At 35.7% G+C, this 72,089-nt stretch overlaps 2 protein-coding genes and 3 long non-coding RNA genes across 9 annotated transcripts; 2 read left to right on the top strand and 3 right to left on the bottom strand.

The window, feature by feature from the left end:
- The first annotated feature begins 23,745 nt into the window (after window positions 1-23,745).
- Window positions 23,746-30,439, top strand: LOC124403760. 3 transcript variants are annotated; one of them, XM_046877504.1, is made up of 8 exons: window positions 23,746-23,784; window positions 23,855-24,034; window positions 24,254-24,312; window positions 24,404-24,412; window positions 29,726-29,794; window positions 29,868-29,930; window positions 30,017-30,159; window positions 30,304-30,439. In XM_046877504.1, exons 1-7 carry the CDS (start codon window positions 23,757-23,759, stop codon window positions 30,050-30,052), a joined length of 444 nt encoding a protein of 147 aa, XP_046733460.1. In that variant the 5' UTR covers window positions 23,746-23,756; the 3' UTR covers window positions 30,053-30,159; window positions 30,304-30,439. The 3 variants fall into 3 exon arrangements, with proteins under 3 accessions (XP_046733460.1, XP_046733459.1, XP_046733461.1); XM_046877503.1 differs by lacking the exons at window positions 23,746-23,784; window positions 23,855-24,034; window positions 24,254-24,312; window positions 24,404-24,412 and adding exons at window positions 28,445-28,864; window positions 29,039-29,109; window positions 29,180-29,359; window positions 29,581-29,633; XM_046877505.1 differs by lacking the exons at window positions 23,746-23,784; window positions 23,855-24,034; window positions 24,254-24,312; window positions 24,404-24,412 and adding exons at window positions 28,452-28,864; window positions 29,180-29,359; window positions 29,581-29,633.
- Window positions 24,990-26,433, bottom strand: LOC124403763. The gene is made up of 3 exons (XR_006928941.1): window positions 26,334-26,433; window positions 25,490-25,758; window positions 24,990-25,413 (listed from the first exon to the last, which is right to left on the bottom strand). It is a non-coding gene; the product is annotated as an uncharacterized LOC124403763 (long non-coding RNA).
- Window positions 27,644-28,636, bottom strand: LOC124403764. Its single transcript, XR_006928942.1, has 2 exons — window positions 28,509-28,636; window positions 27,644-27,765 (listed from the first exon to the last, which is right to left on the bottom strand). It is a non-coding gene; the product is annotated as an uncharacterized LOC124403764 (long non-coding RNA).
- LOC124403762 lies at window positions 30,273-31,686 on the bottom strand. 3 transcript variants are annotated; one of them, XR_006928939.1, is made up of 3 exons: window positions 31,639-31,686; window positions 30,948-31,060; window positions 30,273-30,720 (listed from the first exon to the last, which is right to left on the bottom strand). It is a non-coding gene; the product is annotated as an uncharacterized LOC124403762 (long non-coding RNA). The 3 variants fall into 3 exon arrangements; XR_006928940.1 differs by having other exon boundaries at window positions 31,584-31,683; XR_006928938.1 differs by lacking the exon at window positions 31,639-31,686 and having other exon boundaries at window positions 30,948-31,145.
- A 7,271-nt stretch (window positions 31,687-38,957) lies between these two features.
- Window positions 38,958-53,468, top strand: elovl2 (ELOVL fatty acid elongase 2). The gene is made up of 8 exons (XM_046833984.1): window positions 38,958-39,092; window positions 40,764-40,827; window positions 41,809-41,996; window positions 43,294-43,371; window positions 48,150-48,321; window positions 49,164-49,288; window positions 52,127-52,261; window positions 52,380-53,468. The coding sequence occupies exons 1-8, from the start codon at window positions 39,075-39,077 to the stop codon at window positions 52,482-52,484; spliced, it is 885 nt and encodes a 294-aa protein (XP_046689940.1). The 5' UTR covers window positions 38,958-39,074; the 3' UTR covers window positions 52,485-53,468.
- Window positions 53,469-72,089: the final 18,621 nt, after the last annotated feature.

Consider the following 72,089-nt stretch of genomic DNA (forward strand, 5'->3'; position numbering starts at 1 on the left):
TAAAATTATGATTATGAAAATGAAAATTCATATTTTGAAACCACTACAATTTTATGTGAAAAATATCATATCTTGTTCAGAAAATGTTTTGTTTTGTCATATCTCATTATAAATATGTAAAATGGTCATGGGCAAGTGCATGCTGTTTGTGCAAATACTCTTGGTTCGAAAAACCGCTTTCACGTCGTCCCAGAAGCCTGAGACTTGCGGAATTGCATTTTCACAGGCTCAGAAACTCATTCTTAACAGCACGTGGAACGCTTTCTAATATATGTGCTGCTGTTTTAATTTTGATGAATTTCTAACCCATTTACATTCACTTTTAGCTGTGTTCAACAGTTTTATAAAATTATGATTATGAATATAAAATTCATATTTTGAAACCACTACAATTTTATGTGAAAAATATCATATTTTTATCAGAAAATGTTTGTATATCATATCTCATTATAAATATGTAAAATCATGGGCAAGTGCATGCTGTTTGTGCAAATACGCTTGTTTCGAAAAACCGCTTTCTCTTGTCCTCAAAACTCATTATTGACAGCAAGTACAAGGCTTTGCAAATATGTGCTGTTTTAATTTTGATGAATTTCTAACCCATTTAGAAATTCATACTTGATACTTTTGGTAGTTTTATGAAAATATCATATCTTGTTCAGAAAATGTTTGTATATCATATCTCATTATAAACATGTAAAATTATAACGTGCAAGAGCATGCTGTATGTGCAAATACGCTTGTTTCGAAAAACCGCTTTCTTCGTCCTAGATGCCTAAAACTTGTGGAATTGCATTTTCACAGGCTCAGAAACTCATTTTAAAAGCAGATATAAGGCTTTGCAAAATATTTGCTGATGTTTTGATTTGGATTAATTATGAATTTCTAACCCATTTAGAAATTCATACTTGATACTTTTGGTAGTTTTATGAAAATATGATTATGAAAATGAAAATTCATATTTTGAAACCACTACAATATTTATGTGAAAAATATCATATTTTGTTCAGAAAATGTTTTGTTTTGTAAAATCTCATTATAAATATGTAAAATGATCATGGGCAAGTGCATGCTGTTTGTGCAAATACTTGGTTCGAAAAACCGCTTTCTCGTCCTAGAAGCCTGAGACTTGCGGAATTGCATTTTCACAGGCTCAGAAACTCATTCTTAACAGCACGTGGAACGCTTTCTAATATATGTGCTGCTGTTTTAAATTTGATGAATTTCTAACCCATTTACATACAATTTTAGCTGTGTTCAACAGTTTTATAAAATTATGATTATGAATATGAAAATTCATATTTTGAAACCATACAATATTTATGTGAAAAATATCATATTTTGTTCAGAAAATGTTTTGTTTTGTCATATCTCATTATAAATATGTAAAATGATCATGGGCAAGTGCATGCTGTTTGTGCAAATACACTTGGTTCGAAAAACCGCTTTCTTCGTCCTAGAAGCCTGAGACTTGCGAATTGCATTTTCACAGGCTCAAAACTCATTATTGACAGCAAGTACAAGGCTTTGCAAATATGTGCTGCTGTTTTAATTTTGATGAATTTCTAACCCATTAACATTCACTTTTAGCTGTTTTTATAAAATTATGATTATGATTATGAAAATTCATATTTTTGAAACCAGTACAATATTTATGTGAAAAATATCATGTTTTGATCAGAAAATGTTTTGTCTGAGCAAGTGCATCCTGTTTGTGCAAATACTCTTGGTTCGAAACACCGCTTATTCTTCGTCCTAGATGCCTGAGACATGTGGAATTGCATTTTCACAGGCTCAGAAACTCATTCTTAACAGCACGTGGAACGCTTTCTAACATATGTGCTGCTGGTTTAATTTTGATGAATTTCTAACCCATTTACATTCACTTTTAGCTGTGTTCAACAGTTTTTATAAAATTATGATTATGATTATGAAAATGAAAATTCATATTTTGAAACCACTACGAATTTTATGTGAAAAATATCATATTTTGTTCAGAAAATGTTTTGTTTTGTCATATCTCATTATAAATATGTAAAATGATCATGGGCAAGTGCATCCTGTTTGTGCAAATACGCTTGGTTCGAAAAACCGCTTATTCTTCGTCCTAGATGCCTGAGACTTGTGGAATTGCATTTTCACAGCCTCAAATACTCGTTATTGACAGCACGTGGAACGCTTTCTAACATATGTGCTGCTGTTTTAATTTTGATGAATTTCGAACCCATTTACATTCACTTTTAGCTGTGTTCAACAGTTTTATAAAATTATGATTATGAATATGAAAATTCATATTTTTGAAATAACTATAATTTTATGTGAAAAATATCATATTTTGTCAGAAAATGTTTTGTTATGGCTTATCTCAAAATAAATATGTAAAATCATCACGGGCAAGTGCATGCTGTTTGTGCAAATACACTTGGTTCGAAAAACCGCTTTCTCTTGTCCTCCAAAACTCATTCTTGACAGCATGTAAAAAGGCTTTGCGAAATTTGTGCTGTTGTTTGATTTTGATGAATTATGAATTTCTAACCCATTCACTTTTAGCTGTTTTATAAAATTATGATTATGAATATGAAAATTCATATTTTGAAACCACTACAATATTTATGTGAAAAATATCATATTTTGTTCAGAAAATGTTTTGTTTTGTAAAATCTCATTATAAATATGTAAAATGGTCATGGGCAAGTGCATGCTGTTTGTGCAAATACTCTTGGTTCGAAAAACCGCTTTCTTCGTCCTAGAAGCCTGAGACTTGCAGAATCGCATTTTCAACGGCTGAGAAACTCATTTTAAAAGCAGATATAAGGCTTTGCAAATATGTGCTGTTTTAATTTTGATGAATTTTAACCCATTTACATTCACTTTTAGATGTTTTTATAAAATTATGATTATGAATATGAAAATTCATATTTTTGAAACCGATACAATATTTATGTGAAAAATATCATATTTTGTTCAGAAAATGTGTTGTTTTGTCATATCTCATTATAAATATGTAAACTGATCATGGGCAAGTGCATGCTGTTTGTGCAAATACACTTGGTTCGAAAAACCGCTTTCACGTCGTCCCAGAAGCCTGAGACTTGCGAAATTGGATTTTCACAGGCTCAGAAACTCATTATTGACAGCACGTGGAAAGCTTTGCGAGATATGTGCTGCAGTTTTAATTTTGATGAATTTCTAACCCATTAACTTTTAGCTGTTTTTATAAAATTATGATTATGATTATGAAAATTCATATTTTTGAAACCAGTACAATATTTATGTGAAAAATATCATGTTTTGATCAGAAAATGTTTTGTCTGAGCAAGTGCATCCTGTTTGTGCAAATACTCTTGGTTCGAAACACCGCTTATTCTTCGTCCTAGATGCCTGAGACATGTGGAATTGCATTTTCACAGGCTCAGAAACTCATTCTTAACAGCACGTGGAACGCTTTCTAACATATGTGCTGCTGGTTTAATTTTGATGAATTTCTAACCCATTTACATTCACTTTTAGCTGTGTTCAACAGTTTTTATAAAATTATGATTATGGTTATGAAAATGAAAATTCATATTTTGAAACCACTACGAATTTTATGTGAAAAATATATCTTGTTCAGAAAATGTTTTGTTTTGTCATATCTCATTATAAATATGTAAAATGATCATGGGCAAGTGCATCCTGTTTGTGCAAATACGCTTGGTTCGAAAAACCGCTTATTCTTTGTCCTAGATGCCTAAAACTTGTGGAATTGCATTTTCACAGCCTCAAATACTCGTTATTGACAGCACGTGGAACGTTTTGCGAGATATGTGCCGCTGTTTTAATTTTGATGAATTTCGAACCCATTTACATACAATTTTAGCTGTGTTCAACAGTTTTTATAAAATTATGATTATGAAAATGAAAATTCATATTTTTGAAACCACTACGAATTTTATGTGAAAAATATCATATCTTGTTAAAAAAATGTTTTGTTATGGCTTATCTCAAAATAAATATGTAAAATCATCACGGGCAAGTGCATGCTGTTTCTGCAAACACACGTGGTTCGAAAAACCGCTTTCTCTTGTCCTCCAAAACTCATTCTTGACAGCATGTAAAAAGGCTTTGCGAAATTTGTGCTGTTGTTTGATTTTGATGAATTATGAATTTCTAAGCCATTTACATTCACTTTTAGATGTTTTTATAAAATTATGATTATGAATATGAAATTTCATATTTTTGAAACCACTACAATATTTATGTGAAAAATATCATATTTTTATCAGAAAATGTTTTGTTTTGTAAAATCTCATTATAAATATGTAAAATGATCATAGGCAAGTGCATCCTGTTTGTGCAAATACGCTTGGTTCAAAAAACCGCTTATTCTTTGACCTAGATGCCTAAAACTTGTGGAATTGCATTTTCACAGCCTCAAATACTCGTTATTGACAGCACGTGGAACGTTTTGCGAGATATGTGCCGCTGTTTTAATTTTGATGAATTTCGAACCCATTTACATACAATTTTAGCTGTGTTCAACAGTTTTTATAAAATTATGATTATGAAAATGAAAATTCATATTTTGAAACCACTACAATTTTATGTGAAAAATATCATATCTTGTTAAAAAAATGTTTTGTTATGGCTTATCTCAAAATAAATATGTAAAATCATCACGGGCAAGTGCATGCTGTTTCTGCAAACACACGTGGTTCGAAAAACCGCTTTCTCTTGTCCTCCAAAACTCATTCTTGACAGCATGTAAAAAGGCTTTGCGAAATTTGTGCTGTTGTTTGATTTTGATGAATTATGAATTTCTAAGCCATTTACATTCACTTTTAGATGTTTTTATAAAATTATGATTATGAATATGAAAATTCATATTTTTGAAACCACTACAATATTTATGTGAAAAATATCATATTTTTATCAGAAAATGTTTTGTTTTGTAAAATCTCATTATAAATATGTAAAATGGTCATGGGCAAGTGCATGCTGTTTGTGCAAATACTCTTGGTTCGAAAAACCGCTTTCAAGTCGTCCTAGAAGCCTGAGACGTGCGGAATTGCATTTTCACAGGCTCAGAAACTCATTCTTAACAGCACGTGGAACGCTTTCTAATATATGTGCTGCTGTTTTAAATTTGATGAATTTTTAACCCATTTACATTCACTTTTAGCTGTGTTCAACAGTTTAAAAAAAAAAAAAATGATGAATATGAAAATTCATATTTTCGAAACCGATACAATATTTATGTGAAAAATATCATATTTTGTTCAGAAAATGTGTTGTTTTGTCATATCTCATTATAAATATGTAAACTGATCATGGGCAAGTGCATGCTGTTTGTGCAAATACACTTGGTTCGAAAAACCGCTTTCACGTCGTCCCAGAAGCCTGAGACTTGGAATTGCATTTTCACAGGCTCAAAACTCATTATTGACAGCACGTGGAAAGCTTTGCGAGATATGTGCTGCAGTTTTAATTTTGATGAATTTCTAACCCATTAACATTCACTTTTAGCTGTTTTTATAAAATTATGATTATGATTATGAAAATTCATATTTTTGAAACCAGTACAATATTTATGTGAAAAATATCATGTTTTGATCAGAAAATGTTTTGTCTGAGCAAGTGCATCCTGTTTGTGCAAATACTCTTGGTTCGAAACACCGCTTTCTTCGTCCTAGAAGCCTGAGACTTGGAATTGCATTTTCACAGGCTCAGAAACTCATTCTTAACAGCACGTGGAACGCTTTCTAACATATGTGCTGCTGGTTTAATTTTGATGAATTTCTAACCCATTTACATTCACTTTTAGCTGTGTTCAACAGTTTTTATAAAATTATGATTATGGATATGAAAATATTTATTTTTGAACCCTCTACGATTTTTAGGTGAAAAATATATCTTGTTCAGAAAATGTTTTGTTTTGTCATATCTCATTATAAATATGTAAAATGATCATGGGCAAGTGCATCCTGTTTGTGCAAATACGCTTGGTTCGAAAAACCGCTTATTCTTTGTCCTAGATGCCTAAAACTTGTGGAATTGCATTTTCACAGCCTCAAATACTCGTTATTGACAGCACGTGGAACGTTTTGCGAGATATGTGCCGCTGTTTTAATTTTGATGAATTTCGAACCCATTTACATACAATTTTAGCTGTGTTCAACAGTTTTTATAAAATTATGATTATGAAAATGAAAATTCATATTTTAGAAACCACTACGAATTTTATGTGAAAAATATCATATCTTGTTAAAAAAATGTTTTGTTATGGCTTATCTCAAAATAAATATGTAAAATCATCACGGGCAAGTGCATGCTGTTTCTGCAAACACACGTGGTTCGAAAAACCGCTTTCTCTTGTCCTCCAAAACTCATTCTTGACAGCATGTAAAAAGCTTTGCAAAATATGTGCTGTTGTTTGATTTTGATGAATTATGAATTTCTAAGCCATTTACATTCACTTTTAGATGTTTTTATAAAATTATGATTATGATATGAAAATTCATATTTTGAAACCACTACAATATTTATGTGAAAAATATCATATTTTGAAACCAGTACAATATTTATGTGAAAAATATCATATCTTGTTAAAAATGTTTTGTTTTGTAAAATCTCATTATAAATATGTAAACTGATCATGGGCAAGTGCATCCTGTTTGTGCAAATACGCTTGGTTCGAAAAACCGCTTTCAAGTCGTCCTAGAAGCCTGAGACTTGTGGAATTGCATTTTCACAGGCTCAGAAACTCATTCTTAACAGCACGTGGAACGCTTTCTAATATATGTGCTGCTGTTTTAATTTTGATGAATTTCTAACCCATTTACATTCACTTTTAGCTGTGTTCAACAGTTTTATAAAATTATGATTATGAATATGAAAATTCATATTTTGAAATACAATATTTATGTGAAAAATATCATATTTTGTCAGAAAATGTTTTGTTTTGTCATATCTCATTATAAATATGTAAACTGATCATGGGCAAGTGCATGCTGTTTGTGCAAATACACTTGGTTCGAAAAACCGCTTTCACGTCGTCCCAGAAGCCTGAGACTTGCGAAATTGGATTTTCACAGGCTCAGAAACTCATTATTGACAGCACGTGGAAAGCTTTGCGAGATATGTGCTGCAGTTTTAATTTTGATGAATTTCTAACCCATTAACATTCACTTTTAGCTGTTTTTATAAAATTATGATTATGATTATGAAAATTCATATTTTTGAAACCAGTACAATATTTATGTGAAAAATATCATGTTTTGATCAGAAAATGTTTGTATATCATATCTCATTATAAATATGTAAAATGGTCATGGGCAAGTGCATGCTGTTTGTGCAAATACTTGGTTCGAAAAACCGCTTTCTCTTGTCCTCCAAAACTCATTCTTAACAGCACGTGGAACGCTTTCTAACATATGTGCTGCTGGTTTAATTTTGATGAATTTCTAACCCATTTACAATCACTTTTAGCTGTGTTCAACAGTTTTTATAAAATTATGATTATGGATATGAAAATATTTATTTTTGAACCCTCTACGATTTTTAGGTGAAAAATATATCTTGTTCAGAAAATGTTTTGTTTTGTCATATCTCATTATAAATATGTAAAATGATCATGGGCAAGTGCATCCTGTTTGTGCAAATACGCTTGGTTCGAAAAACCGCTTATTCTTCGTCCTAGATGCCTAAAACTTGTGGAATTGCATTTTCACAGCCTCAAATACTCGTTATTGACAGCACGTGGAACGTTTTGCGAGATATGTGCTGCTGTTTTAATTTTGATGAATTTCGAACCCATTTACATACAATTTTAGCTGTGTTCAACAGTTTTTATAAAATTATGATTATGAAAATGAAAATTCATATTTTGAAACCACTACAATTTTATGTGAAAAATATCATATCTTGTTAAAAAAATGTTTTGTTATGGCTTATCTCAAAATAAATATGTAAAATCATCACGGGCAAGTGCATGCTGTTTCTGCAAACACACGTGGTTCGAAAAACCGCTTTCTCTTGTCCTCCAAAACTCATTATTGACAGCAAGTACAAGGCTTTGCAAAATATGTGCTGTTGTTTGATTTTGATGAATTATGAATTTCTAAGCCATTTACATTCACTTTTAGATGTTTTTATAAAATTATGATTATGAATATGAAAATTCATATTTTTGAAACCACTACAATATTTATGTGAAAAATATCATATTTTTATCAGAAAATGTTTTGTTTTGTAAAATCTCATTATAAATATGTAAAATGGTCATGGGCAAGTGCATGCTGTTTGTGCAAATACTCTTGGTTCGAAAAACCGCTTTCAAGTCGTCCTAGAAGCCTGAGACGTGCGGAATTGCATTTTCACAGGCTCAGAAACTCATTCTTAACAGCACGTGGAACGCTTTCTAATATATGTGCTGCTGTTTTAAATTTGATGAATTTTTAACCCATTTACATTCACTTTTAGCTGTGTTCAACAGTTTTATAAAATTATGATTATGAATATGAAAATTCATATTTTGAAACCGATACAATATTTATGTGAAAAATATCATATTTTGTTCAGAAAATGTGTTGTTTTGTCATATCTCATTATAAATATGTAAACTGATCATGGGCAAGTGCATGCTGTTTGTGCAAATACACTTGGTTCGAAAAACCGCTTTCACGTCGTCCCAGAAGCCTGAGACTTGCGAAATTGGATTTTCACAGGCTCAGAAACTCATTATTGACAGCACGTGGAAAGCTTTGCGAGATATGTGCTGCAGTTTTAATTTTGATGAATTTCTAACCCATTAACATTCACTTTTAGCTGTGTTCAACAGTTTTATAAAATTATGATTATGATTATGATTATGATTATGATTATGATTATGAAAATGAAAATTCATATTTTGAAATAACTATAATTATGTGAAAAATATCATGTTTTGATCAGAAAATGTTTTGTCTGAGCAAGTGCATCCTGTTTGTGCAAATACTCTTGGTTCGAAACACCGCTTATTCTTCGTCCTAGATGCCTGAGACATGTGGAATTGCATTTTCACAGGCTCAGAAACTCATTCTTAACAGCACGTGGAACGCTTTCTAACATATGTGCTGCTGGTTTAATTTTGATGAATTTCTAACCCATTTACATTCACTTTTAGCTGTGTTCAACAGTTTTATAAAATTATGATTATGAATATGAAAATTCATATTTTGAAACCACTACAATATTTATGTGAAAAATATCATATTTTGTTCAGAAAATGTTTTGTTTTGTCATATCTCATTATAAATATGTAAAATGATCATGGGCAAGTGCATGCTGTTTGTGCAAATACTCTTGGTTCGAAAAACCGCTTTCTTCGTCCTAGAAGCCTGAGACTTGTGGAATTGCATTTTCACAGGCTCAGAAACTCATTATTGACAGCACGTGGAACGCTTTCTAATATATGTGCTGCTGTTTTAATTTTGATGAATTTTAACCCATTTACATTCACTTTTAGCTGTGTTCAACAGTTTTATAAAATTATGATTATGAAAATGAAAATTCATATTTTGAAACCACTACAATTTTATGTGAAAAATATCATATTTTGTTCAGAAAATGTTTTGTTATGGCTTATCTCAAAATAAATATGTAAAATCATCACGGGCAAGTGCATGCTGTTTCTGCAAACACACGTGGTTCGAAAAACCGCTTTCTCTTGTCCTCCAAAACTCATTCTTGACAGCATGTAAAAAGCTTTGCAAAATATGTGCTGTTGTTTGATTTTGATGAATTATGAATTTCTAAGCCATTTACATTCACTTTTAGCTGTTTTTATAAAATTATGATTATGATTATGAAAATTCATATTTTTGAAACCAGTACAATATTTATGTGAAAAATAGCTTATTTTTATCAGAAAATGTTTTGTTTTGTAAAATCTCATTATAAATATGTAAAATGGTCATGGGCAAGTGCATGCTGTTTGTGCAAATACTCTTGGTTCGAAAAACCGCTTTCAAGTCGTCCTAGAAGCCTGAGACGTGCGGAATTGCATTTTCACAGGCTCAGAAACTCATTCTTAACAGTACGTGGAAAGCTTTCTAATATATGTGCTGCTGTTTTAAATTTGATGAATTTTTAACCCATTTACATTCACTTTTAGCTGTGTTCAACAGTAAAAAAAAAAAAAAAGCTGAATATGCAAATTCATATTTTCGAAACCAATACAATATTTATGTGAAAAATATCATATTTTGTTCAGAAAATGTGTTGTTTTGTCATATCTCATTGTAAATATGTAAAATGATCATGGGCAAGTGCATCCTGTTTGTGCAAATACGCTTGGTTCGAAAAACCGCTTATTCTTCGTCCTAGATGCCTGAGACTTGCGAAATTGGATTTTCACAGGCTCAGAAACTCATTCTTAACAGCACGTGGAAAGCTTTGCGAGATATGTGCTGTTGTTTGATTTTGATGAATTATGAATTTCTAAGCCATTTACATTCACTTTTAGCTTTTTTCAATAGTTTTTTGAAATTATGATTAGGAATATGGAAACTCATATTTTTGAAACCAGTACAATATTTATGTGAAAAATATCATGTTTTGATCAGAAAATGTTTTGTCTGAGCAAGAGCATCCTGTTTGTGCAAATACACTTTGTTCGAAAAACCGCTTATTCTTCGTCCTAGATGCCTGAGACTTGTGGAATTGCATTTTCACAGTTCCAAAAACTCATTATTGACAGCACGTGGAAAGTTTTGCGAGATATGTGCCGCTGTTTTAATTTTGATAAATTTCTAACCCATTAACATTCACTTTTAGATGTGTTCAACAGTTTTTATAAAATTATGATTATGAATATGAAAATTCATATTTTTGAAACCACTACAATATTTGTGTAAAAAATATCATTTTTATCAGAAAATGTTTTGTTTTGTAAAATCTCATTATAAATATGTAAAATGGTCATGGGCAAGTGCATGCTGTTTGTGCAAACACTCTTGGTTTAAAAAACCGCTTTCAAGTCGTCCTAGAATCCTGAGCCATGTTGAATTGCATGTTCACAGGCTCAGAAACTCATTCTTGACAGCACGTGGAAAGCTTTGCGAGATATGTGCTAAAGTTTTAATTTTGATGAATTTCTAACCCATTCACATTCACTTTTAGCTGTGTTCAACAGTTTTTATAAAATTATGATTAAGAATATGAAAATTCCTATTTTTGAAAGTTTGTAAGTTTGAAACCCGAATTTAAATTTCCGTGACGATTTCTCAGTTAGGATGTGATTAATTTGAAGTTTAACCTGACTTTCCTTCCTTTCTCTCCTTCTTATTTTTCTTTCTCTTCAACACTAAGGAAGGAGAAAAGGATTTGTACCGATTGGCCAGGCAGAGAGACCGAGCTGGTAAGGATGTGTTGCAAGTAAGAGCAATAAAGGATGTAGATGGAAATGTGTTGACTAGTGAGGAGAGTGTGTTGAGAAGATGGAGGGAGTATTTTGAGCAGTATTTTGAGATGGTTTGGACATGTGCAGAGGAGGGACATGAGTTATATTGGTAGGAGAATGCTGAGGATGGAGCCGCCAGGAAGGAGGAAAAGAGGAAGACCAAGGGGGAGGTTCATAGATGTGGTGAGGAAAGACATGCAGGTAGTTGGTGTGAAAGAGGCAGATGTAGAGGACAGGTAGTATGGAGATGGATGATCCGCTGTGGCGACCCTTAATGGGAGCAGCCAAAAGTAGAAGAAGAATATTAAAATTCAAACAGTCTTAATTACAGTCATAGTACAGTTTTTCTCAACTGCTTTCAGTCATTTCTCAGATCAGAATTGAAGTTTGCAGATCTCCAAGTGCATTTCTCAAAACAACACGTACAAACTGCACAACATAGTGGATAACCGGAAAATACGCGTCACCTGCTCAAAATGCTTTGTCTATCGTGCAAAAGCGTGTTTTTTCATCAATCATTGTGTCAGAGGCAGCAGAATCCCATGTCATTTTTTCAACAATGTGAACGTGACAGGCAAATATATTAGTCATGTTGTCAGTAGAACATCATACTTAGTTTTAGTTATTTAAATTATACTCAAGTCATGTTTTGATGACTAAACCACTAAATTACCATACTGGTGTGTGCCATAATTTACAGTGTCCCTCCGGTAAAAATAGAAGTTACTCTTGCAAACTATTGTGCATCAACTAGGTGTTACAGTAATTTACATGGTATGAAGAGATAATTTTTGTGATTGACTCCATCTAACCTCATCTAACCAATCAACATCGACCCATGTAAAAGTATATGGAAGAATCGAAACAAAAGATCAGACTGTATTCACATTTTTACTGTACTGTCAATAGTGGTACTTACATACAGAAAACAAAGGAAACAACACATAGGCTATTTACCGACAAATGGAAACCTGAAAAAGACAAAGTGGGAAAAACTATACATGTACAACAGAAGGTAAAGGTGAAATTACGTGGCAGTTTTCCTATGCATCCTGTGTGTTGGGCCACAGATTCTCATTCACAGCACAACATGTATTTTCCCTTGTTATGAACGATGGAAAGAATCTTCTTGAGTGCCTAATCCAGCCTCTGCATGCATCTGCTGAGATGTCCTCACATGCTGCATCCATGGCAGCCAACAGTGTCATCCGCTTATGTGGCTGATGATCATAAACCTTCCACCTCCAAGCCGAGAAAAACTCTTTAATTGGGTTTAGGAACGGGGAGTAGGGTGAAAGGAATTTAATCAGCATCCTGCGGTGGTGGACAAACCACTGCCTGATGTTGTCAGAGTGATGCAAACTGACGTCACAAATTATTACATACTTTGGTAGATCATCTCGATTGAGGTCCCTCTCATCTTCAGGAATTACATTTCTATAGAGATTGTCTAAGAATGTAAGGAGATGCTGTGAAGACTCACCTGAGAGCAATTTGTCAATTCTGGACATATTTCTTAGCAAACATGTACTCACAATTTGTAGAAATCTGTACAGACATACAATTCTGAGAACTTGTTCTCTCATTTTGATTGTACAGACTTCCAACCTGAGAAAAAGACTAATTGGTTTGGTGGTTGTGACATTTCAGCTGAGAACCAGAACAAGGTATTTTGCACAGCAGGACAAAAGCAACAAAAATTGTCAAAAGCAGCTGACAGATGTACAGAACCATTTGCATGTTGTCCAAAAGTAATTGCAAATTGATGAAAACAACAAGACATTGCTGATATGATGTGAAGAACTGACAACAGGTTCTGACGGTGGGACGAGTAGTTTTGAGAAATGCAGTTCTGTTGTGAGAAATGACTGAAAGCAGTTGAGAAAAACTGTAATAATTAATGAAAAGTCAAATTTGTCTTTTCACCTTTTAATTTTTTGGTCACTTATTGCATCTTTTAGCAATGTTTCATAAAATTTTGTTTAACAATATGAACATTTATATTTTCATAAATACAGTAAAATTTATTCATGAAAAGTCATATTTTTGTCAAAACAGGCTCTGTCTTGTCACTTCTTTTTTATTTAGTTATTTGTCATGAAATTATGCTCAAGAATAAAAAAAACGTTATTTCGGCTTCTCTCATTTTGGTCGCCACAGCGGATCATCCGTATTCATGGTCCGCATGTTCGATTTGGTTTTTATGCTGGATGCCCTTCCTAACGCAACCCTCCCCATTTATCCAGGCTTGGGACTGGCACTACGAGTGCATCCTAACCACTAGACTGCCAGTCAAGCATTTGAAAATTGAAATAAATTTTTTTATAATTATCATATTGTGAAAAAAAGTCATATTTTTGTCAAAACAGGATTTGTCATGTCACTCTTTTTTTTGGTCACTTATTGCACCTTTTATGGGTGGTCAATAAATTTTGTTTAACAATATGAAAATTAATATTTTCATTATAAGTCATATTTAATTATGAAAACTCATATTTTTGTCAAAACAGGATTTTTTTCGTTCAGGTTTTTGCCCCTTTTTACGGTTTGTCAAGAAATTAAGCTTAAGAATATGAAAATTCTAATGTTCATAATAATAATCATATAAAAAAAAATATTTTTCTCAAAACTTGATTGAAACCGAATGAAATTATTATTAATAATATGAAAATTTCTTTTTTCAGAAATATAATTTTTGAAGGACAAACATTACATTTTTGTCAAAACATGATTTGACAATTCACCTTTTCGGTTTTCGTTCACTTCTTCCACCTTTAAATGGATTGACATGAAATTTTGCTTAAGAATATGACAATGCAGATTTTCATAACTATCAAATTTTTTGTGAAATTATTCATATTATTGTTAAAACATGATTTGTCAGCTCACCATTTTTGGTTACTTATTGCATCGTTAAGTGTTTTTCAATTCATATTTTATTATTAAATAGAACATTCATATTTTTATAATTATGTTTTTATGAAAAAAGTAATATTTTAGACAAGACATGATTTGTCATGCCACCTTTTGGTTTCTCGTTTAGTTATTGCACCTTTTAACGGTTTGTAATGAAATTATGCTTTTTAATATGGAAATTAATTGTTTCTGCCTGCTGATTCTTATCTTCGTAAAGAGTGAGAGTCAGGGCTTTATACACCAGCGGATTAAAAAAGACACACAGTAACAGGAAATCGGTTGTTCGGCTGAAATCAGCGCGCAGTGAAAAAAAAAATTATTTCACCAAATCAATGGATTAAAACTAAAGTAACGAGCCGGTTTTGAAAATGTAAGAAGTAAAAAGTACAGATATTTGTGTAAAAATGTAATGAGTTAAAATTAGCATTTAGCAAAATTAGCATTTTAGCCGTGCGGCTATGCGCTCCCGGCTGCGAGGCGAGCTCCCGTTCCTCGGGGATTGCGCTCGTTTGGCGGTTCCTTCTCCGGTGTGTGTGACGCGGTGCTCCGTATTCTTCCTCTGAGGTGGGGGAATTTTCGGGGAGCGCTCTCCGAGGTGAGCGCTCTCCCTCGCAGATTCGGCTCTCGAAGGTATTGGCTGTTAGCATTTTAGCCGCGTGGCTATGCGCTCCCGGCTGCTAGCTGAGCTCCCGTCCCCCGGGGAGAGCGCTCGTTTGGAAATGGTTCTTTTCCCAGTGCGTGTGACGCGGTGCTCCGTATTCTTCCTCCCTGAGGTGGGAGAATTTCAGAGAGCGCTCTCCGAGGTGAACGCTCTCCCTCGAGGCTTCGGCTCTCGATGGTGCCGTGTGGCTATGCACTCCCGGCTGCTAGCCGAGCTCCCGTTCCCCGGGGAGAGCGCTCGTTTGGAAACGGTTCTTTTCCCGGTGTGTGTGAGACGCGGTGCTCCGTATTTCTTCCTCCGAGGTGGATGAAATTTCGGGAAATTAGGGGAAGCATGCCTGGCGGCTGCTTCTTCTCCTGGTGCGGCGCAGCATTGCATGTCTCTCTCTACAAGGAGGATGAGATGATGGATGCTGGCGAGCCTGCGGACTCCTCACAGCCTGTGCTGTACGTGGAGCTCCTTGAGGTCGTGGCACGGGCCGGTCTGAGCTGGATCTAGCCGGTCATGTAGCAGAAGCAGCGCGCACCCAGTGAGCTGGATGAGCATTTTCTGCGCCATGTGTCACAGCCTCAGCGCCTTCCCTGATCTGCGCACCGAGGTGTCTGGGTCCTGGGAGGTCCTGGGAGGCCCGTGTGCGCGCGTGCTTTCCGATGTTTCTCGCTGGGTGCGAATGTTATTGGAGCTAAGTGGCGCGGCTACGGGACGATGCCGCTTGTGGTAGAGATGCTAGCTAGCTATCTCTCCCCGAGTGTTGCGTCTGTGACGGCTATCGGTTTGCCTACGAAGAGCCGCATGGCACTGGTGGGTAGGGCAACGCGGCAGGTCAGGCTACAGGTTGCTTCCACACGATGAGTGTGTTGCAGGCATACCAGGCTGGCCTGCTATGGGGGATGATGCGAGCTTCCTTCTGAGCGCCATGGTGTCCCCTCCTGGCCTGACCTGGTAACGCTGTAGGTAAGGGCGATTGCTGGCGGGTTCAGGAGACCGAGGCGGCGTTTCAGTGGTAGTTCCTCTGCAATAAATGGACATTCGGTGCAACCCAGACGAGGATGGGTTCCCTCTTGATTCTGGTTCCTCTCAAGGTTTCTTCCTTATGCCATCTCGGGGAGTTTTTCCTTGCCACAGTCGCCACCGGCTTGCTCATCAGGGACAAACTTAATTATAAAGAACATATTCATTTTTTATCACCACATTATCTGTGTGAAGCTGCTTTGAGACAATGCTTATTGTTGAAAGCACTATACAAATAGAAATAAATTGTCATGAAATTTTGCTTAAGAATATGACAATGAAGATTTTCATTATCAATTTTTTTGTAAAAATAGTCGTATTATTGTCAAAACATGATTTGTCATCTCACCTTTTTTGGTCACTTATTGCATCTTTAAGTGGTTTTCAATTAATATGTTATTAAAAATGTAAAATTCATATTTTCATGAAAAAAGTTAGACATGATTTGTCGTCACATTTTCGTTTCTCGTTCAGTTATTGCACCTTTTAACAGTTTGTAATGAAATTGTGCTTTAGAATAAGGAAATTTATTGTTTCATTATTCTTATCATATTCTTTATGCCGAAAAATATTTTTTTAGTGACATGACACTTTTTCGTTTTTCATTCTCTTTATGCACCTTTAAGCTGATTTTCATGAAACTATGCTTAAGAATATGAAAATTCATATTTTCATCATCATATTTTATTATAGAATTTTTTTTTTGTTCAAATATATTCCTAATTTCTTTGTTTTTCGTTCATTTATTACACCTTGTAATGTTTATTTTTATGAAATTCTGCTAATGAAGATACAAATTAATATTTTCATAACATCTAGCATATTTATTTATAAAAGAAAATTTTATTTAAGAACGTTGTCACTTTTTGCTCACATATTGGACTTTTTTTAAAAGCTTTTCTAATAAAACTATGCTTAAGAATATAAAAATTCAGATTTTCATAATAAATTTATGAAAAAAGACATATTTTTGTCAAAACAGGATTTGTCATGTCACTTCTTTTTCTTTCAGTTATTTGCACCTTTTAACGGTTTGTCATGAAATTATGCTTAAGAATATGAAAATAATTTTTTATATCTATCATGTAAAAAAGTCATATTTTTGTCAAAACAGGATTTGTCATGTCACCTTTTTTTCACTCACTTATTGCACCTTTTAGCAATTTTTCATAAAATTTTGTTTAACAATATAAAAATGTATATTTTCATAAATACAGTCATTTATTAATGAAAAGTCATTTTTTTTTTTATCAAAACAGGACTTTTTCGTTGTTATTTGCAGCTTTATTGAAAAATTAAAATTTTTCATAAACATCATATTTAAAAAGAATTTTTTGGACAAAAAATTATTGAAATTAAATTAGATTATGATTAAGAATAATAAAATGTATTTTTTCATTATCATATTTGTGGGACAAAAATTTATATTTTTGTGAAAACATGATTTAACAAGTCACCTTTTAGTATTTCGTTCACATATTGCACCTTTAAACGTATTGTCATGAAATCTTGCTTAAGAATATGAAAATTCTTATTTTTATAATTTTTCGGATTTTTTTATAATTTTTTAAAATTACAACATGATTTGTCATGTCACTTTTTATTCGTTCACTTGTTGCACCTTTTAGCATTTTTTCTTGAAATTATGCTCAGGATATTAAATTTTATATTTTGTACTTTTTTACTTATTATATACTTATGGTTTATGACAAAGTTTTATATTTCTGTAAAAACGTGTAATTTTTTCATATTTTGTTCACTTATTGCACTTTTTAACAGATTTTCATGAAATTCTGCTTAAAAATATGACCAGATGATTCAGATTTTCATAACTATATTTTTTTGTGAAAATAGTCATATTATTGTCAAAACATGATTTGCCATCTCACATATTTTGGTCACTTATTGCATCTTTAAGTGGTTTTCAATGAATATTTAATTATAAAATGTTTTCATAATTATGTTTTGATGAAAACATAATTATAAAATGTTTTCATAATTATGTTTTGATGAAAAAAGTAACATTTTAGACAAGACATGATTTGTCATGTCACCTTTTCATTTCTCGTTTAGGTATTTCACCTTTTAACGGTTTGTAGTGAAATTATGTTTCAGAATAGGTAAATTCATTGTTTTTATAATTACTATCATATGGTTTATGACAAAAAATTATATTTCTGTGAAAGTGATTTGTCATTATACGTTTTAATTTATGCACCTTTAAACGGATTTTCATGAAATTATGCATAAGAATATGTAAATTCATATTTTCATCATATTTTATTATGAAAAACGTCATATTTGTCAAAATATATTTCTAATTTGTTAATTTTTTGTTTACTTATTGCACCTTTTTAGAAATGTTTCATAAAATTTTGTTTACCAATATAAAAATGATAATTATAATCATAATTACAGTCATATTTATTCATGACGTCATATTTTTGTCAAGACAGGATTTGTCATGTCACTTATTTTTCATTCAGTTATTTGCACTTGTTAACGGTTTGTCATGAAATTATGCTTAGGAATATGAAAATTTAAATTTTTCTACATAACTATCATATGAAAAAAAGTCTGATTTTTGTCAAAACAGGATTTGTCATGTCACCCTTTTGTTTTTGTAGTCACTTATTGCACCTTTTAGCAATTTTTCGTTTTGACCTTTTAACTGTTTGTCATTAAATTATGCTTAAGAATATGAAAATAAAATTTTTAATAATGGTCATATTATGAACAGAAAGTCATTTTTGTCAAAACTGGATTTGTCGTCACCTTATTTTTTGGCTCACTTATTGCACCTTTTAGCAATTTTTCATAAAATGTAGTTTAACAATATAAACATGTATATTGCACCTTTTATTGGTTTATCATAAAATTATGATTCAGAATATAAAAATGTATATTGTCCTTATTACAGTCATTTATTCATGAAAAGTCACATTTTTGTCAAAACATGATTTGTCATTTCATTTGCCTTTTCATTTTTCGTTCACTTATTGCACCTTTTAGCAGTATTTAAGGTATAACTTATGTTAATACAACATTTTATTCTGGTGTATACAATGTACTCTTGTTAGTAAAGAAACAATAAAGAGAAGATCATTTTAAATCAACTTTGAACTCAAAAAGTAGAGACAATATTAAAACAGAGTTATATTACTAAACCTTATAGAGTGTAACTATTATTGAGGTAGAGTTAAACACTTGCTTCATTTATAGGAGAAGATACAAACAAAATGTATGTTTGTGTCATGTGTGAAGTGGGACATTCTATTTATTAATAATAAATAATTATTTATAAAAGAATGCTCCTTTTTGGTCTGTGTCTGTCTGTATATGTGTGTGTGTCACAAACAGATGTACTGGGGTCGAGTTAGAAGAATGAATTGTTTTATGGTTTGAGGGTCCCTGTGAATTCAACCAGAGAGGCCAGGGGGTTATTTGGCTTTTGGGGTGGTGTATGTGTATATGTGTGTATGTGTGTTTGTGTGTGTGTGTACGCATGTGTGTGTGTGTGTGTGTGTGTGTGTGTGTGTGTGTGTGTGTGTGTGTACTGTGTAAGGTGGCTTGTGTTATCAGTTGAATGCTGCTTATCAGCTGGAGAGGCTGGCTTTGTGTCTTCTGGGGCAGGGGTGTGACACTGTGGAATACACAACATCCAATAAAAGTGTAAGCCGTGGTGCTCACCTTTTGATGGAGATGTAGATGTCAAAGGTTAAAAGGAATGTCTTGGACATGAAATCTAAATGACACCCACCAGACGCTACACAAGTATAATCCTAAGGATCGGAACACTGAGTAGGAACCAGCGGGGAATGCTGGCGGTCACGAATCAGAACGCGGAACAGGAACCAGTGGGGAATGCTCGCCTCCTGACATCAGCCATCCGGTCCAGGGCCTTCCCAGAGCCGTGGGCGCTGAAGTGGAAGTCTGCCGTTGTCATCTGGTAAAGTTGGTATTGTCCTTAATGCGAGTATAATCCGCAAAGCGGGTAGGGTCTAAAACGAGTGTGGGTAGAATCCATAAATGCAGGAATAGTCCGTACAATCCGTAATGCAAGTATAATCCTAAGGATCGGAACACGGAGTAGGAACCAGTGGGGAATGCTGGCGGTCACGAATCGGAACGCGGAACAGGAACCAGCGGGGAATGCTGGCAGTCATGGATCAGGATACAGTGCAGGAACCAGCAGGGAATGCTGGCAGTCCGGAATCCAGGAGATCACACTAGCATGAGTACGTAGATCCGACAGCGAGTGGGGTTGGAAGTGGAATTTATAAAAGGAAATAATAACGAGTGACAGGTGACAGCGATTAGCATGTAGAGGGATCCCTGACACCTCCTGTCACAAGAAAGAGTTTGCAAAGCTTTTATCACTTTGAATTTACAAGTATTTCCGATGGTTTCGGTATTTAAGAAAATTTGGCGATGCACTTAGTCGTTGTGTGTCTCTATTGCCAAATATAGTGATTCTTTATTAATTCTTTAGTAAACTGCACTGCTAAAATATTTGATTTTATGCCGATCATGTTATGGAACTTTCTTCTATTATTTGTTTATTTAATATTGCCTGGCAAATAAATGTTAAATTCTTGATTAACTCTGAAATTTCCTGAAATCAATACTAATACTACTTATATACTAAATCATATCTAGTTGATTATGTAGCCTGGTGTTACCGCAGATCTATGACCAGGATAGTACAAACTGAAGGCTCATGGAGCATAGAGCACAACATCTGGGACCTTCTGATTTCTGACTATCACTGACAGCAAGTTATAACTAAGTGGCTAAATACATTATTCTTTATGCATGAGCAAGTATTAAGCGGACTTCTTAAAGAATATTAGTTTACCATTATATCCGCTGACTAAGGTTTAGTCTGGCAAGTTTGTATCCGGGAGCATGTGTAGTGGCTATCACTGACTTAGCAAGTTATGACCAAGTAACTAAATCAATAGTTCTTTATGAATGAGCACGCATTGAGCGGCCTACTTGAAGAATATTAGTTTACCGTTTTATTCTCTGACTAAGATTTGGACTGGCCAATGTGCCTCCGTGAGCAGATATCGTTAGCCAAGCACAAGGCTCCAGGTCTATAATGAATGAGTAACTGAAAAGACGGAATGCTTAGAATAATCTATTAAAATTAAAGAAGAAGTACAACCAATAAGGTGATCAGCTTGAATTAGAGATATTCAAGTTAAATCTTTATTATAAATTGGATTTATGTAACAAAGTGCAATCCATTTGAGTAATCCTTTACAGCCGCGAGAGAAAGACTAACACGCAGCATACCTTCACCCACACCAGTGGATTCTGTCGTTGGGCCATTGGGTGGGCACCCTACACTTTCATTAGCTATTGAGGTCTATTTAATTTTATTTTATAGGGTTAAGAGTGTTACATTGGGAACCAACTGAAACAATGAGACCCGTGATGTGTCTGCTCAGAGATGGGTTCTGATCTCCGACAATAGTTATTATGAATAAATGAAATTTTATATTCCTCAGCATAATTTCATAAAATCTCTTTTAAGGTGCAACTAGTGAACGACAAATGACAAAGTGACTTGACAACCATGTTTTGACAAAATATTACTTTTTTCCTTTTGAAAATAATAATTTTTATAATCATTAGCATAATTTCATGAATACACATTGAAAGGTGCAACTGGTGAACAAAAAAAGTGACATGACAATTTGTTTTAACAAAAATCTGACATTTTCTTAAAAAATATGATAATTATGAATATATGAATTTTCCTATTCTAAGGCATAAGTTCTTGAAAACCCTAAAAGGTGCAACTAGTGAATGACAAAATAAAAAGTGATGACAAATTTAGTTTTGATAACTATTTTTCATAAAAAGAGTCTGATTTTTATAATAATTAGTATAATTTTCTGAATAACTGTTAAAAGGGCAATAAGATAACAATAGACAAAAAAGTGACATTAACGAACATGGTGTGACAAAAAGATGACGTTGTTCAAAAAAAATTTGGTAGTTATAATAAAAAAATTATTTTTTAAAATATGAATTAGCATAGTTTCATTACTAAGGGCAATAAGTGAACGGAAAACAAATGTGACATCACAAAAAAATATTACTTTTTCTTTGATAATATGATAATTTTGAAAAAGAATTTTTTATTAAATAGCATAATTTCATGAATGACCATATTATAAGGTATAATTTCATAAAATTCCCTGAAAAGGTGCAAAAAGTGAACGAAAATCAAAAACGTGACATAACAAATCATGTTTTGACAACAATTACTTTTTTCATAAACAAATATTTTTGTAATTATGAAACTATAGATTTTTTTCAAAACAAAACAAAGCAAAAGGTGGCATGACAAATCAGAGTTAGGGTTAGGGTTTAGTGTTAGGGTTAGATTATAAACAAGTTATGTATATGACATAACAAATCATGTTTTGACACAAATATGAAATTCTTCCTAAAAATATTAATTATGAAAATATGAATTTTTATTTTCATAATCATAATTTTATGAAAAACTTAAAAAATGTAAAAAGTGAATAATTCAGTTGTGGAAAGTTATTTAGTTTAGTTATTTATCTAAAGCGCATCAGCACCTCATGTTTGGCAAAGCCGTGTATGTGCTGTGAAGAATTAGCTTCTTAGGCGCTGAAAATGCGATTCCGCCGATATCAGCCTCGCAGGACGAAAGGAAAGTGATTTTTTTAAACCAAGGCTCATTTTGACATACAGCATACACTTTACCACAATACAATTACATGTTTATGATGAGATAAGACATAAATCATATTTTGATAAATATTTGACTTTCTTCATAAATCTTTACAATACAGATGATATTCTAACAAAAAAATGACGTTTCTCAGAAAAAATATGATAATTGTGCAATTATGTGCAAAACTCATGCAGCATGCAATTGAACACGATTCATTTACATGTTTATGATGAGATTTTCATGACAAATCATGTTTTGTCACAAATATGACTTCTTACACAAAAAAGAAAATATGAATTTTCATATTCATAATACATTTCCTAATAAAAAATTACCAAAACTGAAAAAGTAATATTTCATCAAAATCGCATCAGCAGCTTGTAAGGATGGTCAGATCTCTTCATGATCCCAGACCCTAAGAACTGGGGGGTATTCCAGAAAGCATGGTTAACTTACCATTTGATAAATCATAACCTCTGGGTTGATTTACCCCTAACAGGCATACCATGAGTATGTCGGTTCCAAAACACCTGAGAAGAGTTAGTTTAATCAACCTCCAACTGGTTACCCAGAGGTAATGCGCGTGCACGGTGCATTTATAAAGACATTCTCAATGGAGCGCCGATTTCACGAGTCACCATGGAAACTCAAAGCGAAAAAAAGAGAGCGGCGGAGTTCACAAAGGCGGAGTTGGAGGTTTTAATGCACGCTTATGAGGAGTTTAAGCCAATAATATCAAAAAGAAGCAATACAGCTGCATCGCTAAAGCAAGAGAGTTGGCTTGGCAAAAAAATAACGGACAGAGTAAATGCATGAGTGTATTAATTACAAATTTGGTATTGGCTCCCGTTTTATTATAATGCAAAATAATGAAGTATGACTTATACATCCTTTTGAATATGTTATATCACTATGAAAGCATTTACTTTTCCTGCCATTTATTTCTTTAGTTTAAAATAATAATTTATATTTCTTATTTAATAAGGTGTAATCCTTCTGGAACCACAAGAACTTTAAGCCAAGTCAAAATGAAACACAAAAACATTCTGCAAAAAGGTCATATTTGATTACACAATTACTGAACTATTATTATAACAGGATTTAGTATATTCATTCTGTCATGTAGCTAATAAAAAGAAGACTGAAGCCCGTCTAACTGGCGGGGGTCCACCACCACCTCCCCTCACCCCATCTGAGGAGCTGGCTCTGTCCCTTAATAAAGGGCGACCAGTGGTTGCTGGCATTCCAGGGGACAGTTCATCACACACACCATGCACCACAAGTGATGGTGAAAAAATTGTGAAATGTAAGTTTAACTCTATGATTTTTCATTTTTTTTGTCCTAATAAATTACTATTTCTGTCACTTAAAGGCTTTTTGAACAAGATAAATTTTTATGTAGGCTTATTTTATTTAACTGTATATGATGTATAGGCTACTGTGATCTTACTCTGACGTGTTACTCTTTTCATGTATTATTTTCTTTGATAATATTGAGAATTTAATGGGTTGTGTGTTCTTATAGATACTGATGGATGTATTGTATTATTGGACCCTCCAGAAAGAACACAGTCTGTCACAGTTGTAAGTGATTTGTTGTCGGGTACTTTTAGTTGCTTTTAGGTATTTTTATTTTTTTTGCCAGATAATGTATACTTAAATATTTCTCCTGAAGGATGAAGATGATGACGATGAAGAGACCACATCTGCTGTGACAGAAGTGGACAATGTTGGTAGATCCACTGAGGTATGATGCATACCATTATAATGTATGGCCCCGTTTTGCATTAGAGTAACAAACTGTCATTGTCCCTTCACAGTACATACCTAGGGATTTGCCCACAGATGAGGGTCCTTCAACCTCAGCACACAATCTAAGCAGGGTAAGAATTTGTGTCCAGGTGTCCATATTTGAATTTTATTGTCTGACCAAACAATCTCATTCATTACATTTTTTCCACCTTCCTAGTTGCCAGCAAAGGAGCTGTATAAGGTCCATCTTCAAAAACAAATAAGAAAAAGTGACATGGAGATGGACCTTATACAGCTTCAAATGGAAGAGAAAAGACTTCTCATTAAAAAAGCAGCACTGGAAATTTAATTACTGGAGCATCGCCTTAAGGTGAGAACTTGTCTGAATAATAATCTGTTGCATGTTAAAAGTGAGTGAGTGTGTGAGTGAGTGTGTGAGTGAGTGTGAGTGAGTGAAAAAAGCAATATAAAAAAACATTTTATTGAATTTTATTTTATTGTTTTTCAGGAAATAAAGAAATAAACCACCTGGAAGACCAGTGAAAAAAATTAATAAAAGTGATTTTGACAGACCCTGTCTCTCAAAAGTCTTCTGTCTCTGTTGGCCTCTAAAATCTGTAGGTGTTCCTCTGGGCCATCTTCCTCAATACAAGGCTGAATACAAGTGGCTCTCTCCTCTTATAGTGGCAATATTGTGAAGCACAACACACGCTACTATAATGTCGCATGCCCTCTCTGGACTAACCCGGAGCCCACGCAGACACTGAAACCGAGATTTGAGGATCCCTATAGTCATCTCCACCCTGGCCTGTGTTCGGCTATGAGCCAGGTTAAACCGTGTCTGTGGTCCAGGCTCAGGTTCAGGGTAGGGTGTCATTAAATAGGGCAGACAAGGGTATCCTCTGTCCCCCAGCAAGTAACCATTGTACTGTCCTGTAATGATTGAAGTGTGCAACACAAATGTAGTAAAAATGAAAAAAAAAAAACAATTGTATAAAGCAAAACATACCCTGCTGAAATGTCTGGTACATTCTTGCATCATGCACAGATCCTGGCCATTTTGCCTCAACATTGGTAATGATTTGGGTTGCCTCACATATTACCTAGTTAGTGGAAAAAGTAATGACTTCAATGATTTTAAGAAGGGAAAAAATTAAGTTGTTACCTACACATTGATGCTATGAATAGATTTCCTATGAACACAGTCTCCCTCATTTATTGGTGGAGCTTTAATAGGAATGTGAGTGCCATCAATGCACCCAATTACATTTGGAAACCCTGAAACAGAAAGTTATGGAAGTATGAAGTGTGTGTGCGCATAATGAATACATGTATAGATATAAATAATATGACTAAATATTAAAAAAAAAAATATATATATATATATATATATAAAAATTATATATATATATATATATATATATATATATATATATATATATATATATATATATATATATATGTGTGTGTGTGCCAGACATACTGTACGAACGGCTTTACACACAGTCGCCTTTCCCACATGCTCTGAATCGCCCACACTGTACAAAAATTTTTTTCTTCGCTAAGGGCAGAACCGCGGTTTGTCACATTTGCGATATGCGGTTTTAAAAGACGTGTTAAATAAACTAACGAATCTTTTGAGAAACTATAACGCTCTTTCAAATATTCATTAGGGTATGCAAACATCAATACGCGGTGTTATAACCCTCTCCCGACGAAAAAAACCTCGTATAATTTGTGCTTCTACGTCCAAAGGATCCTCATCAAAAGGGCACGCCGAAGTTACACTGAAACATAACCTGCTCCCGAGCAGGTTATCTTCAGAGAGTCAGTTGCTATGGTTACATACATACCCAGAAAGTTACCTCCGTTTTTGGAACCGAAAGTTGAGGTTATCCACGAACTTACCCTTAAACATACCCAGGTATGTCACATAACCTGCTTTCTGGAATACCCCCCTGATTTGTAACTTCATGAGGCCAAACCCTGAGAGCTGCCATGCAACAAAACAATAAACTTTGTAATCTGATAAGGGAATCTCTTTAATCTTAGGAGAGAAAGCCATCAGTTCAGATGCCCACTCACCCATCCTTGAGGCCCCTTTTTCCCTCCTGGGGAGATGGGCGGGTCATGGAAAAATAACAGAAGTTCCCGGAAATCAAACTACTGTACTTGCATAATGTAATAAAATTGTTGGAATGTACGCAGGGTAGGAAATTCTGTCCTACTGACATAAGAATTGCCCCTGAGAAGATCCTTATCATGTATTGGTTTTACACTAGGTGACATTAGGTTTGCAAAGCTTTTATCAATTTAAATTTTCGAGTGTTTATGATGGTTTGGGTATTTAAAGAAATTTGGCCAAACACTCAGGGAAGCATTCTGTAGTTAGAACTTTCCACACAGTTTATGTGTCTCTCTAGGTACAGTGACTCTTCAACAATTCTTTTGTAAACTGCATTGTTAAACTATTTGGTTATATGCTGATCATGTTGTGTAACTTTCTTTTTTATTTGTTTTAGATGACACATTTGTTTATTGATTATTGCCTGGCAAATAAATTTGAAATTCTTGATTAATGCTGAAATTTCCTGAAATCATTTATATCTAGTTGATTATGTAGCCTGGTGTAACTGCAAATCTATGACCAGGATAGTACAAACTCAAGGCTCTTGAACGGATGGAGCATAGAGCACAACGTCTGTGACCTTCTGATTTCTGACTATCACTGACATAGCAAGTTATAACAAAGTGGCTAAATAAATTATTCTTTATACATGAGCAAGCATTGAGTATACTTAATATACTCAATGCTTGCTCATATATATACTTAAAGAATACAAGTTTACAGACTTAAGGTAAGTTTGTGTCTGTGTGCATGTGTAGTGGCTATCACTGACTTAGCAAGTTATGACCAAGTAACTAAATCAATTATTCTTTATAAATGAGCCAGCATTGAGCCACCTACTTATAGAATATTAGCTTACCGTTATATCCTCTGACTAAGATTCGGACTGGCCAATGTTTCTCCGTGAGCACGTATTATTCGCCAAGCACAAGGCTCTAAGCGACTCCAGGTCCATAATGAATGATTATTTGAAAAGACGGCTGTGGGAGAGCGTATGGTTTCGAAGGGAAAGGAACACCACGACAGGACCGTGTCTAAGTCAATCATGTTACTTTTATTGAATGTTTCTTTATTTCTGGTGCTCAGTGTCTTAATCACATGTCTTTGGCGCGCACACACACATCCTCGCGCTCCTCCTTAAATGCCCCCTCCGATCACTGAAAGAGAAAGAGAACACTAATTAGACATTATTCGCTTCAGATAAGGCATTCCTGTGTCTACCTGCTCACGGTCTCGCCCTCCATTCACAAACCGGTGCTCAGCCATGCCCCCACTGCCACAACTGTATCTTTAGAATAATCTATTAAAATTAAAGAAGAAATCCAGCCAATAAGGTGATCAGCTTAAATTAGATATATTCAAGTTAAATCTTTATTATAAATTAGTCAGATTAGAGGCTAAAATTGGATTCATGTAATAAAGGGCAATCCATTTGAGTAATCTTTTACAGCTGTGTGAGAAAGATTAACATGCAGCATACCTTTACCCACACCAGTGGATTCTGTCGTTGGGCCATTGGGTGGACACCCTACAATTTCATTTGCTGTTGATGTCTATTTCATTTAATTTTAATTAGAGTCAGATTAGAGGTTCAAGTCAAGTCAAGAAGTGTTCGTCATTTCAACCATATATAGCTGACATATTACACAGTGAAATGAAACTCCTGAACCCTGGTGCTACATAAAACAACAATCACAGAAAATGGAAAACACAGGGCTAAGGACTAGTAAGTGTCCTCGCCACATAAAGTGCATCGTGTTCAACCTGGTGCAAAGACAACACAAGTCAGTGAAAGACAATACAGGACAGTGCAAGGCAACACAAGACGGTGTAAGACAAATAAACAAAACAGTGCTGCCAGTAAACCTGGGGGGTATTCCAGAAAGCTTGGTTAACTTACCATTTGATAAATCATAACCTCTGGGTTGATTTACCCCAAACAGGCATACCATGAGTATGTCGGTTCCAAAACACCTGAGAAGAGTTAGTTTAATCAACCTCCAACTGGTTACCCAGAGGTAATGCGCGTGCACGGTGCATTTATAAAGACATTCTCAATGGATCGCCGATTTCACGAGTCACCATGGAAACTCAAAGCGAAAAAAAGAGAGCGGTGTATTTCACAGAGGCGGAGTTGAAGGTTTTAATGCACGCTTATGAGGAGTTTAAGCCAATAATATTAAAAAGAAGCAATACAGCTGCATCAGCTAAAGCAAGAGAGTTGACTTGGCAAAAAATACCGGACAGAGTAAATGCGTGAGTGTATTAAATTACAAATTTGTTATTGGCTCCCGTTTTATTATAATGCAAAATAATGAAGTATGACTTATACATCCTTTTGAATATGTTATATCACTATGAAAGCGTTTACTTTTCCTGCAATTTATTTTTTTAGTTTAAAATAATAATGTATATTTCTTATTTAATAAGCTGTAATCCTCCTGGAACCACAATAACTTTAAGCCAAGTCAAAATGAAACACAAAAACATTCTGCAAAAAGGTAATATTTGATTACACAATTACTTAACTATTATTATAACAGGATTTAGTATATTCATTCTGTCATGTAGCTAATAAAAAGAAGACTGAAGCCCGTCTAACTGGCGGGGGTCCACCACCACCTCCCCTCACCCCATCTGAGGAGCTGGCTCTGTCCCTTAATAAAGGGCGACCAGTGGTTGCTGGCATTCCAGGGGGCAGTTCATCACACACACCATGCACCACAAGTGATGGTGAAAAAATTGTGAAATGTAAGTTTACCTCTATGATTTGTTTTAATTTTTTTGTCCTAATAAATTACTATCTCTGTCACTTAAAGGCTTTTTGAACAAGATAAATTTTTATGTAGGCTTATTTTATTTAACTGCATATGATGTATAGGCTACTGTGATCTTACTCTGACATTTTACTCTTTTCATGTATTATTTTCTTTGATAATATTGAGAATTTAATGGGTTGTGTGTTCTTATAGATACTGATGGATGTATTGTATTATTGGACCCTCCAGAAAGAACTGTCACAGTTGTAAGTGATTTGTTGTCGGGTACTTTTAGTTGCTTTTAGGTATTTTTATTTTTTTTGCCAGATAATGTATACTTTGAATATTTCTCCTGTAGGATGAAGATGATGATGAAGAGACCACATCTGCTGTGACAGAAGTGGACAATGCTGGTAGATCCACTGAGGTATGATGCATACCATTATAATGTATGGCCCCTTTTTGCATTAGAGTAACAAACTGTCATTGTCCCTTCACAGTACATACCTAGGGATTTGCCCACAGATGAGGGTCCTTCAACCTCAGCACACAATCTAAGCAGGGTAAGAATTTGTGTCCAGGTGTCCATATTTGAATTTTATTGTCTGACCAAACAATTTCATTCATTACATTTTTTCCACCTTCCTAGTTGCCAGCAAAGGAGCTGTATAAGGTCCATCTTTAAAAACAAATAAGAAAAAGTGACACCTTATACCGCTTCAAATGGAAGAGAAAAGACTCCTCATTAAAAAAGCAGCACTGGAAATTTAATTACTGGAGCATCGCCTTAAGGTGAGAACTTGTCTGAATAATAATCTGTTGCATGTTAAAAGTGAGTGAGTGTGTGAGTGAGTGTGAGTGAGTGAGTGAGTGTGAGTGAGTGAAAAAAGCAATATAAAAAAACATTTTATTGAATTTTATTTTATTGTTTTTCAGGAAATAAAGAAATAAACTGCCTGGCAGACCAGTGAAAAAAATTAATAAAAGTGATTTTGACAGACCCTGTCTCTCAAAAGTCTTCTGTCTCTGTTGGCCTCTAAAATCTGTAGGTGTTCCTCTGGGCCATCTTCCTCAATACAAGGAGGGTGGCTCTCTCCTCTTATAGTGGCAATATTGTGAAGCACAACACACGCTACTATAATGTCGCATGCCCTCTCTGGACTAACCCGGAGCCCACGCAGACTCTGAAACTGAGATTTGAGGATCCCTATAGTCATCTCCACCTTGGCCCGTATTCGGCTGTGAGGCAGGTTAAACCGTGTCTGTGGTCCAGGCTCAGGTTCAGGGTAGGGTGTCATTAAATAGGGCAGACAAGGGTATCCTCTGTCCCCCAGCAAAAACCATTTTACTGTCCTGTAATGATTGAAGTGTACAACACAAATGTAGTAAAAGAAAAAAAAACAATTGTATAAAGCAAAACATACCCTGCTGAAATGTCTGGTAAATTCTTGCATCATGCACAGATCCTGGCTATTTTGCCTCAACATTGGTAATGATTTGGGTTGCCTCACATATTACCTAGTTAGTGGAAAAAGTAATGACTTCAATGATTTTAAGAAGGGAAAAAAATAAGTTGTTACCTGCACATTGATGCTATGAATAGATTTCCTATGAACACAGTCTCCCTCATTTATTGGTGGAGCTTTAATAGGAATGTGAGTGCCATCAATGCACCCAATTACATTTGGAAACCCTGAAACAGAAAGTTATGGAAGTATGAAGTGTGTGTGCGCATAATGAATACATGTATAGATATAAATAATATGACTAAATATTAAAAAAAATATATATATATATATATATATATATATATATATATATATATATATATATATATATATATATATGTGTGCCAGACATACTGTACGAACGGCTTTACACACAGTCGCCTTTCCCACATGCTCTGAATCGCCCACACTGTACAAAAATGTACAAACCGCGGTTTTTCACATTTGCGATATGAGGTTTTAAAAGACGTGTTAAATAAACTAACGAATCTTTTGAGAAACGATAACGCTCTTTCAAATATTCATTAGGGTATGCAAACATCAATACGCGGTGTTATAACCCTCTCCCGACGAAAAAAACCTCGTATAATTTGTGCTTCTACGTCCAAAGGATCCTCATCAAAAGGGCACGCCGAAGTTACACTGAAACATAACCTGCTCCCGAGCAGGTTATCTTCAGAGAGTCAGTTGCTATGGTTACATACATACCCAGAAAGTTACCTCCGTTTTTGGAACCGAAAGTTGAGGTTATCCACGAACTTACCCTTAAACATACCCAGGTATGTCACATAACCTGCTTTCTGGAATACCCCCCTGTTGTATATTGCACACTGTGGTGTGTAAGAGACGTAAAGTGAACAGTTACAAAAAATGTAAACAAATGTTGCGCAAAAGAGCAATAGCAGCAATCCAGAAAAGATGTGTAAAAAGAGCATGTTAACAGTTTATGGTAATGAAGTGGTGTAATGTGAGTTGTACTGAAAACAAGGATGTGTGAAGTGAGTACGAGTGTGTTGAGTCCAGGTTGTATAGATCAATCACACAGTTGTCTGTCTGTGTGTCTGTGTCTGTGTGTGTGTGTGTGTGTGTGTGTGTGTGTGTGTGTGTGTGTGTGCGCGCGCGTGCGTGGAGTTCAGTTCCGTTCTGTGTTGAGAAGCCTGATGGCTTGAGGGAAGAAACTGTTACACAGGCTGAATGTTACGGCCGAATGCTTTGGAACCGCTTCCCTGATGGCAGGAGGGTGAAGAGTGTGTGTAAGGGGTGTGTGGAATGCTGTTGGGGTGTGTGGGATGCTTTGCGGATGCAGCATGTGGTGTAAATGTCCATGATAGAGGGGAAAGAGATACCAATGATCTTAGCTGTCCTCACTATCCTCTGGAGGGTCTTGTAATCCAAAATGGTGAAGTTCCCAAACCAGGCAGTGATGCACCTTTTGATCTAAGGTGTCCTCTCAACATGGCTTAAGCATGTACTTTTTAAATACATGCTCAAAATGCTTTTAATGGTCCCTCTGTGGGAGGGAGATGGGCTTTTCTCAGCCTTCTCAGGAAGTAAAGTCGCTGCTGGGCTTTCTTGGTGATGGAGCTGGTGTTGCTGGTGTAGTGACCAGGCGAGGTTATCCGCCAAATGAACACCAAGGAATTTGGTGCTCTTGATCTCCTCAGAGGATCCATCAAAGATCAGTGGAGAATGGTTGCTCTGTGCTCTCCTGAAGTCAACACATATCTGTTTTGTTTACGTTCAGAGACAGGTTGTTGGCTCCACACCAGGCTGTTAACCATTGCACCTCCTCTCTGTAGGCCGACTCATCGTTCTTGCTGATGAGACCCACCACGGTCGTGTCATCGGCGAACTTGATGTGCATTGCTACACAGTCATAAGTCAGCAGATTGAACAGCAGTGGACTGAGCACACAGCCCTGAGGTTCCCCAGTGCTCAGTGGGGTGGTGCTGGAGATGCTGTTTCCAATCCTGACTGACTTAGGTCTCCCAGACAAGAAGTCCAGGATCCAGTTTTACAAAGGGAGGTGTTCAGGCCCAGTAGGCTCAGCTTTTCAATCAGGTGCTGAGGGATGATTGTGTTGAATGCTGAGCTGAAGTCTATGAACAGCATTAGTACATAAGAGTTCTTGTTTCTTGTCACAAGCAGGTGATGTCGTCTTGTTTGTGATTGCCTGGATCCCCTGCCACATGCGGCGGGTGTCTCCGCTGTTCTGGAAGTGGTTGGAATTCTCTTGCCGTGGGTGTGCTTCGCCTCTCTGATGGCACAGGACAGTTTGACCCTTGCTGTCTTTAAGGCCGTCTTGTCCCCTGCTCTGAAGGCGGAGTCTCTTGATTTAAGCAGCACACACACCTTGGCAGTCATCCACAGCCTCTGATTAGAGTGTGTAGTGATGGTCTTGGAGATGATAACGTTATCAATGCACTTGCCGATGTAGCTGGTCACTGTTGATGTGTACTCCTCCAAGTTGATGAAATCGCTGTTGGTTGCAGCTTCCCTGAACATGTCCCAGTCAGTGTATTCAAAGCAGTCCTGGAAAGCAGACATGGATACTGCTGGCCAGGTTCTCACCTGATTTCGAGCTGGTCTTGAACGCCTGCTGAGTGGTCTGTATGCTGGGATCAGCATAACAGAGATGTGGTCTGTGGCGTGTTTTCTCCGCTGGTTTAAAAAAATTTAATACATAAAATAAAAAATAAAACGGTGACATGAAGTTATATTCCAAATAATATTATATGAAAAACATGGCATAATAAAGGATATTTTGGCAGATGAATTACTTTTCATTAAAAGAGACTATAAAAACATGAATTTATCTTCATAAGAATAATTATCAAACACCGTTAAAAACGTAAAAAAGTGAAGGATAAGGGTAACAAATTTGTGAAAAATTCATAATTTTATAAAAAGTGAACGAACAATGAAAAAGTTGACAGGATATTTTGACAACTTTCAATAAAAAGTTTAATTATGAAAATAATTTATCTTAAATTTCTTTTCTGATTTCATGAAAAATCTTCAAGTGTGATACGTAAAGGTAAAACAAAATAGGTGACAAAATAGTTTGACAAAAATATGACACCCATTTAAAAAGTTATTATAAAAATACATTTTTATCTTCATAAGCATAATTTAATGAAAACCAGTCTGAAGGTGCAATAAGTGAACGAAAAACTCAAATGTGAATTCATGTTTTGATGAAAAAAATGACTTCATAAAAATAGGAATTTTCATATTCATAATAGTTTCATGAAGAACTGTTAAACTCCATAAAGCAAACAAAAGGTTTTATAACATTTATTTTGACAAAAAGTAATTTTAACAATATGATAAGTATAATAAATAAATAAAATTAAATTAAATAAAATGGTGACTGTTGACAAAAATGAGTTTTCATGAAAACAGATATCAATATGAAATTTCATATTCATAAGCATAATTTCATGAATTTTTTTATGTAATAAATAAACGAAGGTCGAAAAAGCTAACATGACTTTTAGGACACGGACCACGACCCGGAAGCGGGAGTAACTATCATCTTTATTGTGAACACAGAGCACAACATAGAGTCAGAGAGCGTTCTATACCAAAAGTAATCCACGGAAGGAAAGTATAATCCACGAACAGACGGTAATCTAAACACAGGTAATCCAAACAAACAGCGGGGACCGCTGGCAGTTTGAGTTCGGTCGGTGTCCTTAGCCATGAAGTAGGTTCGACACGAGCGACATGGGAATGAAGGTTTTATGCTAAATCGGTAACGAGAGACACCTGTCTCTCGTTAATGCTGGGCGCGGCAGAGCGAGGCAGCGTGACAGCTACCGAGGGGGGCGTGGCAGGTGGATCCCTGACAATGACAAAGCATGCTCTGAAAAAATATAACTTTATTCATAAAAAATGTTATTATGAAAATTTTAATGTTTATCCTAATGAGCATAATGTCATAAATAAATCATTGAAACATGTAATATGTGAATGAAAAACGAAAAACATTGACATGACAATGTCAAAATGTTAGTTTGGTTTTTTTTGGTAAAATATTGGATTGTTAACATAATTGTTTTTCATGTATCTTCATAAGCATAATTTCATGAAAAAAAACATTCTAAGGTGCAATAATTAAATGAAAAACCCAAAATTATATTTATAACAAAAATATGAATTTTCATTCTCGTAAGCATAATATCATGGAAAACCATTCAACTGTGCAAGAAGTAAACCCAAACAAAAATATGTTTTGACAAAAATATGACTTTTTTTTGTAAAAAATATATTTATAATTAAAATATAAAATTTCTTATTCATAAGCATTAATGAAAAGCCATTAAAAAGTGCAACAAGAGAATAAAAACAAAATTGTGACATTACAAATCCTCAAAAAAACCCACCAAAAAGTTACATGCCAAATCATGCTTTGACAGAAATCTAAATAAATAAATAAATAAATAATCATAGTTTTTATTTATGTTTTGTACTGACTGGCCCGGCAGAGGGACCGATCTGGGAAGGATGTGCTGCACGTTAGAGCAATAAAGGATGTAGATGGAAATGTGTTGACTAGTGAGGAGAGTGTGTTGAGAAGACGGAGGGAATCTTTTGAGCAGCTGATTAATGAGGAAAATGAAAGCGAGAGAAGGTTGGAAAATGTGTAGATGGTGAAGCAGAAAGTGGATAGGAGTAGTAAAGAGGTCATGAGAGCAGCTATTAAAAAGAGGAAGCTTGGAACCAAATTGAACACAAAGAGAATCAACACAAGGGATGCGCAAAGAAATTGCCTTTTAGACAGATGCTGCAAAATGTGTCAAAATAACAGAAGTTTTCTGCCATACATTCAGCAGGACGTTCATCAGCTGCTGTGTCTGATGATGATAGTGGTGGTGGTGGTGACACTGGCATTAACGGCATGCACAGTGAGGAGGATAAACAGATGGAAAGAGTTGAGGGAGAAGTGAGTGTAGAGCCTGTGGTAAGCAGAACTGCTTTCAGAACACTTAGGCTATGTGATAAGTTTAGATATCCCTTGATAAAACTGAGCCAAAAACACAAAATAATGGTTAATTTAATTCAATTCATTTTTATTTGTATAGCGCTTTTAACAATGAACATGGTCTCAAAGCAGCTTTACACATTTTGTGGTGATAAAAATTAATATGTTCTTTATAAATGTAAGTTTGCACCGAATGTCCATTAAATGTTGTGGGGTACAATGATGGTGATCAGAGCAAACTGTGGTCCTGAATCAGTGTTGCAAACTGTTGACATTAACTACAGTCCAAATCCATCCTCAAAGCTCCAGTTCTTACTACGGAATTTAATGGAACCACCCAAGGCATTGAGGAAAAATCATCCCCAGCTGCACAGAGTGGCCTTCAATCGAGGAGAACACTATCCAGAGGCAGGCATGGACGAAGTGGGAAGATCTGAGGAGGGATGTTTTCACTTGTTGCTCAGTGGGCCAAAGTTGTCTTTTCAGATGAAAGTAAAGAAAATTTAGCATTTCAGAGAAAAATGTGGAACAAGAGACCAAAAATTGCAAATGAGCTGAAGGCCACTGTCAAAAATACTTGGGCTTCCATCTGACCTCAGCAGTGCCACAGACTGATCGCCTCCACTGCCGAATTGAGGCAGTAATTATAGGAAAAGGAGCCCTTACCAAGTATTGAGTACATATACAGCAAATGAACATACTTTTCAGAAGGCCAAGAATTCACTGAAAATGTTTTTTTGATTGGTCTTATTAAGAATTCTCATTTTTTTTAAATTGGTGGGTTTTTGTTAATTGTAAACCAAAAACATCAAAATTAAAAGAAATAAACGCTTAAAATCTATCAGTCTGTTTGTGACGAATCTATTTTCTATAATATACGTGTTTTACTTTTTTGTATTGAATTACTAAAATAAATAAACTTTTTAATGATATTTCAATTTATTGAGATGCACCTGTATATATGTACATATACAATAATCATTGTGTTTAAACATTCACACAGAACCTGCATAGCTTTTCTTAATTTTTTTATTGAAACACATACCCAACACACACACACACACACACACACACACACACACACACACACACACACAGAGATAAATTATAAATACAATGTAAATATTATATATTAGCAGAATAAAACTGTATTATAGAAACCTGGATTGAAAAGGGTATGATTTCCAGTAGATGAAAGCATTGTTCTGCTAAATTTTAGCCCTTTCTAACAGTATCATCATGAGTTAAACTGAGAAACGTACATCTTTAAAGTGGATTTTTTTTACATAAAATGTTGCTATTTTAATAAGCACAGTTACATACAAACATTTCTAAATTAGCTACTTTCTGTTATTTCTTCTTTGACTACAACAATAAAATCAAACTCTGATTGAATGGGCGAAATGCAAATTTGGTGAGCTAAGGCCAGTCCTGCCCACTGCTGCCAATTCTCGCTGAATTATAGAAGGGAGTTGTTTACATTTGCACTGTATGGGGTCAACCAGGTGAGGATGGGATCCCTTTGAATCTTGATTTTCTCAAATATAACTCATAAAGCTACCCACAAATATTTAATAATCAAAATGCATATATAAAGAAAATAAAAATCTACATACCCCTAATAAAATAACAGGCTTTTGTGAAAAAAATCAACCAGTACAAACTTTTTAGGAACTGAGGCAAACAAGTGAACATTTATGCAGCCAGTAACTTGCAGTAAACTTTTATATTCTTGCTATTTTTCCTGAATGTTTTAGATTGTTTATATGTGATCATTTAACAGTGAGGTGAAAAAAGTTCTGACACGATTTATCTTGGTTTCATTTTTTATATCACAAAAACTTTTAATTTAAAAAACGTTTATTATAAATGTTATTTAATTGACAATATCCATTGTTAAAAACAGTCTATTCCATATCACATAGGAATAGGGATGTCTACTCTGTTGTTTCTGTTTATGAATATGTTATTTGGACATGGTTAATGTAGGCCAATTGCCTGTCTAAGCAAAAAAAAAGTGGAGCAGAGGAGACATATACGGGTTGCACTTTCGCCTACTTGGAGAAACACACGCACGTACGCGCGCGCACCACAAATACGCTTTTTTTTAAAAAAACACGTTGAAGAGAGGTTTGTTACTTGAAGCTGTTAACGATTGATGTTAAGTTTTGGTTTTCTTTATTGAAAACATGCGGGACATGTCTAAGCACTAAATGTAGTTACAGGAATGCAAAAAAAATCATGCGTTTTATTCAGACGCTTTTTTGAAAGATATGATGGCATATCGCCAGCGTGTACCTATGCGGTTGAGAACGATAATGTAATCAAATCCGAGAAACCTTTAACCCCATCCGTTCATCAATGTGTTCTTATCGGTTTTCTTGGCACGCGCACCCCTCTATTGTAAGAGGACCAACCAGAGAGCATGAGCAGCGTCACCCCACATTAACCGCCATCAGCCCACCGCTCTACAGCCATTCACGCGTGCACAGCAATGGACCAATGCCAAGAAGCGCGACCTTGCATTTGCGCATGCACGAGTTGGAGGCCCGCTTCAGTCGAAACGGTCACGCGCTTTTGAATAATGGCATATACTAATAGAGAACTGGTTAAGACGCTTATTTTTAAATATTATGGTCTTTGTGTTACTGTAATGAATAAAATGATTTTTTTATTGCTGACAGATGAATCTGCAATTGAAGTATAAGGCTCTAAATCGCTCTTAAATTATGAGCTATATTAAACAGAATTCGATGAATAAATGTGAATAATCAACAGGTTAAGGTAAATTTTTTAAATATAAGTTAATTAAGGTATATCGTCTAAAAAACCCGAAAGACATTCAAGAATTACGAATTTAATACGAGTGCATTTAAAAGTTGTAAATACTATGATGATAAAGCAAAGTCTTTTGGGATTTATTTTTTTTCCAAAATGAGTAAATTATGTTTTGTCTTGTGTAGTCACAAGCTATTTCCGTGCTTGGCATCCTTTTTTATTGTTACTCGGAAATGTACAGATTTTTAAAACAGATTTCCTGCAAAAAGCCTGCAGGTTTCAAAATGCCCCAGTACCCGCTAACCACGCGGACCTTTGGATCATTCGCCCCGCCCACCATACCTAATACCCCACAGTACCGCAAACGCAGACAGAGAAAGGTCTGTTCATTAAGCCGCATCACTCTGTAGTCCAAAACAACTGAAAGTCTAGCCATGTATTTAACTGAAAAGGTAAGAAACAACGATTTGCTTATTGCATGCGTTTTAAGATGGAGTTAGTTGTCGTGGTGAATCGGCTTTGCTACTTCTTCATTTTTTTTTATTCGAATTATGTATTAGCCAGTAATACAACTTTTTTCCCTAATAGTGGATGATTTCATGCATAATAGCCTACTGACAGTACACAGTCCAGATTAATAAGTAATAAAAATAATAATACTTAATATGTAATTCAGTTGTGATTACTTAGGCATGTCCCTGGAATTGGATAAAGATATTTAATGACTTAAAGGGATTTTCTAGCTGAATAGCGTAATCCTATGTAACAAATAAAATCTTTACATTTTCAAATGTACATTTCTACTTGTTTTGAAAGCCATCTTTTATGAATAAATAAATGTTAGCCAACTTCTTTTTTCTGCTTCTCCCATTAGGGGTCTCGATACCCTCTCATCTGATGATAGTCCTCACATCTGCCTCTTTCAAACCAACTACCTGCATGCCTTCCCTCACCATATTCATAAACCTCCTACTAGGCCTTCCTCTTTTCTTCCTACCTGGGGACTCCATCCTCAGCGCTCTCCTACCGATATACCCCCTTCTCTCTCATCTACACATGTCCAAACCATCTCAACCACACCTCCCTCACTTTGTCTCCAATGTGCGGCCCCTCTAATAAACTTGTTTCTAATTCTGTCCATCCTCGTCACTCACAATGAAAATCTCAATATCTTCAGCTCTGCTAACTCCAGCTAAATATATAAATAATCTTGATGCATTGCTAAATCTTTTTGCAGGAATTCTAGCATTTGCTTTTGCTTTGAAAACAAGTCTTTAGAACTCACAGCCTAAAGTAAAAAAGCACACAATTACATTGCTAAATTCATTAACTAGTGGGTAAATTGATTACAAGCAAAAAAAAAAAAAACACTTGATTAAGCAAAGTTTATATTTTCATCTAAACATTTACTGTTCATTAAGTCTTATCATAGTGTATCTCTGACTCTGATTGGTATATTTAGTTTCCAATATAGGATCCACAAACAATGGCACACTTGAAAACTTGTGATAGGATCATGAGCTTCCAGACATTCATACAATTTTAATTTTCACAGCAAAACACTGTATATATATGTAAATAAAGCATTAAAAATATCTGGATCTGGAAAGGATTCTGGATATACCTTTGTAAAGAGTGGGGTTTCAAAGTTCATTACCACCTCCTTTTTGTTTGTTTCAACTAAGCCATCCTACCCACCTTTTGTCACCATGTACTTTGTATTGTGCCCAGTCAATGAACAGTGAGGCTCTTAGGAGGACAATGTGCCACTGTTTTAAAATGGCCACTCACAGGACAATTGAGAGACTCTGTGACTCTGTTCTTCTCTCTTTCCATCAATCTCTCTTCTCTCTTTCACAAACATACATATATTAGAAGTGGGCTGTGATCTGTAAAATGAGAAAGGACAAAATGATGTGCATACAACATTATTTTTTGCTGATTATGTGAACATTCATTTAGGCAGTTAATTAGAAATAACAAGCTGAACCGATTGAATTTTTTGAGTAATTATTTTAAGTAAAAGAGCACTGTTGGCAAGCATATTTTTGAAAAATGGACAGACTCAAGAAAACCTATTAGCAAATCCCACACATTTCTTTTCAACTTTTTGTGCATTTCAGAACCATTTTTATGCCATTGACAAATGGTTAAACTCTGCAGTGGATAAACTATTTGGAGAGAGAGGTTTGTGATTTTTCTCTTTTTGTATTATCTTTATATACTTAGTCATTGCAATAGTTTTCAGTCTGACTTCTAATTATTGTTTATTTACCTTTGCTCATTTAGTACATCCACTCAATATTGTCATTTATATCCACTGCAATATCTTTATCCATACAAAACAGAGGTAGATTTTTTTTCATGCAAATTTGGCTGCAAATTAAACCAGAAATGGATCTGTAGCTTAAAATTTTAAGGAGATAAGTGTTAAAGTTTATATAGCCATCTGAGCCATATTAATAAAATAAATCTAATTGGAATCCCACTTATGATTTTTGGGGTAAATTGTGGCCCAAACCCAAAAAAGATTCCATTTTAGATTGTGTTAAGGAATAATTCAAATTTATACTAATTTTCTTCATTTTGAATAGAATTAGACTACAGAGGAATACAAATGTGTCTTGGGCTGTTCTAGACATTCCAGTAATCTAAGAATTCAGGGCACTGTTTAACAATCTCTTGACAAAATACATACAGTTATGTAACCCTATATAATCATTCATATTATTAATACTACTGAATGTAAGCTTTTCTCTATGATTTGTAAAACCATGACTGCTTGTTATTTAAATAAACCCGTGATTTAATGTAGCACACAAACAGTGGAAAGTTAGCAGACAGGATGGAAATAGATTATAATATTGCCTGGACCTTGCAGACTCTTGCAGTTAGGATAAATCATATAATACAAATACATAGTTTGCAGATGTCAACAGTACAACAGAACTGCGGGAACTTGCAAAACAGATGAAATGCCATACAACAAAACATGAACAATAAAATTTTTTGTCTTTCCAAAAATATGTAAAATATGTAATTTTGTAATTCTGATTTGTTGTCTGTCAAGTTGTACATAGCAATGTGATTGAAATAACAACAGCTAAATACATTTGTCTTTTTAAATAATGCTGATGCAATTATTTATTAGAATGTGTTTGATGGTAGATCCAAGAGTACGAGGTTGGCTGTTGCTGGACTCCTGCACGCCCACTCTGGTCCTCACCTTCATCTACCTCCTGATAGTCTACTTGGGACCAAAGTACATGAAAAACAGGATGGCGTACTCTCTGAAGAATGTATTGCTATTGTACAACTGTAGTGTCACTATGCTGTCCTTCTATATGCTCGTGGAGGTAAGAGAATAAATGAAACAATAGTACAGTTAATATATATTATATACATTTATACATTTTATATACATATACATATTATATACATTTATTTATACATTATATATTAACTGCATTATATTTATGCATTTAAAAAGTATTCAGACCCCTTTCACGTTTTAAATTTTTGTTTTATTGCAGTCTGACCCAAAAATCATTCAAATAGATTTTTTTCTCATCTTTACTTAGTATCCCATAATGGTGGTAAAAACAGAATTTTAGAAATGTCTGTAAAAAAAATGTCATTTAAATTAACTAAAATATCACATATGCATACTTATTTAGACCCTTTACTCAAGACTTTGTTGAACCATTGGTATACAGCCACTTTTAGGTCTCTCCAGAGATGTTCAATAGGGTCCCTAAGCCACTACTTTGTTTGCTGTGTGCTTAGGGTTGTTGTCCTGTAGGATGGTATATCTTCGGCTGTGGACCATGTTTATATTGAGGAAATCTGTACTTTGCTCCATTTTGCTTTCCCTCAACCTTGACCAGTTGCAGTTTTGATGAATTATGAATTTCTAATCCTTTTTCATCCATCGTTATTGAATATAAAAAGTCATATTTTTATATTAAATATAATATTTTGGTCAAACCAGTTAAAACATGACTGTTGTCCTTCAGGAAGTTGTCCCATTTTCACACAGGATCAGCAGAGCTCAGTCAGAGTGACCATTGGGTTCTTGGCACTTTTCCCCCGATTCACACACTTCATGACCGTTTTTTTAATAACAAAATCAATTTGAACGATTGTTGCATTAGGCTGCAACATAAAATTGAAAAGTCTGACTACTTTTCGAATGCACTATATACGTATATATGTGTTATATCTGGTTGTAATTTGATATTTGATGTAGGCTTAAGCATTATTTAATTAATTGACTGCATTGATAATTAGGTTAATAGGTCCTAATAGTCCTAATACAAGGATCATTAAACAAGACTCCCAGAAATGTGTAATAATGTCAGAAACATCATTAAAATATAAAAAAAAAATACAGTAACACAAGAAGCAATCACAGACAAGCCACACCTTAGGACAGATGCAAATGCAAATGCTTTTCTCATGCCCTTTTTGGACTTTCAATGTTCATGTTCAACAGTTTTTAGTATCTGAACAGAATGCTTTATTTTTTGTGTGTGTGTGTGTGTGTGTGTGTGTGTGTGTTTGTGTGTGTGTGTGTGTGTGTGTGTGTGTGTGTGTGTGTGTGTGTGTGTGTGTGTGTGTGTGTGTGTGTGTGTGTGTGTGTGAATTCGGTAGCTTATTTCAGCAACCTGGTCGGCAGGATACAAACTGAAATGTCAAGGGCTGTTTGAATCAGGGGAGGGTGACATCAGGGTAAGTGAGATATATTACAGATCATGTCAGTTTTAAATGCCAATCAGCAAAAAATGTTAACGTTTTGTATATAACTGTATCATGGCATTTCTTTACAAGAAGGTACTCTTATTTGTATAAATAATCTGGTTGTTCTTATGGCTGGTATACAGAAAACTAACAATGAAGGAGAGTAGTAAAAACCTGTTTATATGTTCAATATCTGTTCTAGAGTACTTGCTATTTTCATAGATATTACCAAAGTGTTACAAACCTAAACAGTTTAGTGTGCTTTAAAAGATATATAAAACAGGAAAAGAACTGAAGAATCTAGTTTTATTCAGACAAGAGCAAATAAATGTTTTGTTTTTGCATTGTACCAAAACAAGTGGCATTGTGATTTCACGCTGTTCTTTACCATTATGCTAGCAAATCCTAATTTCCCGAATATTTCAGTGTCACTTAACGTTTCTGTTTAAATGTGGCTATTTACATCTGTGCCACTATACTGTAACTCAGTTTTAGAATGTGAATCCAATTCAATTCAATTTTATTTGTGTATATATATATATATATATATATATATATATATATATATATATATATATATATATATATATATATATATATATATATATATATATATATATATATATATTATTATTATTTATTTGTAAATATATATATATATATATATATATATATATATATATATATATATATATATATATATATATATATATATTTTTTTTTTTTTTTTTTTATGGACATTGTCTTAAAGCAGCTTTACACAGATAAATCGGTAATAAGGTTATATTAAAAAATGTGTAAGTTTGCCTATAAGTTAGTTCCTTAAAATTGTTTATTCCTGATGATCAAACCAGTGGCGATTGTGGCAAAACACCTTGAGATGGTATAAGGAAGAAACCTTAAGAGGAACCAGACTCAAAAGGGAAACCATCATCATCTGGGTGGCACCAAATGTCCATTCAATGTAGTTATATTGTTGAGGTGTAGTGAAAGGTGGATGAGGTATTTAGTAATAGGTGGATGAGTATGAGGACAGTGTAACAGCAGTGAAGTGTGCAGTAGGAATGACAGACTGTTTCAAGGTGGAGGTTGGACTGCATCAAGGATCAGCTCTGAGCCCTTTCCTGTTTGCAGTGGTGATAGACAGGTTAACGGATGAGGTCAGGCAGGGGTCACCGTGGACTATGCTTTTTGCGGATGATATTGTGATTTGTGGTGAAAGTATGGAAAAGGTTGAGAAGAGACTGGAGAGGTCGAGGTATGCGCTGGAGGTAGGGGAATGAAAGACAGAGTACATGTGTGTGAATGAGAGGGAGGGCAGTGGAGTGGTGTGGTTGCATGGAGAAGAGGTGGTGAAGGTGGAGGAGTTTAGGTACCTTGGGTCAACAGTGCAAAGTAATGGGGAGTGTGTTAGAGAAGTGCAGAAAAGAGTCCAGGGGGTGCAGAAGAGTGGCAGGAGTGATTTGTAATAGAAGGGTATCTGTAAGAGTGAAAGGGAAAGTTTATAGGACTGTGGTGAGACCTGCTATGTTGTATGGTTTAGAGACAGTGGCATTGACTAAAAGACAGGAGGTGGAGCTGAAGGGGGCACAGTTGAAGATGCTGAGATTTTCATTGAGGATAAACAGGATTGGAAACAAGTGTATTAAAATGACAGCAATGAGAGATTTAGATGATTTGGATATGTGGTAAGGAGGGACATGGGGTATATCGGTTAAAGAATGATGAAAATGGAGCCACCAGGAAGGAGGAAAAAAGACCAAGGAGGAGGTTTATGGATGTGGTGAGGAAAAACATGCAGGTATTTGGTTTTGATAGAGGCACATGTAGAGGACAGGGTAGTGTGGAGACGGATAATCTGCTGTGGCGACAACTAATGGGAGCATGTCAACAGGAAAACAACACTAAGCACACAGCCAATACAACAGAGGACAACTCTGGTTTAGGGACAACTCTGTGATTGTCCTAGAATGGCACAGCTGGGGCCTTGATAGAACCTTGATGAACATCTCTGGAGAGACCTGAAAAAGCTGTCCACTGATGGTCCCAATTCAATCTGACCCATCTTGAGAGGATTGGCCATGAAGAATGGCGGAATATTCCCCAATCCTGGTGTGCCAAGCATTTTTCATCATACCCCAAAATACTTGAAACTGTAATTGCTGCCAAACTTCAGTTAAGTACTGAGTAAAGGGTCTGAATACTTATGTACATGTAATATTAAATTTTTTTGTCATTTGTATAGTGTGCGAAATTCAATTCAATTCATTTTTATTTGTTTAGCGCTTTTAACAATGAACATTGTCTCAAAGCAGCTTTACACAGATAATGTGGTGATTAAAAGTGAATATGTTCTTTATAAGTAAGTTTGTCCCTGATGAGCAAGCGGGTGGCGACTGTGGCAAGGAAAAACTCCCCGAGATGGCATAAGGAAGAAACCTTGAGAGGAACCAGACTCAAGAGGGAACCCATCCTCATCTGGGTTGCACCGAATGTCCATTTATAGCAGATATATGATGTCTGATCATCAGTGATGATGATCAGAAGCGAAAAGTAGTCCTGAGTCGATGTAGCAGACTGTTGACATTACCTACAGTCCAATCCATCCACAAAAGTGCCCGTTCTTACTCCTGAATTTCATGGAACCACCCAAGGTGTTGATGAGAAACCGTCCCAAGCTGCACAGAGTGGCCTCCAGTTGAAGAAAACACTATCCAGAGGCAGGCCTGGACAAAGTGGGAAGATCCACGGAGGGGAGAGGGGCAGGAACAGTGGTCACTGAAGCCTCAGGAGCATGTTTAGCTCGACAAAGAGAGAGTGAGAGAGACAGAGAGAGAGAAGAGGGGTGACAGGAAGAGAAGAATATGGATTATTGTCAGGCCGATGACGCGGAAGCGGAAATAACTCAATCATAGTCTTTATTTACACAGTTCACCAAAAAACACTTACATATGCCGAGGAGAGAAACAAAAAAGGATATCCGCTCGAGACGAGTGATCCACAACGAAAGTCGAATCCAAAACGAAAGTAAAGTTTTCCACCGCAAGAGTAATCCAACACGGAGTTCAGAGACCAGCGGGGAGTGCTGGCGGTCGAGCAGCCACGGGAATCACCAGCATGACATTCAAGAATTGACAGCCTGTGACTCAAGAACGTGGGTTTATATAGTCTAATCATTAATGAGCCACAGCTGTCGGTAATCAAGGCAGGCACGGGATAACGAGGCAGCGTGACTGCTACTGAGGGGGGCGTGGCAGGGTGAATCCCTGACAGCGGCCGAGGGAGGCGTGGCAGGGGGATTCCTGACAATTATTAAGTGTCTTGTTGTATGAAAGTTAATATCACTGTGCAGTTTGGACTCCGGCAAGACTCGCTATGGCAGTATAACTAAAAGGGAGAACCAGAAGGTAACACCAACATGAGGGATCTCTGGGATAAGAGAAGACCCACCACACCACCGTCAACAAACCTGAGTGAACGTGTGAGAGTGAGGGGACGACAGTATACAAATATCCCAGTTTATCAAACACTCTACAGTTAGTTGTCAACTTACGACCACAATTGGGACCGACAGATCGGTCGTAACACGATTTGGTCGTAAGTAGAGTAGGCTATATGTACAGTACTGTGAAATGATGCCGGCTTCATTTCACAGTACTGTACATATAGCCTACTCTACTTAAGACCAAATCGTGTTACGACCGATCTGTCGGTCCCAATTGTGGCCAGCCGTGGCGCACGACAGCACGCACCGGCCTCCGGCACCATTCGTAACATGATTTGGTCCTAAGTATAGAAGGGTATATGTACGGCAGTGTGAAATTATGCCGGAAATTATGCACGCCGCAGCCAACGATTGTGGTCGTAAAGTCGAACGGTCTTAAGTCGCATAGGTCGTAAGTCGACGACTACCTGTATATCCATGCTCCCTCCAGATCTGTGCCTTTACCTAAGAAAAAATCTACTGATTTTTGACTTTATAAATATGTTTTCAAACCCGTACAAACGAGTACAAACCCGATTCCAAAAAAATTGGGACTCTGTACAAATTGTGAATAAAAAAGGAATGCAATCATTTACGAATCTCATAAACTTGTATTTTATTCACAATAGAATATAGATAAAATATCGAATGTTGAAAGTGAGACATTTTGAAATGTCATGCCAAATATTAGCTCATTTTGGATTTCATTAAAGCTACACATTCCAAGAAAGTTGGGACAGGAAGCAATAAGAGGCTGGAAAAGCTAAATGTATATAAGGAACCGCTGGAGGACCACTTTGCAACCTTATTAGGTCAATTGGCAACATGAGTGGGTATAAAAAGAGCCTCTCAGAGTGGCAGTGTCTCTCAGGAGTCAAGATAGGCTGATGATCACCAATTCCCCAATGCTGCAGCAAAAAATAGTGGAGCAATATCAGAAAGAAATTTCTCAGAGAAAAATTGCAAAGAGTTTGAAGTTATCATCATATACAGTGCATAATATCATCCAAAGATTCAGAGAATCTGAAACAATCTTTGTGCGTAAGGGTCAAGGCCTGAAAACCATACTGGAATGCCCGTGATCTTTGGGCCCTTAAATTTTTAACTTCCACATCATTGCATTATGTTTTTATTCACAATTTGTATAGTGTCCCAACTTTTTTGGAAATGGGTTTGTATTTTGTACAGTAAATTCACCATGTATGCAATAATATATTTAATATTTTGTCATTATTTAGGTCTCATAATTTGTGCAATTCAATACTGTTGTCTCTCTGACTATTAGGTAGCAAAAGTGTTGTGGTGGTACTACTTCTCTAAGCTGATTGAGTTTCTTGACACCATCTTCTTCATACTAAGAAAGAAGAACAATCAGATTACCTTCTTGCATGTGTATCACCATGCCTCCATGTTTAACATCTGGTGGTGCGTTCTCAACTGGATCCCCTGTGGACAGAGTAAGTATGCACACATGACCACCACATACTAGACTGACTGAATAATTGCACGAATGTCCAAGTGCTCTGGTGTTCCTAATAAATTGGAAATTTAATAATTAGATTTCTTTCTGACACATGTTTAAGCATGGCCTAAATATTATAGCATTCAAATCCAAGTAAACTCAACTCAACACAATTTAGCTTCCTAATTATGAAGTCTAATGTCTCAAAACATTTTTTTTAGGTTGTTTTAGCCAAACCTTTAAGAAAAATTCTTAAATTACTAAAAACAAGTTTAAATAGACACATTTACAAATATATGAAACCAGAAGACCTGAAATGCATCCTTATGTACATTTCTGTGATGTACATGTTGCTCATTTACATCACAGATAGAGTATATAATTAAGTTTTGCAGTAGGTAACAAAGCTAGGAAGTCAATGAATTACCACATAATGTCAAGTAGTAACCAAAAGCAAAATAGAACTTAAAAAAAAAAAGACTAGATAAAGGCATGAAAGCCAACAGTGCAATCACACCATAATACTAAACAAGATTGTAACTAAATTGTGTAAATAAGTTGTGTACAAACATGAAATGAAGCAGTCATCAAAGGAAGAATAAAAAAAATTGAGAGACACATTGTATATACAGTTTCACAAATCCTTCTTCATTTTTTATCACCACATTATCTGTGTAAAGCTGCTTTGAGACAATGTTCATTGTTAAAAGTGCTATACAAATAAAAATTAATTTAATTTTAACTAAACTAAAATAATTGCTTGATTCCGTTATTTATAAAACTTGTGTTTTCAAGATTAGATTGACTCAGCTGATGTTCTGTCTCGGTTGTGTGCAGGTTTCTTTGGACCCACTCTGAACAGCTTCATACATGTGCTAATGTATTCATACTACAGCTTGTCCACCATTCCCTCTATGCATAAGTACTTGTGGTGGAAACGATATCTTACACAGGCCCAGCTGGTCAGTACAATATTGCATGCTTTATTAACAAAACACTTAATGTACAATTGAGTACATGAAAAATCATTTAAATGTAATTTAAGGCCACCTACACTATATTACCAAAAGTATATATTTCCACATGATCATATGTATGGTATGTGTTTTTTGAGCATTACATTCCACATTTAGTCCCAGTTTAGGTTGCACACGATGCACTTTATGTGGCTAGGACAACTTACTTTAGTCCTTAGCTCTGCGTTCTGTTATGTAGCTTAATGTTTTTTATGTAGCACTATAGTTCTGGAGGAATGTTGTCTCATTTCACTGTGTTACAAGCGTCATCTATATGTGGTTGATATGACAATAATCTCTTCTTGACTTGAGTTTAGACACAAGGGTGCTAGTAAAGTCAGGTACTGATATAGTTGAGGTTGAGAATTAATTCCAAATGAATGAATTACAAAAATTTAAAAAGTAAATGCATACATTTTCTGTATAAAACAAAAATCACTTAAACTTTGTATAGGAAAGTACAGCCACTGCATACAATTATGCAATAAGTAGATACTCTAGCAGCTACATTTTGTAATATGTAAGAAATGTATTTAGGATTCTTTCGTGATTTTTTTTTAGAAGAAGAAATTGTCCAAATGTCAGTTTATAACACATGCACCATAGAAAATTATTATAGTTTTTAGTTTAGTTCTTAGCTTTTTTTTTTACTAAGTAAGAAGCACTGTTAAACACTGCTAAAGTGAAGCAATGCTAATAATATAGACAAAAGTTTTAGGACACCTGAAATTCCCAGCCTTTTGTGGTTCTTTCCCAATCTGTTACTGTAGTACTGAAGGCACACAATTGTATAGGGGGCCTTTGAATGCAATAGCTTGACATTTTCCCTTTACTTAAACTAGGAGACCCCAACCTGTTCGAGCAGGGGTCTATTCCAGATCTCCTGCTATAGAGCTCTGACCTAATAAAAAAACTTTATTAGCTCAACCCTAATCGACACCTTTGGGATGAATTGAAATGCTGACTGCACCTCAGGCCTCCTCACCTTAACTACATCAGAATCTGACTTTACTTACACTCGTGTCTGAACGAGCACAAATATCCACAAACACAGTAGAGGGAATTGTAAGAGCAAATTGGGACTAAATGTGGAATGCAATGCTCAAAAGGCAATACCATACTTATGAATGGTGTTTGCAAACATTTGGCCTTATAGTGTATAAAATATGGGGTTTAAACTAAAGCGAGTTAGGTAAAATGTAAATTGTGACCAGAGGCGATAAGCGGAGGCAGAGGGAAAACTCGTTTTTTACTAATCACTCCTGCACACTACGTATCCCTAAATTTTAAATTTTTTACTTTTTCTTCTTTGCTTATTGTTACTTATCCGCTTGAACTTTTCCCGCCGGCAGCGTAACAACTCATTAGTTCATGCTCGTGGAATGATGAGATGGACAACATTAGCCGATGCATACCACTTTACTTCTTTTTATGAAGATTGATTCGCAGGGTTACAGTATAATATAACTCCCAGTTGGATAAACTTGGATTAACAGACCGCACTGCAGAACACAAATCATATAAATCGCACACAGGAAAAACATCCAGCCCGCACACTTCTTTCCCGCACTACACTACCCATAATGCATTTTACTCTGGACTTCAATACCCAGAGATAGTAGCCTTAAAGAAACAGCTCTCATTTTCCCTCTAATGCAACACTATCTAAATTTTCGTCACAATCTTCGCTTTCTGGCTTTGATTCACCATCTAGCAGCAGCGTCTCGAGCTCGTATCTCAAGTTTTTGCTCGCGTATCAAAGCAAAAAATCGACCGAGTGACCGCTCGTATCTCAAAAAACTCGTGTGTTAAGGCACTCGTATGTCGAGGTACCAATGTATGTATATATATATATATATATATATATATATATATATATATATATATATATATATATATATATATATATCCCAAACGTTGTCAGGGCTGAAATTTGATAATTTTAAGTTGTTTCGGATAAGGGCAAGTACAAAATGCCTTACATGTAAAAGTCTTCAGCAGCAAAGCTTTTTAACAGGCAAATGGTTAAAGTATTGCAGAAACAGTTGGCCTGTTCAAAAATTTTAAATGTCATGCTATCAAACCTGTGCTGTTGGTGTCACTAGCTAAGGCCTAGCTAATTTCATGTGCCTTAGTCTACTATAACCAGTGCTTTTTTTGTTGTTTTTAATTGGGTGCTTTACTAAGAAGATCAAACCTGTTAGACCTACAAAGCAGAGAGGAGTGGTTTTATTACTAGTGGTTCTACCATTTTCTTCTCACCTCACGTAATTTGCATCTAATTCACATTTTCTGTGATGCTCAATATTTTTATTGGTATAGGAGTAATAATAATTTTTACTTCTGACTTTCTGACTATTATTTTACTCTTTCAGCTATCTGTTTTGTCAATACAAAATGACCACAGTGTTTGAAAATTGCATTTTGTGGGTCATCAAAATCAGATATTTACACAGAATTTTAAAAAGATTGATAATTGAGGCCCAATATCAATATTTTTTCATTATAAAAGTCAATACATTGTTCATATATTAATATTATGTGGAATGCTGAAATATAAAGATTTCAGCTATCCATCGAAGGATAGTGAGTCAGAACACTGTGTTATATTTTGTGATTGTGGGTCTATTTGAGGTAAACTATGTTTCTATAACTTTGTTTTCTAATTACTTCAATTATTTTTTTTTGTTATTTTAATTTAATAGCTCATAAAAGATTAAAGTTTAAAATGACTGACTGTACAAGCTAAACATGGTATGCCATTTTTCATGGTTTTCATTTCAGGTACAGTTTATATTAACTATTACACATACATTAAGTGCATTGATTTTCCCCTGTGGATTTCCTCTGGGCTGCCTATTTTTTCAGTCCAGCTACATGGTTACACTTGTTATCTTGTTCATCAACTTTTACATGCAGGTAAGAAAATAAGTGCTATTTTGTATAATTACAAAAATTCTATTTAGACATTCAATATATGTAAGTGAATGAATGCATCATTTGCTTAATCCCTTACTTTAATTTCACTACATTTCAGACATACAGAAAAAAGCCAGCCAGAGATGATAAAGCTAGAGAGATGATGAGAAACCTGAATGGCATCTCATCCTGTGTTAATGGTGCCAAACATAAGCTGCACTGATGACAAATAATGCCTCTTCAAAATAATATTTCATGATGACTAATCAAATAGCAGGGATAATCCTCTTCAATTGTAATAACTGTTTCTTGTGCATTTTATATGGAGTAAGATTTCGAACCTTTTGTTTTTGTTTGTTCCTACCAATCTTCGACATTTTTAAGAACTTTAGGGCTTCACTGTATCTCTGTATAAAATTGGTAGACTCAATTTGGCATTCATTTCAATAATACATTGAGACCCAGCTACATCACATTATCAGTTGTCATTTAAAAGTACATTTTAGTCTTTAGTTCATGATTTATTACTATTTGGTGTTTATATACAAAAAACAATTCACAAAATTATTGCCAGCATTTTAATATTTGTTTGCCACAATAATATAGTGAATAGTAATGTTAAACAAAGACCTAGGGCACTACATTGAGTTAATGTCCATTATTATTATATTATTACATAAGAAAAAGTTGCTTTTTAGGTAGTTTTACTTTTCTTGTTTATCTTGTGCTGTTGCTGTTGCTGGAAATGTGATTTGTCCTAAAACAAAATTAGATAAAATATATTCTCTATTCCAGCAACTTGTACAGAAGCTTGGATGCCATGTTGTGAAAGGAGCATAATTATTTGACCATTTGCCAGAAAAAATACAGTGCCTTGCAGAAGTAATCAACATGTCTGATACTGATTTTCAATTTATGTCCTCTTACCAATTCATAAGTTTATCAGTTTTATAAGTCAGTGGCGAAGATGGCAAAGAAAAGCTCCCTGAGAACCAGACTCAAAATGAAACTAATCCTCGTTTGGGTTGACACTGATGTCCATGCATTATACTTTAATCATTGTTGACATTACCAGCTGTTTACAGATAGACAATTGAGTGCAAAACTTTTCGCAGCAATTATAGTCTTAAGCAATTGTAACATTGTTTTATTTGAATCATGCATTTGTCAATTGTATAATAAATTCCTATATTATGTTATTTGGAAACGCTTAACTGTTCTTTCACTTTGAGTGTAGTGTGCATTTAATGTTTATGACTTGAGAATTAAATCTAAGTGTAATGGTGTAATTTTAATTTTTAAAGGAATGGCAAATTGTATTTGCAATTGTGTTTTCCATATGTAGATGCATAAATTGTGACATAATCCAAATGCAATTGCAAGTCTTGCGTTACCCTTTGCATTTTGCCTTTGTGAATGCACAGTGAATGCCAAATTTTAAATGGAACAACAAAGTCCATTTGCAACTAGATTTTCTGTGTCTTCCGAGTTATGACAGTCATATTTTAATAGTAATAATAATTTCCATGTCTGCTTTTTCACTGTCTCTGCATGGCTTATTTAGCCTGCCAAAATTCAAATGTAATCGCAATCGCAATTGGACATGTTTGTATTGGGAAGTGCCACCACTCCCAGTCAACAGCCAAGAGGGGAAATGCCAGTAATAGACAATTTTGCAGAATGTTTTGAACAATGGAGGTAGTCTGTGAAATTGTGGAGTACATTAAGTCACAGGAAATACATTTGCAAATAGACTGGTGATTCATTAGTACAATTTGGATAAACTTGATGCCTATGATGTTCATCCTTGCAGTTTTTGGTGAGCCTAACATTCTCATTGTTACAAAAGTAAAAATCCAGCTGATACAAATATAGACATTAAGTCTAGCATGGATTAATTGTCATTTTAACCATACACAGTAGCACGTGGTGAGAAGTATTGGGAACTAGGCTTTTCTTAGCATTCTCAGGAAGTAGAGATGCTGCTGTGCTTGAGCTGGTAATAAGGGGCTAAGTGAGGTTCTCTCCCATTGCAACACCAAGAAATTTGGTATCAGCATCTCTATAGAGGTTGCTGATCATGTTTAGTAGAGAGTTGTTGCTCTGTGCCCGACAATAATCACTTTAGTCTTGTTCACATTCAGAGAATATGTTTGTTGACTTTACATCAGAGATGGCAAAAGAACACACTTAGTTTACTCAAGTAAAAGTACAGATACTTATGTTTTAAAAGACTGGTAAAAGTTAAAATATTGTGTCATGTGTCATGCTGGTAACTGGACCTCAAATCATATTAATATATTAATAAAAAAAAGTTACCAAATAAATTAATCAATATAGAAGAATTTGACTTCATTACTTCCCATCTCTGCTTTATACCAGTATGTTTGTCTGTGCACTTCTCAGTATGCCGACTTGTTTTTTGCAATTTTCCTCCTAAACCTAAATTTTTTAATGTACACTGTACATTGTAGCTGCCAGTAATTTACTGTTAATTTTATAGTTCATTGTAAAATTGTATAGCATTTTACTGTAAAAAATAACTCTAAATTAAAACTCAAGCTAACTCATTTTATTCGCAGAAACCGACAGCACTTAAATTGGCTACCTGTTTTTTGTTTATAAACTAATATTTATAATGTTTAAGTAATGTGAGCATATTAGTACTGAAAGTACTTGAGTGCACAAAGAAAAACTTAACTGAATAACTTGTTACACTCCCTTTTTTAAGTCTAGGGTGTGTACATAAGGTGTTTATGCTATGATAGTTGGATGATAGGACATAAATGAGACCCAGTTCTATTTTTTGTTTCAATTTATTTTCCTGTGTATAATACAAATTTACATGAGCTACAGATGGGACATTATATTATTTAAATTTCAGAGTGGTGGTGCCAAAACAAAGAACAAATCAAAACAACTTCCCTTTCTATGTACATCCTAACCTGTCCAAAATAAATACAGTGGGTGGCACTCGCCTCTAACCCTAATGTGTCTAAACAGAAAACTTCTACGAGGGGTACGTAGAGGCAACCCCAAAATACCTGTCCTCATGGCACATTCAAAACTGGTAGTAACAGCAGGTTAGCGGGATTGGTGTAAGTTTAAGTGCAAAGGTATATACAAAAGGATAAGTTATTGCTATTCACCAAGGGGGTAATCCTCCTTTAATCCTCAGAGCCAGACTCTTTAGTGACGTCTGCTTTTCACGAGGGGTGTGGCAAATCCCCCATAATTCCCAGATGAAAGAATTTAACACCTGCAATTAAGGAAAGTCAAGACCACAGAGAGACAGAGGGCAAAAAGAGAGGCAAAACTATATGTGCCTTTGGGGCATGTAACATGCAAAATCTTTAAAACTGTCAATTCAAGTCAAATCTCTTGCAGATAGCAGCACACATTCATGCTCCATTGCATTAGCATAGAGAGTCTCACTGCATCAGTAACTACACAGTAACTGCCTTTAAATAAAGTAACATGCAGTATAATATCAATATGTTTCTGTCCGTTCTTGACTTAAACACATTAGGCCCTTAGATGATAATTACCATCAATAGTTAACAAAAACCATGTAAATACAATTTCTTGTCATACCTTTTCTCAAATGTGCTTTACAAACACATTTCAAACAGCCAGAGAAAACTAATTTTTAAAAGGGTCACGAGCCCAACTAATGCACCCACTGATATCCAAAATTGTGAGGTCAAACAAAGTCATTTTCAAACACATATAAACCTCTGTTAAGTCTCAAAGAATATTTGTCATATATCTACAAAACAAAGTCAAACTGTAATAATTGAAGCTGGTAATGCTGTAAATCAACCTCTGATTTAGTTCAGTTGATTTTTTTGAGGCTGTGGCTGTGGCTGTGTCAGTTGTAGTTTTGTTCCTTGTTCTTTCCTTTAGTAATTCTGCTTGTTAACAGAAGTGTTCATCAGTGTTTGAATTCACTCTGTGTTTTTCATTCACTTTACCAAGTGGTACTTAAATTACTCAAATTTACTTACAAATGACCCAGAATGAATTTTTTATTGGGGATTTTACTGTTTTAATGAAACAAACAAACAAACAAACAGCATTTTAAGTTCAGAATGTGGCTGTTTTTTTTTTTTAATAGCAATTTTGAGTCTACCTTTGTGTCCTGGTATGGTTTAAAATTACATTCTGATATTTTTCTATAGCATTTCACTGATGTTCTGCACACAGAATGTATGATTAGGATGAATTATTTTTATCATACCAGGACAATAAGGTACATTTCTTTCACTAGAGGTGCATAAATGTTCTTTTAGAGTTACAAACAAGAAGGTACAAAAATATACCAATGTTCAGAGGTACATTGCTGTACCCTGCTAGAGTACAGCTTGAGGGGTATTTATAATATAATCATTTATACTCTTTTGGGTACATTCCTTTATCTTGATTTTTCTTTGTTGGCATTTTTCTATTGGTAAATGTGATTTGATTTGACCTAATTTTTGAGAGGTAAAAATTGCATGAAAACACACACAAACATTTTAACCCTTAGGTAATACATTTTATTTGGTGATTTGATATTTAGTGTAAAGAAATAGCCTAAATTATTTGGAAGATGCCATAATCTTAAGGGAATGCATATGTAGATCAACAGTGAGAACATGACAAACAAATCTGAGAAACGCAGTTTGCCTTGAATGCATAACAGCAAGTGAACAAAGGCGAGTCCAATATGAATAGAATTTGAAGGAATGCTGTGAATCTAACTGAGACCACTGTTTTACCCTTGCAGTAGTGACTAGTTGCACTAGTCACATGGAGGTATATGTCACTAACATATGGGTTGGACTGGACTTTGCATGGCAATGGCGTGGCAAGCATGGAGACAGAGTTAGATTATCCAAATGCAGGCTTTATTTAAGAGTAGTCAAACAGCCATGGTCAACAACAGCAAACAGATATCCAGGGGTAAGACAAAGGGTAATCCAAAAAGAAGATATGGTTGAGGCAGGCAGCAAACTATTATAAATGTGGTAAACGGGCCGAGGTAAAATAAATAAATAAATACATAAATAAACCACATGAAAATGTGGAACAATGAGCCCTATCTGGGCTTCTGGGAACCAGAGGTGGCAAAAGTACACACATCCTTTACTTAAGTAGAAGTACAGATCCTCATGTTTTAAAATACTTGGGTAAAAGTTGAAGTACTGATTATACTTTTTTACTCAAGTGAAAGTAAAGAAGTTTTGGCTCTGACATGTACTTAAGTAAAAAGTAGTTATTACTGCTACCTGTTTTAGCTGTTAACTGGACCTCACATCATATTAGATAGATAGATAGATAGATAGATAGATAGATAGATAGATAGATAGATAGATAGATAGATAGATAGATAGATAGATAGATAGATAGATAGATGGATGGATGGATGGATGGATGGATGGATGGATGTGATAGCCTAGTGGGTTAATGTCAGGGTCCCCTCGAGGATGAGTTTGAGAGTTTGATTCCTGGTCGAGCTGGTTGCTGTGTTGGTAAATAAAACCTCTGGACCTTGTCCACTCTGAAAACATTTCAATTCTGTCCTTTCTGTGTTGGATTAATTTCTTGATTTCCTGTTCTTTAATGAAAGATAACCCCACCAAAAAAAAAAAAAAAAAGCACTTCTGTGGTAGCTCAGTGGGTTAAGGCTTGTGCTTGAACATAGTCCTTAATATAGTCCACGCTGGTGATAAGGTTTCGAAGCCAGTCATACATGCCTTCTTTCTTACTGCGCTGGCATGAAACAAAGTATGAACCCTCCAAAAAGCACACATGCTTTTCAGCAACGGTCACTCAGTGGTTTAAGGCTTGTGCCTCATCTAAACATGCAACCCAGTCTGATCTCTTCCATGGTTCATCAGCTTAAGGCTGGTGCCTCGCTGATGGTAAGGATCAGGGTTTGAATCCTGCTAGTTGCGATGTCGGTTATGTTCCTGCTTCCTGAATCTCTCTTTAGCTTTATATTCTTGTGTTGATGGTTTAAAGGTAGATAGACCTGCTCTAAACAAACTTCCTAGCCTGTTTTCTTTGATGGTTCAGTGGGTTAAATCAGGTGTCGTGCTTTTGGTGGGGTTCGGGGTTCGAATCTTGCTTTCTGCCTGCCAGTCACGATCAGAATTCACTTCCTACATTTTTCTTTAGCAATATATTTTTGTTTTTAATTGGTTGAAAAGAAAGATAGACCTGCTCTAAACAAGCTTCCTAGCCTGTCCTCACCAGTGGTTCAGTGGGTTAATGTTGGTATCTCGCTGGTTGTGGGGATCTTGGTTTGAATCCTGCTATTTACAATGTGGGTTCAACTTGTGCTACTTACATCTGTATTCGCTTCCTACATCTTTCTTTAGCGTTAAACTCTTTTGTTGATGGGTTGAAAGAAAGATCGACCTGCTCTAATCAAGCTTCCCATCCTGTTTTTTCCTGATGGCTTAGTGGGTTAAGGCTGGTACTTTGTTATGTTGGTGGTCAGGGTTCAAACCTGGCTTTCTGTCTGCTAGTCATGAGGTAGGTTAAATTCCTGATTCCTACATCTTCATATTGTTGTTTTGATGGGTTAAAAAGAAAGATAGACCTGCTCTAAACAAGCTTTCCAGCTTGTCCTTCCTGGTGGTTAAGTGGGTTAAGTGGGTTAAGACTGGTATTTTGCTGTTGGTGGGGTTCAGGGTTCGAATCCTGCTTTCTGTGTTTCTTTCTGGTCTGAATTTCTTGCTTTGAAGCATGAAACGAAGGATAAACCCCCCAAAAAAGAAGGTGAGTTGTGGGACTTGATGGTTTTGTGGTAAAAGCCTTGCCTCTGAGCTCAGAGGTTGCTGGTTCAAATCTGGCCTGTCCCCACACTGGGTAAGTTGTGTGGAAATTAGTGTGTGATGAGCAATGGAGTGGATGGCTGTGAAGACCTGCTGGGTTACAGCCTCAGAAAAAAAGTGAGGGTGATAGTTTTGCATTTAGGGGGAGAATAGGGAAAAATATTTTATTAAATAAATTATTGCCAGAAGCCTAAGTTGATTATTTTTTTTTGGACGTTTTTGCTTCATAACCCCCTGTTTTCAGCTATTCAGAATCTAGATGCCTGGATATTGCCCCCCTGGTTCAGGATACACCGTCTGAAACCATCCACATCCAACCTTCCATGCAGCCATTTCTGACACCTTCCTCACTACGGTCACCGGAACCTTCCACACTCTTAACTTTGAGCCCTGGCCGGGGTTTGAACTGGCAACCTCTCAACCCAAAGGCAAAGCTCTTCCAATTGAGCCACAGGATCCCCTGCAAGAACCTGATTTTTAGGACCTTTTTTGGTTCTTTTATAAAACTTTTTAAACAATTTAAAGGACAACTAAGAGGTAGAAATTGAACTGGGTGAGTCAGATAGCAGAGGCCGCAGTACTAATCACTACACTACCAGAGGGGGTGGCAAACAAGGCTTTGCTTATTGGACTCTTGGTTTTTCTATAGTTAAGAGACCACTGTTTTCTCTTAGATCATGATGGTAGAGGGTTAAAACTTCTCCTTCCTGTACATTCTCTCAGTTACTTGAAGTCTATGAGAAGTGACTCAGGTACAAGAACCACATCTCCAACACCTGCACCACTGATATACCATGATTTACCAGCAACCAATTTTAATGACCTTTTATTGTTCTGTTTTTAAAAACTTCTTATAATTTTTAATATGAAACTAGAGGTAAGAATCGAACCAGGAAAGTCTTTCATCATAGATCGCTAATGGCATAACTTTCAAAACTCAAAACTTTGTTAGACATGTAAATAAGCAGGAAAGACAGAGACAAAGACAAAGAGACACAGACACAGCTTTAGAAAGAGTGAGAAACAAATAGAGACAGCAAGAGAGAGACATATACAGTGAGACAGAGACATTTACTAAAAGAGACACAGAGACAATTAGATAGAGAAAATAGAGAGACAAAGATAGCGAGATATAGCCACTTCCTGTTGGAAGTGTTTATCCCGAGCGACTCTTAATGATCTCATTCACTAAATGAGCAGTAGTGAGTTAAGGGCTTGCTCAGGTGCCCAAAACTGGCAGCTTGAGGTGTTAAACATGTATCATATTTACAGCATGTGATATGTATGTAAGCATATGTACAGTGATTAAATATAAAGGCTATATCAGTGCAGAGATGTGTGGACATCATTAAGAGCCTTTGCTATGTTTCCACACGGACAGTTAATGAGGTGATACCGGAGAAACTGCACCTCTTCAAGTCAAGTCAGGAAGCTTATATATATATATATATATATATATATATATATATATATATATATATATATATATATATATATAGACATTTTACAGATTTGAATGATGTATTGTTTTTATCTGTACGATCAATAAAGACAGTAATTTAAGTTTGTGTCGCCATTATGAGGGAAAAACCCACAAAACGCCACCCAGAGGGTTAATTGTGTAAAACATGGCGGATTTGGTGTTTGATTTGAGACTTGGCGCAGAAATAAAACAAAAGTTTACTGATTAAAAATATTTTTATCTGGAGTTTATTTATTTTATGTCTAAGAAAGGATGTTGTGGATAAACGTATTTTTTGCCGAAGGTTTTAATTGCACCTCTTTTTTATTTAGTTATTTATGTATATATATATATATATATATATATATATATATATATATATATATACACATACACACACACCTATATATATATAAATATATACAGTGGATTGAAAAAGACACGCAATAACAGGAAATCGGTTGTTCGGCTGAAATCAGCGCACAGTGAAAATAAAAAAAGATTTCACCAAATCAATGGATTAAAACTAAAGTAACGAGTCGGTTTTGAAAATGTAAGAAGTAAAAAGTACAGATATTTGTGTAAAAATGTAATGAGTAAAAGTAAAAAGTTGTCTGAAAAATAAATAGTGGAGTAAAATACTGATACCAGAAAAATCTACAGTAACGAAGTATTTGTACTCCGTTACTTCCCTCCTCTGCTGGGAACTGTAGTCCAAACGAAACAGTCTTGGAAGTCATGGTGCACTTTGGTGGTGAGTGGAAAGAATGACCGGGATTGGATATGTGACAGTCACACATTAGCTCCAGTCACCAACTTGATCATACAAATTAGATTTTCAATCACTTTGATCTAATAATAATGTGTAAAGAAAATACAGACTGCCTAAACCCAGACTCTACTCCAAGCCTATTTGCCAAAACAAGAACACAATTTAAAATAACAAATAAAATAGAGCTAATTATGTTATATGGGTAGAAAACACAGTGAATAAACTAAACAAAATAAATCAATGATATTTAGTATAGGAGTGTTAGTCTCTAAAGTTTTACCATTACCATTCAGAGAGTTATCAGATTAAACAATAGTGTCCCCCAGCCATTTGAGTGATATTCAGTTCTAATATTCAATTTTAATTTAAAGCATATATCAGTTAACAAGAACATTATAAAATGTTTGAGCTGGAATTGTCTGTGTTCTTTATCAAGATATTCAACATTATTGTTTTCTTTTTACATTAGCACACCACCAATGAGGAATTTCTTCTATTTTCAGGGAAAGCACTTTTTAATATATATAAAAGAAAAATGTAAGGGCAGAATATAGAATTAGTATATACATTGTATAGATTATTGTAGTAGAATCATTGTTAGTAAACTAACTGATGGAAAGTGCACATGCTTTTTAGGTTCTTAAAGTAACTGAAACCTTTTGTGGGGTGGTTATAATTCTGTTAAGTTTGAAGAAACCGAATCAGCGCACTGGCAAGTGGTGACAGAATTAGTCACCGAAGTAATCAGTGTATTACCCGATGCCATAAATATAAAAAATCCATCATGGTAAAATGTTTTGTTAAAGTAGAGCATTAACTACAGCTGCTACAGCTTTAACTTTATACACTTTAAACTGCAGGAAAGACTAGAAACTAAAACCCAGCAAGCATTCATGCTGAAGGTTTAGTTGTAAATGTGAACATCCAGAGTAATTAATTTCTGAACATTGTAAAAATGGCACTTAGGCACATTTCTTTCCGACTAAACCTATGTGTAAAAAAACTATATTGGCTATTACTAGTAATACTAGCTGATGCATAGTCAACCTGAAACTTAGTGCTGTATTTTAACATAGGCATCCAATAGCAAATCAAAAATCAAAAATATTTAAAAAGTCATCAATTTTGCTTCCATTAACTTGGTTTTATTACATTTACTGTGCATTATAATTTAAATTAACAGATTACCTCCCAAAAGAAATTGGACTCTCTCTTTGTGTGTGCATGTGTGTGTTATACATAATTCAAAATTGCACTAAGGCTTGAAACAACAAGAGTATGACACTTTACATAAGATATAATATCTTATATAATTTTCCATTTTAAGTGAAAGTTTTATGGTCCAAGAAAAAGGCATATGGGGAGCTGTATGTGAAGTTAAACACTAAGGTAGGAGAAAAGGATTTGTACCAATTGGCCAGACAGAGGGACCGAGCTGGGAAGGATGTGCTGCAAGTTAGAGCAATAAAGGATGGCGATGGAAATGTGTTGACTAGTGAGGAGAGTGTGTTAAGAAGGTGGAGGGAGGTTTTTGAGCGGCTGATGAATGAGGAAAATCAGAGAGAGAGTCAAGGTTGGATGATGTGGAGTTGGTGAAGCAGGAAGTGGATACGATTAGTAAGGAGGAAGTGAGAGCAGCGATTAAGAGGATAAAGTGTGGAAAGTGGGTTGGACCAGATGACATACCAGTAGAGGCATGGAGATGGATAGGAGAGATGGCAGTGGAGTTTTTAACCAGATTGTTTAACAAGATTCTGGAAGGTGAGAGGATGCCTGAGGAACGTAGAAGAAGTGTGCTGGTACTGATCTTTAAGCATAAGGAAGATGTGCAGACGTGCAGTAAATACAGACGAATTAAGTTAATCAGTCACACCATGAAGTTATGGGAAAGAGTAGTGGAAGCCAGGCTGAGAGAAGAGGTGACCATCTGTAAGCAACAGTATTCAATTCAATTCAATTTAATTCATTTTTAGTTGTATAGCGCTTTTAACAATAAACATTGTCTCAAAGCAGCTTTACACAGATAATGTGGTGATTAAAATTGAATATGTTCTTTATAAGTAAGTTTGTCCCTGATGAGCAAGCCAGTGGCGACTGTGGCAAGGAAAAACTCCCCGAGCTGGCATGAGGAAGAAACCTTGAGAGGAATCAGACTCAAGCGGGAACCCATCCTCATCTGGGTTGCATCGAATGTCCATTTATAGCAGATATACGATGTTGCGGTGTGGGTCCCCTGGAGGATGCGGTGCTCTCACCGCTGCAGCCTGGGTTCTATCCCTGGTCAGGGAACAAACCCCAGCCACTCTTAGTGCCAGTCCTAAGCCCAGATAAATGGGGAGGGTTGCGTTAGGAAGGGCATCCAGCGTAAAAATGTGCCAAATCAAACATGTGGATGATCCGCTGTGGTGACCCCTGATGGGAGAAGCTGAAAGAACGTTTACTAGGTTCCCTGGTGGTCTAGTGGTTAGGATGCAGCGCTCTCACCTGCCGGGTTCGATCCCAGCCATTAGGGTTGCACAAGCCTTAGTGCCTGTCCCAAGCCCGGATAAATGGGGATGCGGGGGGTTGCATTAGGAAAGACCTCCAGCATAAAAACATGTGCCAAAACATGCGGATGGTCCGCTGTGGCAACCCTTGATGGGAGAAGCCAAAAGAAAGTTTATACGATGTTGCGGGGTACAGTGATGATGATCAGAAGTGAAAAGTAGTCCTAAATCAATGTAGCAGACTGTTGACATTAACTACAGTCCAATCCATCCTCAAAGAACCCGTTCTTACTACGGAATCCCAAGGCGTTGATGAGAAACCGTCCCAAGCAGCACAGAGTGTCCTCCAGTCGAAGTGAACGCTACCCAGAGGCAGGCCTGGACGAAGTGGGAAGATCCATGGAGGGGAGAGGGGCAGGAACAGTGGTCACTGGAACCTCAGGAGCATGTTTAACTTGACCGAGAGAGAGGTAGAGAGTGACAGGAAGAGAAGGATATGGATTATTATGTGCCTTTATTGTTGTATGACTGTGCAGTTTGGACTCTGGGCTCGCTATGGCAGCATAACTAAAAGGAAGAACCAGAAGGTAACACCACCATGAGGGCTCTCTGGGATAAGAGACGACCCACCACACCACCGTCAACAAACCTGGGTGAACGTGTGAGAGTGAGGGGACGACAGCATACAAATATCCCAGTTCACCAAACACTCTATATCCATGTTCCCTCCAGATCTGCACCTTTACCTAAGAAAAAATCTACTGATAAAAGGCTTGATTAAATAGATATGTTTTCAACCTCGACTTGAACACTGAGACTGTGTCTGAATCCTGAACACTGATTTGAAGGCTGTTCCACAACTGTGGGGCTTTATAAGAGAAAGATCTGCCCCCTGCTGTAGTCTTCATTATTTGAGGAACCAACACCCACATAGCAATTTTTCTCCGGCCCACACAAACAGCTTTTGCTTGGCCCACATACCGCAATGAATTACGGTCCTAGTGTGGACCAGGTGGGCCATAGATGGGCCATAGCTGGCCCAAGTCTCAGCCAAGTTAAATACCCATAACTAGTCCTGAATTGGGCCAGGTCAATAAATGACATTGGAACCAAAATACAACAATAAGTAAACCATATCAACAGCAGAAAGCCCAAAACTTAGCCACACCTGAGGTTAACTAAACCTGGCAGCCAAAATATGGGCCATAAAAGGGCCATGACAGAGCCATAGCTCACCCACCTGTATGACCATAGCTGGCCCTATTGTGGTCCTATACACTGGACCAGATAGGTTCCACATGTCAGCCTTAACAAGACCATAACCAGGCCACTTGATACACACCCCTCCCAAATGAATAGTCACAGCAACGACAGTATTCTGAACAAATATTTAATTATATTTAAGATTAAAACATTTAAACCTGACATATACACTTGTACAAACAACTCTATAAAATACCACCCCGTTAGTTCTGCAATTAAAATAAAAGCAAAAATAAAACAAGTAGAAGTTCTCCGCTATGTTTTTTTTCATGAAGTTAAATGTAACGCTTGATCATCCCTGTTTCTGGTCAGGAGCAAGAGTTACTGTACCTTTAACACTTGAATATCCAGGTTTATGGTCATTAACAAGTTTCACACTATGTATAACACTTGAACGTCTATGTTTCTGGTCAGGAACAAGATTTACTCGAACTATGACGCTTAAATGTCCATGTTTCTGCTCCTTCTTGAATTGCTCCTACCATTGTACTTCCAAACCTTTTCCATACTGTGTCTTTACTGAAGCCTTTTGTTCTTCCTCCTAAAAAAAAAAAAAAAAAAAAAAAAAAAAAAACATTATTAAAAAGTTTTAATAGACTATAATGAAAATGAAATAACAGAGAAATAGAAGCTTTTTTCAGCCTCTGTTTGATTCTGAAAAAGCAAAAAAGCTTGATGATCAATTAAAACCACTAATTAAAAACCATTAATTATAATTAAAACCACAGTTCACGTGCTATTTGAAACTCTGAGCTTCAGAGTCCCTGAAATGAGTGACTTTTTCAGGATTAGTGGCATGTTAGTTTATTGTATTTAAAACACGTAACAGTTAAAATTAGATTAAAACTGTGTTCACGTGCTACTGAAACAAGGGCACTCGTTTAAGTGCACGCTGGTTTATTTATTTATTTATTTATTTATTTATTTTAACGTCGTCCGTTTATTCAGACACGTATGGATGTATGGATTTTTTATCACCCCCGTTTGCATCAAAGGACACCGAAAAGCAATGTGATTATTTCGATAGCACATGAATGCATTAATTGATTATTAAGTCGACATGTGACCGTGGCTAAATTTAAGAAGAATATAATATTTGTTTATTGATACACATGTATGTTCTCACTTATCAACTCTGCTGGCGTTCAGTGCGAGTGGCTGTTTCCGAGCAACACTGCGTTCGGCCACTTCCTGGAGTATTTTCATTCACTTTTCCTCGTTGGAAATTTGTTGCTCAAAGCGTTATAAGCCTTGAATTACAACATGTAAAATATTCGATCTGAAAATAAAAATATTTAAAAATTTGTCATAAAGGCAATACGAGAGTGTGTGTGTCAGGGCTAACTGAGTAAATAAAACTACAGTGGAACCCCGTTGTATGAGCATAATTCGTTCTTGAAAATTTTCGTAGGTCCATTTGCTCGTACGTTCGAACTGATTTTCCCCATAAGAATGAATGTAAAAGTGATTTAATCCGTTCCGAGATCTCATTCGATCGCTTATTTCTGCACTTAAAAAGTAATTGTAGCCTATTTTAACAAACAAATACACCGCAAATTACCGTAATGTAAACATAATTTAACACTTACTGTCAGGAAGCTCCCTGATTCTTCTCCAGTGCGTGCCCCGCCCGCACGGAGCTGCTCGCCAGCTTACTAATCACACACCTGACTCTCGTTTAGCACTTATCACCCAACCATATATAAACCCCTCATTCACCCTCACTCGCTGTCCGTTATTATCAATGGTTGGCTGTACATGTCACGATTCTCCCGTGCTTGTGGTCAGCGGCGCGCTTCTCCTAAGTGCTCCTTTGGATATTACACACTTCTTCTCATCCAGTTAAGACTGCTTTTCATCCAGTTCTGGACTAGTGGACCGCGCTCCCACCGCGCACCACTGGATTACTTCCCAGTTACTGCGAGTACACGTTTTTGCAAAATAAACTTTGTTTGCTTTGACTTCGGCTTCCGCCTCTGTTTCTCGCATAACACTTACCCATGTGGTAGTGGTTGATTGCGAGTGTGAGACACACATCACGCTCATAACCTCCTCAGTTTCCATGGTATTTCTATATACTTTCTTTTTCACAGTACAATCACTGATTTACTTGGGAGACATTTTTCAAGATTTCTAGTGAAATAACAATATAAAACAAAAAAAAGTTTTTGCTGCACTTATCAACAACGAGAGCGACCGAGTGATACATCATTAACTAAGAGACTGATGCGACCCTCCGCCGAAAACGGGGAACCGGCAGCATGGGTTTGCTCATGCCTTCGAAATTTGCTCGTGAAACAGGGTAAATTTTTGCGAGCAAGTTTGCTCGTATCTCCGTTTGCTCGTACAATAGGTTGCTCATACAACGGGGTTTTACTGTACAATCCCATGAAGCATTGCAAATTATAATTGTGCCTTTTGGCCAACTCTGATAGGCCAATTTCGCCTTTCCAGGTTTTTAAAATCATGATTGGTGCAGGCTGGGTAAAAGTTATTCCGGTAAAAAAAAAAAAAAAAAAAAAAAAGACCTATTTTTTGTTTTATTAAAGTCTACACCTACCCCAACCCTTTTTTTTGCTTAAAACAAGAACATACAAATCAGTACAAAATACAAAATATCAACAATAGTGATACTTGAAAGACAACAACAAACATACAACAGTAAAAAAAAAATACAAAATAAATTAATAAAATAAATAAATAAAAAAGGGCCATTGTTTTACATACAATTTCTTACACAAAAACTTTTAGTACAGTATAAATTTTAACAGTCTTCATAGCTTTATCAGTAGATATTGAAATCAAAATAATATAATGTTCTATATCTCTTAAAAAGACCACAAAGACAGGTAAACTTAAAAAAATAATTACATTTATAATAAAACAAATATTCTTTTGTGGGGTCTGAATCAAAATACCCAAATATAACATTTCTCATTTGTAATAAAAATTCTGGCAAAATTATCAATTTAACAAAAAACACCAATATCATACCAAAATTCCTGAGTGTAATGACATGAAAAAATAAGGGTTCCACTATTTCACCTTTACTATTATTATACAGTGTGACAAAAATTATAGTATACTGATGTGTGCTTGCCCAGTAGTTTTAGATTTAGCTAAGGATTAAATATAATGAAAATGTTTAGACTGTATTAATTGGTGGTTTATTGGTCTACAAGTTTACATTTTTCACAAAAACCTTATCAACTGAAATCAAACAATTACAGTTGATTTTTATAATTCAGAAATATAAATCTTTATTGTTGCCTGGATTAACTTGAAGGCATTAGACACAGAAAGATGGAAATATCTTTGTGAATTAAAACATTGATTTTTTTTATTGGGCAGATAGCCTGCACCTTTTGATATAATTAGGCGTGGAGGATCATACTGGTACAGAAGTTCACTCAGATACTGCGGTGCGAGACCGTTAAGTGCATACGTCAGTAGTAGTATTTTATAATCAATGTGAGATTTGATTGGGAGCCAGTGTAGACTGATTAAAACAGGAGTGATGTGGTCATATTTTCTAGATCTAGTGAGGACGCTTGTTGCTGCATTCTGAACTAACTGAAGCTTATATATGCACTTACTCGCACACCCAGATAGTAAAGCATTACAGTAGTCTAATCTAGATGTAACAAAAGCATGAACTAATTTTTCTGCACCCTGTAACGACATCATATTTCTAATTTTAGCAATATTTCTAAGGTGAAAGAAGGCGATCCTGGTAATATTATTCACATGAGCCTCAAAGGAAAGACTAGGGTCAATAATCACACCAATATCTTTGACTGCTGTACACGCTGAAACAGAAACACCATCCAGAGATGCTACGTAATCAGAAAGTTTGCTTCCAGCTGCATGTGGTCCTAGTAAAAGTACTTCCGTTTTATCTGAGTTGAGCAAAAGAAAGTTATCAAGCATCCACTGTCTAATGTCCTTTAAACACTCCTCAACATTGTTAAGCTGATCTTGCTCATCTGGCTTTGCTGAAATATACAACTGTGTATCATCAGCATAGCAATGGAAGCGAATACCATGTTTATGTATAATTTTACCCAGAGGCAGCATATATTGAAAGAAAAGCAATGGGCCTAAGACAGACTCCATTTACCACTTATGTCAACAAACTGATAGCGATCAGTCAAATAAGACCTGAGCCAAGAGAGAGCTGTTCCCTTTATTCCAACAACGTTCTCAAGTCTAGCAATCCCTGATCAGAGGCCAATAGCAGGTCATTTACCACCTTAACTAGCGCCGTCTCTGTGCTATGATGAGGCCTAAATCCTGACTGATACATGTTAAAAATGTTCCCATAAAAATGTTATTCATAAGCAGATGTGAGCATAACTGCTGTGCTACAACCTTTTCTAAAATTTTGGATATAAAGGGGAGATTTGATATTGGCCTGTAGTTGGACAGCTGACATGGGTCAAGGTCAGGTTTGAAGGATTTAGGTAGATAACCAATACTAATAGAAGAGTATATTATTTTTAAAACAGGTTCAATTAGCTCTGGAATTATCTGTTTGAAGAAACTTGTAGGTAAGGGATCGAGAATGCAGGTTGATGATTTTGATGAGGAAATTAAAAGATTGTGAGTGGCTAGTATAAGAGTAAAAGGCTCGGAGAGTCACAGTAACGAGTACGGGGTGGGACCCGAGGTTATTGGAATTATTAAGAAGATATTGGGACATTGAGGACATTGAGATATTGAGATACTGAGAAGACATTGAGATTTTTAAGATGAAGTGATGGCCATGATGTGTACATGTACGTTGTGTTAACTGCAGTTGTGCAAGTGTTTTGTCGTCATATTGTTTGCGAAGAGCGTGTTAAGAGCTGAATTAAAGATTGTATTTCTATGTATGCTAATGCTTTGTCTGTGAATTTATATGCATGATTTGATTTTGCTATTGCTTGCAGTTTGCTTGCGCTGATTGGGAAGATGATGAAATTGTGATCATACTTGTATTATTGTCATATCTGTATTATTAATAAAATAGCATGGTATACACGCACACACATTAGAAGTACTGGAGAGCTGCGTGTGGACGAGAGACGGAGCAAAAAAGGAGGGGGCGCGGGCACGCGCATATAGACAAGGAGTGCACGAGGGGAGGCGCACATGCGCATAGGCGCACGAAGCATACCCGCACACACAGTGACGTCACTCGCTCGTTCATACATGCTCATACACACACAGCGATATTGAATAAAGAATAAATAAATAAGTAGATAAATAAATAAAAATAGAGGGAATATAGCAAAATAATGTATGTATTTAATAAAAACAAACGGACTTAGAACTCATTTTTTGGACGAGAGAACATATAAGGATAGAAACGGTATAGAGAGGACAGAGAAGCAAACAGAGAAGCAGGTACAAGATAAATTGTGGGCTATTACACGTTTGCATGGCATTGATGTGTTACACCAGATATTCCCAGAGGAAGACTGGTATGAAAAAATAAAAAGCATCTGGAAACCTCAACTGTTAAGCCCAGTATTGCGCACCCTAGTGGAAGCCCCTAAGCCTAGTAAAGCTGTGATACACCTGTTTGATTTCATTGCGGACCCAAATAGTGAAGACGAGGAACCATTGATAGAATTAAATGCAGAAGTGCCTGAACGATTTAATTATTGCTCAGGACTGACAGCAACTGTTGTAGTGGAACCTAAAGAGGTGTTGTGGGAAAGAGGTGCAGCTACCTCAATTCTGGTCGATAAAATCAACTCGTTAATTAGACAGAGCCGTAAGAATCCAAAATGACCTTGTATAACAGTAAGACGGATAAACGTATATATAAAGTGGTCTGCCAAAAATAGAGCGAGACAAGGGTGCATCATGAGTGAGGAAGAATCCACAATCACGCCTATGGATGTGATAATTTTAAGACAAAGGAGCTGAAAAAGAGATAAAAAAATACATGAAAAAATATAAAGACCTGACAACTGGGGATTTGCAATAGCCAGATGTAATGAGGACCAGAATAGAATGTTGGGGAGAAATGAAAAAAGAAAAGAAGGAAAAGACAAAGAGGAAATTAGACATCATTGAATGGTTTGAACATGAGGGAAAAATGCTAAAAGCACACAGAGAAAGGACAGAGAAGGGAACAGGAAGTCAAGAGGGAAAAGGGTCAGAAAAGGCTTCAGCCCCACCATTTGAGGAGTTTGAGGAACAGAATAAAACACCGCCATATTCTGAAGTAAAGAAGCATGAGGTAACTGGCATCTACCCAGTGATAGAGAAAAAGAAAGAATATCATGACATGCAACTAGACATAACAGGAGGGGATGGAAAGGGGGGATGGAACTCCCAGCTTTAGACAACAAAATAAACAAGGGAAGAACAAAACAAACAAACAGTGTTATTTGAGAATCCTGATGAGGAGGAGAGAGATGATGAAGAAAAAAGCAATGACTGGAGATATGACTATGAACATGATTATGATCTAGATATCACACCTGAAGAATGGGAAAGAGAGCGAGAGGAACTAGACCCACCTGAGTACGACCAGAATCAAAGGCATCGCCAGAAAAAGCAACCACAGAGGCATGTAAGGTGTGAAAGTACCTCGAAAGCATGGAAAAGACTAAACAAAGCCAGATCTCTCCCAGACATCAAAAACAAAAATGTAAGCAGAGAAGATTCTAATTAGAAGAAAGATTTAAAGATGAAGAGTTTGTTGTTCTGAACCCAGAAAAAGGGGAAGAAGTGCATGTTCATGGAACATTGAAAATGACACCCAAAATGCCACGGAAAAGATCCACTGTACACAGAAGTGAAAACTCTGTAAGAAGAAGTGATGTTACATGAAGAGAATGCAGCAAACAGACAAGAACTGGCAAACACCCAAGAGAAGATAGAGAGAATTAAAGAAATTCTAAAAGACACTCAAAGGGAAATGCACCATACAAAGGAGATCGTAACGAAAGTGACTGGTGAAAATCGGCAATTAAAGGTGACGCTATACCAACAAGAAAACGCCCAGCTTAAGGCAGAGATGCAG

This window comes from Silurus meridionalis, chromosome 21 (assembly GCF_014805685.1).
Source record: "Silurus meridionalis isolate SWU-2019-XX chromosome 21, ASM1480568v1, whole genome shotgun sequence".
NCBI lineage: Eukaryota > Metazoa > Chordata > Actinopteri > Siluriformes > Siluridae > Silurus > Silurus meridionalis.

Bases quoted from the DNA above. Each gene is read 5' to 3' on its own strand.
- LOC124403760 (XM_046877503.1), top strand. From the start codon at position 28,692: ATGGAAACTCAAAGCGAAAAAAAGAGAGCGGTGTATTTCACAGAGGCG. The intron at 29,795-29,867 runs GTATGATGCATA...GTCCCTTCACAG, and splicing joins ATGCTGGTAGATCCACTGAG to TACATACCTAGGGATTTGCC. The intron at 29,931-30,016 runs GTAAGAATTTGT...CCACCTTCCTAG, and splicing joins CAGCACACAATCTAAGCAGG to TTGCCAGCAAAGGAGCTGTA.
- elovl2 (XM_046833984.1), top strand. The intron at 40,828-41,808 runs GTTTGTGATTTT...GTTTGATGGTAG, and splicing joins TAAACTATTTGGAGAGAGAG to ATCCAAGAGTACGAGGTTGG. The intron at 52,262-52,379 runs GTAAGAAAATAA...ACTACATTTCAG, and splicing joins TCATCAACTTTTACATGCAG to ACATACAGAAAAAAGCCAGC.